A 72,089-nucleotide genomic window follows, 5' to 3' on the forward strand; every position below is an offset into this window, starting at 1 on the left:
TTGAAAAATATGACACTTGGATTATTTTGTGTGTTGGAACAAATGGGAAAGTTTTCCGGCACTACATCACAATACCATTACTGATTCAGCCAACTTGAAGTGTCATAATTGAAATGCTATTGTAAATTTTTCCAAAATCGGATCCCGGTCAGATGGTGTAATGTACAGTGGACTCAAGTCTCTATACATGAACAAAGCCGGAAAAGACTAAGGCATCACAAGGAACCCTCTAATTATGTCTTTTCTGTTGTTGCTAGTAATATATTTGATTGCTAGGACTCCCGAGGCATCAAGCTTTGCTTATCAAGGAGCCCCGCTCAGTTCTGTCAAATCAGTTTACATTTTTCATCATACATTTCTTTTAATGTATGCTGATATTTATACTGTATTCAGAACTGAATACATAAATGAAATGAAAATAAACAAGGTTTAGCAAAGGAGGTTAGTACGAGGTCTAAGTTTATCAAGCATGATTTTAGACCCTTGGACGGGTTTGACAAAATACGGCCCATAAAATTGTAATCTTTTGCTTCATTTGTGTACAATGCATTTCCTTACATGTTATGATACCTCCACTCAATATACATGTAGCAGAAAAAAATAAGAGAAAGTACTTCAACCGTTAAAATAAAATTGGTAAGTACTTCAGTGTATTACTGTGTGGACCAAGATAATGGTCCTGGTTTTGCAAACATGCATTTATGCAAAAAAAGCGATTGCTTAGAACATAAAATATGACCAGATAAGTAGATGACACTGAAAGAAGTACATGTACATTGACCTGAAATAAAAATGAAACAAGATTTTGTACACATACAAAATATTTTCTGTGACCTTTTACTATCCACGTTGGAACAAAATTCTCAAAGGAAATCACAGTATGAAACACAAGTTGCTTTACGAATGAACTGTAAGTAGAAACAGCGGGGTTACAATTTTAACAAACTTGTACCATCAGCACACCTTTAAGTCAGAATTCATTTGTTTGTTTTGCCTGACTGCTAAGAAAGCATGTGTATGCTTGTAAGTTGTAAGTAAGCAACAAGGGGACTATTAGCTCTAAGTCCTCTACAAGGGACTTGTTAATTAGGACTAATGCCTTTCCAAAGTGGACCTCTCTGTTTCCAAAATGTATTCCTAATTGTTGTAAATGTTTATAATTGATTTGTAATGTTTTGTTGGAAATATAAATAAATTGAATTTAATTGATTTGAATGAAATTCTTCAGCATGTGAAACGAAAGGACTCTGGCTCGTGGACTTGGCTTTGAACCTAGGACCTCCTGGTTACGAGACCACTGCTCTACCACCAAGCTATAGTGGCTCCTCATAACCGACATACAATCAATAAACACATTTCTCATGCCATTAACAATACACAAATCTTATGGCCTCCTCGACGGCAGCTGACGAAATGAGGTCACTACAAGAACACCTTCAAAACTTATCCCATGAATACTGGTATTTCAATTTTCTTCCAATTTCTTCTTATTACTTGCTCATTGGCAAGTAGATTAAAAGTTTCTTTATTCTCATGATAACTATCCTATGGTAGCTATCACAATCCAGAGCTATTTCTAATTGTAGTTACCACTTTCGGGTTATAGAAATTAAAAGGAAAGGAGGCTCCATATTCATAGCCATATTGCACATCCCGCATAGAATATTTCTATTATTCATTATTTGTTTCAGAAAAAGAAAGAAAGAACAAAAATTAATGAATTTTAAGTTGTATTTCTGATACATTTCTTAAAAGGTCCAATGTATTCATTCAATTTTTTATATTTTGAATAATTTAACACTACACTTGCAGGTACTTTGTAATCAAGAGAATCATTTTTTTCTTTCTTCCCAAATGTTATTTGTTGGGGTCTACTATAATACAATGGACATTTTGTGACTTTGAAAACAAACCAAATACACATAGGATCAACTGCATGAAGCATTGTGATTTGAACTTAAGAATATCTCTGCTAACTTTCACATTGGCTTCTCTTCATAAACTCAAGGAATAACATTGCCTGTATGGAGCAGCATGTATTTGGCCATCCAAACATCTTGGATTTTTGAAGTACAGCACTGAAATAAATAATTGACACAATCATTCTCAGGCCGATTGAGACTGGTATCAAGTCATTCTCAGGCCGATTGAGACTGGTATCACAATCATTCTCAGGCCGATTGAGACTGGTATCAAGTCATTATGAAAGCGTAAAAAATAGAGCCAGGGCATACATGCTTAAATTTCACGAGGCCCAGTGGAACATTAATAAATTACGTAAGTGTTTAACATCCTATATATCTTTCCTAATTTATGAACCCCTTTAGCACACCCAAATTACGATGAATAGTATCAAACAATAATGCTGACAGTCTGGTATTGCCTTTAACTTTTAAATTCCTTTATAAAGGCATATAACATTAATATAGGTACTGGGTAGACATCATTTTGGATCAACTGTTGGGCAATTCCATGATATGTATCAAATATGATACAAACTTGAACTTTTATTTTATGAAAAATAATGAGGAAGAAGTAGATAAGAAGAGGAGAGGGAGAAGGGCGAGGAGAAGGGCGAGGAGGAGGAGGAAAAGTAGAAAGAGGAGGCAGGGAAGGAGGAGGAAAAGGAGGAGGAGAAGGAGGAGGAGGAGGAGAAGGAGAAAGAGAAGGAGAAGAAGGAGAAGAGGAAGGAGAAGAAGAAGGAGGAAGAAAAGGAGAAGGAAGAGAAGAAGGAGAAGGAAGAAGAGAAGGAGGAGGAAAGGGAGAAGGGGAGGAGAAGGAGAAGCATTTAATATGTAATTGACTAATTATGTTGCAGGAATTTGAACCCTTGACCTTGTGAGGCATTCAGACAACAACAACACTACATGTATGTATGGACAAATATAATACTGGTTCTTCAATAACAAGTGGCTGTGAGTAAAAGCGCGGGCAAGAAATCAAAATTTGGCAAAACAAAATTAGGCAAAAATCATTCTTCTGAAAACAAAGGGCTCACAGTATATCAAGGAGTGAAGAGTCTTACATTCAAACAGTTTAAAGGGACATTTAATGCTTCATGATAACAGCACCTTGAATTGTTTTGCAGATTTCTACCTACTATCAGATTCATGCTAATAACAAAAAAAAAGAGAGAAAATAATGCTTCCTGCCACCACCTTTGGGGGTAGAGGATTAATTAAAGATTAAAATACTGATAAAAACAGAAGTTAAACAACACAGCAACCCATAACCAACCAAGAAAAAAAACTAAGGAAAGTAAAAGTTCAAACTAATTCATGCTGCCAGAAAAATCATGTACATTGGGTTACTTTGCACTGATCTACTGAGGAGGACACATCACACTCATTTACTGTTCTCTTATTGAGTTCTGTTCACATATGTGTTCCCTGTTTTCCCAATTGGCAGTTTCATACGCTTGCTATCCCTCAACCTGTTAAAAAAAAGTCCCTTTCCCAAATGGTAAGCCTAACTGTGAAAGGAATCCATTTTTTAAGCCTTGGGATAAGACTCTGGATTCTTGGGACTTGAATATTCATTTTCAAGTCAATTTTTGTTTGAGACAAGAGAGAAGAGACAAATTATGGTCTGCTCCTAAACTGACGCCTCTATAGTACTCAACTTAACATCAGGGCCCCATTTCACAAAACTTGTCATCACTGGCAAATACCAGTTTTTGTTATAAGCCAGTAAAATCCTTGCTTCTGATTGGTTATCAGCAGTTTTGTCACTGATTGTTGTCATTTGTCATTGAAAAAAGGCTTTGTGAAACGGGTCCCAGATGAAACGAGTGCGTGTTTAAGGTTAATACGCTAAGGAACCTATGGCTTCCATCCCATTACAGGGCAAAAACATTTCATACAACTATCCACAGTAAGGTGATCTTGTGCCATGCTTAGACGTTTCCATACACTTAAATGCACGTTTCAGGCTTGTTCAGATATGACACAGCAAAACCAACGCTGTTTGTTGTTGTGATGACGTAAAGAGCTCGGTAATTACGCGCAAACATTTCTTGCGCGCAGTTATACCGTATATCTCCGTGTATATTTTTTGTTTGTTTGTTTTGTTTTGTTGCTGAAAACCCACGCGGGTAAGGACTTTCATTTAACATCGAGGTGCAGTTGAAGGTGCCGATTTGTGCTTGTGAACTTGTCACAAATAATAGTAAAAATGTTGTTTTTAGAAGAATGTGTAAGATCAATAATGTAAATTAAAAACAGTAGAGTACCTAGGATAGAACCTTGTGGTACGCCGTGTGTAATAGAAGAAAAATTTGAGGAATTATTATAAACTACACATTGAGATCTAATAGAAAGATTACTTTCAAACCAAGATGACAGACATATTTGAGTGTTGTTCTAGTTTTCGATTGGTGAATCAACACACCGATTACTGAGCTGTAGGGCAGGGCTTTTTTTGCACCAGTTTACTGCACAACATCTGAACAAGCCTTATACCTCAACACTCATTACAACAGAATGCATATTCAGTGGGTGTTACATGGGCATATGTGGGCAAGACTAGTCAGTACTTTCAAATAGGCACGGTACTGTCAACATGATATTCCTTGCTGCGTTTAATTCAATCCTAGGTGAGGAGCTGGACAATATTCCATGGTTTTGTCAGGCCTACATGTAGAGTATTTCATCAATGCAACATATTAAAAAAAAAGCACGCCTCTCATACTATCTCAAAATTAGTGTCTGATCTGAGTTGTAAAAAAAAGAGACAGACTTATATATATATATATATATGACTAGAAAAGAACGATATAAAAATCATACAAATCTATTTCGATCCAATTGGTGTTATTGGCTTTCCATCATGGGTTCCACCTTGACCTGAAAACTTGTGAGGAAGTCTTTGAGTTGGGTGATCGTTGCTTCCGTCTTGCGGAAGGACGTCATCAAGGATTCGTTTGATTTGCTTTGATTCTGTGAAAAGTTTGGGACAGAGAGAGAGAGATTAGCAGAATTAATGTTAGCCCAACCAGTGATGGACACTTACAGGCACCCCTTATGCCCATGGGCCCCCAAGATTTTACCTCTGGGCACCAAAAATTGGGGGAATTTAAACAAAGGCCCCAAAAAGGGACCCAAAATTTCAGTCTGGACCCCTGTTAACATAATAGTGGGCAGACCTGGGCCTCATTTCACAAATCTTGTCATCAGTGACAATTGACAGTTTTTGTTTATATAAGCTAGTAAAATCCTTGCTTCTGATTGGTTATCTGCAGATTTGTCACTGAATTTTGTCATTTGTCATTGAAAAAAGGCTTTGTGAAACGGGTCCTGGTCCATAAAAATCATTATTGATATGAAGTTGCAATAGCTGTTATAAGCTACTGAAATCGTGGCATTTGATCGGCTGAGAGTAAATCTGTCACAGAAATCTAGCATTTGGTTCAGTATTCAGCCAACTTTACTCTGGCTCTTTTCTTTTCTTTCTTTCGTTTTGTGCAGTAGGCTACCTGTCATGCATGACATGTTTAAATGCAATGTAGTTATACAATTCACTTCAATGATGACGATGATAATCTGATTAATACACTGAAACCTGTATATAAAGAACACTCATGGGAAACATTAAAAGTGGCGTTAATTGACAGGTGGTCTTTATGTACAGGTTCCTTTAATGATAGTTTTAAAGATATAGACCGGTAGTGAAAAAATTGCGGTTCAAGGGTTTTTGGTGCAAAATATCCATTCAATATTGTTTAAATATTGCCTTCAGAGGTTTAGATGGCAATACTTCAACCTAAATTCGCAAAAAAGCAGAAATATATGCCCAAATATGTTGAAGGGCATTCCCGGCAAAATTTGTATCATCACGTTTTAGTCAAAACATATTTTTTCACATGATTGGTAATAAGAGCTTCCATTTCATTTTTTGAGAGGGGGGCATTTCCAAAACTGGTCTATACCTTAATGAGAAACGGTATTCAAGGGAAACAAAATATGTGGTCTTTATATACAGGTGGTCACTTAGGCAGGTTTCACTGTACAATAACAGTGATCTTCTGCAATGTGCCCTTACCGTAATGGCATCGTTGAGATGTTTAGCCTTCTCTTCCAGCTGGACTCTCTGCATCCGGAGGTCCGCCGCCCGGCGACCGAGCTTCTTCTTCTCGTCTTCCATCGACTGTTTGTGAGAGAGAAAGGCATGAACCACAGCCAAGGTGCCCTGCCAGTTCTCTGGCTTGTCTTTACCCTTTAACTGCGTCAGTCAAGGGAAAAATTGGAATGGAATGGGCATGTTAAAGGCATTGTTTAACAATGTTAATTCTGAGATGCATGGCCCTACGTGTTACCAGCATCTGTGATATGGTGTAATATTGAAGCCCTAACAAAATTGCGCTTCAAAATGATCATGAAGTGCCTCAAAAATTAAAAACCTTTGAGTGACTGGTTTTACTATACTAATTTTTCCCAATAGACTGTAGTGTTAAAAAAACAAATTCTGAAATTTTGAATTCCAATCATAGATATCTTGATAATCAGACAGGTGATTGGCTTGTATAAGTCATGGGACTTATGTATGACCTAAAGTTTTATAATTATGATTGCAGCATGAGCTAAATCCATTTCTTATTCAAAGAATTTGAGGCAAAGTAACCCAAGCCCTTTAATGATGAGAAGTAGTGGGCTTTCATGGTGAAATGACACCATTTGGGTGTTAACCCATAACAGGTGTTGTCAATCAACAGGATTAGCCAAGTTCGGAGTAGACTCCTAATTTTTGTGTGATTTTGGGTCTTTCTGCTCGTGTATAATGTACACTTCCTGGAATTGAAGATTAAAAGATATTTCAAAAATATCTCTATGAAGAGAAACACAGTAGTGGGCTCTCATGGGGAATTCGACACCATTTGGGTGTTTAGCCGATAACTGGCGTTGTCAATCACCAGGATTAGCCTTCAGTTTTATGACCTTATGGAAAAGGAGCTTTCTTACATTTCCCTCACCAGAAGACTCTCTGAAAGACTAGGAGGGTATCTCTTAATTGGACTATGGGTTTGCTGTGTGCAGACTTGTCCCACCATTAATGGTATTTCCACCAAGTCCAGAGTCAGCAAATTATGATCTAATGCACATGCAAACTGATTAACATCTCCCTTTAATCCACTAATAATGAATCTTCTCTTATCTTTCTCATATTTCTCCTTTTTCTAATTCTTTTCTAGACCCATTTGTGAGAGAAAGGCATGAACCATGGCCAAGGTGTTTTGCCAATTTTCTGGTAGGCATTTCCCTTATAAGAATAATAATAATAATTTTAAAAAAAAAACACCGGCATAATATTGGGTTCTTGTAAAGCGCTGATGTCTGCCAAACTTGACACTTCTGGCCCTCCACAATCATTACCCTAACTTTACAATGGCTGCCATTAAAATAATAATAATAATAATATTGGATTCTTATATAGTGCACGTATCGACCTTGCAAGGTCCTCAAGGCGCTCCAACATTACCCGGCTATGCTAGGCTGTCGATTTCAATGCTCACAGCATTTAAAGGAATTCCTTCCTACCGGTACCCATTTAACACCTGGGTGGAGAGTGGCAAATGTAGATCAATGTCTTGCCTAAGGACATTAGTGCTGAGGGGGACTCGAACCGCGGACCTTGTGATCGACAGCCCGGCGACATATCCACTCATCCACGGCACCTCTAGCATTTCAAGAAATTAATTCCTGAATTTGACTGTATACATGAGCACGACTTCCAGTGACGCAACTCTCTTTACTCTACGAGCTATGATCCTACATTCTCTATTCTTCCATTTGTCTCTTTCCTTGCTTTATTTTCTGTTGTCTTACATGTATATATTTTCTATATAATTGTTATACATTTATATCTTATCTGTCAGTCGTCATTGTCCCTTTTGACCTTTCCAGCGTTCACTTTGCTATATACGTGTCGTAACAAGTTTCCAAATTACAGATTTATAATTGTATTATTAATCTACGATGTATTGTATTTATATTTTTGTTCAAGTCAATATATTAACATGTTACAAAAATTATGTTTGTCATTATTTTGAGGGATCCACATTTTACAAGCTCTGCTTTTCAGTGGATCCCTCCATTTCCACAGGTTTATCTTAAAAAAACTTAAAAAAAAACATTATACCGGATATTTATGTATACTTTAACTTTATAACCATGTAAAATGTATTATATTATTGAATATTGAATTGTATATCTGATTTCTCGTCAAAATGACTGTTCTGTTAGAGATTAAAAATAAAACTGAAACTGCAACTACCTTGCATTCGGGGCAGCTCCAGGCTCCTGGGGGTACAGCGGCAAGGGGCGGGTCCAGGCAGGTCAGATGGTAGACTAGGTTACAGGTATCGCACATCAGCAGCTCACCGATCTGCCTACAGACTGCACATATATCCTCATGCCCCTGGTGGTAAGAGGGACAAAATGATTATCAAAGTACATGAATTCAATTCAATTCAATCAAATCCAATTCAAATTTATTGGTCCAAAAGCAAATTTGTTGCGTTTACATGCATTATTTACAGAAAGATAATAGTAAAATGTACATGTGACATGATACATTCAACATAAATTATAGAGAGAATAAACATATAGCACTAAAATTCACATTATAAAATAGATATTTTCTCTCAATTTACATTAAATTCAATGTTTGTTCATATATCCAGAGTAACTACAAACACAATATTACATTGCAATTATTATTATTATCATCAATATTAATTGTATTTCATTTTATTGTATCATTTATCACCTGCACATTCCAAGTTACTTTAGGACTGTTGCATGATAATTTAGTATGCATTTGGTATTAAAATGGAGCCAACAAATAGCAAATGCTTATACATGTGTATGACAGAACCCTCACAAGTATCAACAGACCTATGGCATAATACGTATCAAATTAATGACTATTTGAAGATTCCGGAGGTCTACATCAAAAAACAGAAAATTATATCATAAGAGATTTGACAAAACTACATTTTCTCATGCTTAATCCTATTTACAGTGGAGTGTAGTCCAATACTGTGTGGTACTTGTTGACAGAAAGTTCATGTGAATACAAAATACAAACAAATTTGTTAGTAAAAATAGAGCCCCACTTATGTGGCACTTACAGAAAATATCTCTAACAACATGAATAACAGTACATTAACTGATATTAAAGATAAGACAAATTCTTTTAAAAGATATTAAAACAAATTCAAACTAAAAACTCCATTGTATACAAAATACTTACATCGGAGTCTGGCTTTGGCAGACCATTTATTCCGGCATTTTCTGAACCTACACCATCAGCGAATCTAGCAGGCCTAGCAGCTGTAGTGAAAAAGGAGGCACAAAAAGAAATATTTAGAGATTGAATGAGTACAGAAGACATTAAGATGTGATGATGTGATTCAGATTTGTATTTAAAATTCTTGCTATGTATAAGTCATATAACTGTCTTATGTTTTGTGCTGAAAGCCGGAGGACCGTACCTGCTCATAGACTTATTATAGAGTCTTGACGACCTTCTGGCTTTCAGCACACGACACTATGTTTTTGTCTTATGTGTTACATATTACATGTTACACCTAGTATTATATTATGGACAATGATATCTTGAATCTTAAGACATGAAAAGTGAGCAAACTTTTCAGACAGATTCATCAATGGGCTTTCTTAGTAGATTAACATAGGAGGCGTGATGGCTCAGTGGTCGAGCAGTGGTCTCGTAACCGGGAGGTCCCGGGTTTGGAACCAAGTGGATGCCCTAGTACCCTTTGGTAAGGCATTAATCCTCATTACAAAGACGTCGGTTCCCTGGTTGCTTTCTTACAGGCAGTCAGGTGACACAATCAGCTTTCTTACAAGCAGTCAGGTGACGCAATCAGCTTTCTTACAAGCAGTCAGGTGACACAATCACCTTTCTTACAAGCAGTTAGGTGACACAATCAAGCAAACAATGTTGAAAGAACTGGGGGAAGGTAAGTTGCATTTCCATGAACAAGACACAGCATAAATTTAAATTCATGCTTTCTAACATTTCCACAAGACAATGTGTCCCCCCCCCCCTCCTTCTAATGCTATAAGTAAGTATGAAAGATTGAAGGCTTTTGTCTTCTTACCTTTTCTCCTTTTCTCTCCCGACCATCCATTTGCTGCAGCTAGATAAGTTGTTGCAGACCTCCGACTCTGTTAACAAACAAGAAGTAAATAACCAAACTTAAAGATGACCCTCCCCAGTTACGTTGTAATGAAAAACTACTTAAATGATATGCATACAATATGTCATATCAATTAACTAGTTTATAGCATATAATTTTCAAACCATATCAATAATAAGCTGACAACTAGTGGCAGATCCAGGGGTAAGATGTGGGAGGTGGGGGGGGGGGGGGGTGGAGGACATGGGTGAAATAAGACAATTTTATAAACAAAATAGTCTAACCCTCTCATAAGTTCCGGTAATATTTTCAGTTCACAACCGAAAGAGGGACAAATGAGAGAGCCTTTCTTTCCATTTTTATTCTGCCTGTTTGAGATTCTTATCAAGCTCTTGCAAATGATAATGGCTCCAAAATTTGTATTCTTCTCCAACAACCCTTGTTCAGCCACTTAAAACAAGAGTTTGAACTACTATGGTTTGTAGATCATATTTTCTTGACATCCTACATTGTTTTCCTAAATTAACTCACTGACCACCACCATGCTTACCTCCAGCTCATGCTTGTCGAACTTTGAGAACTGGGGGTTGGCCGTACTCCTTCTTTTCCTCTCCGATCTCTTACTCTGTAAGGTTTCCGCTGTCTTCGGCGTGACCAGGCCAATGGATGCCATGAACTCCAATTTCTATGGCAACGCAAAATTATCGAACGATTACAGGGTGCCTTTGACAACAACGGTTATTTACAACATTTTTATCTAATTTGCAATAAGAATGACTGATGAAATTAGGGCTCACCAAATGAGTAAGTAACAAAGAACAGGAATATATCTATCATATGATATGATGCATGAGCCCCAATACAAGTAAAACTTTCAAAATCATGGGAGTTAAGCTTAATGGGAGCCTGTAATTTGATTTTGGGTTCCGATGTGTCCCGGGTACTGGTCAGTGTTGTAGATGGGAAAACAGATATCTAGAGGGTGCTTTGTAGATGCTGAACAGCCATTTCCCATGAAAAGCCTCACTTAGATGGGACAACAGATATCTAGAGGGTGCTTTGTGGATGTTGCACAGCCATTTCCCATAAAAAAAACCCTACTTAGATGGGACAACAGATATCTAGAGAGTGCTTTGTAGATGCTGCACAGCCATTTCCCATGAAAAACCCCACTTAGATGGGAAAACATCTAGAGGGGACCCCTTGAAGACAACATACCATTTCTTCGGCAGTTAAAGGTTTCTTCAGGCAGGCTGTAGTATAGGTCATGGTAGATGACAGCAACGTTGACGAAGAAGTAGATTGCGAGGCAACACAACTTGATAGCGACGAAGGCAGTGGGTTGTCTTTAGGCCTTGTAGACAGGAATTGCCGCTTGTACTGCTTTGCCATGTAGTCGAGTTCCTTCAGGAGAGTCAGAAAAAAATAGACAGAATTTTGTTATTTACAATGGCTACTTGAACTCATAACATGAAATTGAGAGAGTAAGCAAAGGACTTTTGATATATATGCAGATACCTTTTTTTTTTTGGTACAGTCAAACCTGTATACAGAGACTGCCCAAGGGAAACACAAAAAGTGGTCTTTGTAGACAGGTGGTCTTTAGTACATGTTCCAATAAGGAACCATTTTCAAGGGAAACAACAAATGTGGTCTTTGTAGACAGGTGGTCACTAAAGCAGGTTTGACTGTACCTTATAACATCACAGTAATCTCAATTTCCAAAAATCATAATTTAAAATTCATTAATTCATTTTCGTTCAGACAGTCGCAAATCTGTCTCGCCTATTTTCTTTTTACATTCACAGCAACTTGCTACCTTCAAAGGATTTTCCTTTATAACTGGGAAAACCCTTGACAAATGCTTCTAGCATGTAGGGGATGGTGAGGGTAGAAGCGACAAGATAAGCCTCCATTTAAAAAAAAAAAAAATAATTGAGTTGTAGTGGACTTCATGATATTTTTGTCATTTTACATTCCTGTACATGATTATAAACAGTTGACTTTTATGTTATCCTTGAGTACCCAATGAAAACTAGATGGAACTTCGACTGTTTGCAGTCAAAAATGATGCCTGCGCCATAGACCACTCCCCCTCCCCCACTGGTTATGGGTGTAGAGCGATTTCACAAACCAAAACAGAAGTAATTCAAATTCAAGTTTAATTGTAATCCATTAACAGGTTCTCAGAATATCGTGATTACAAGCTATTTTTCATGTACATGTATGTATGACCCTTTTATCTTTGACCTCATGGCAAGAATCCATCAATCGGTTCTTGAGATAACGCGATCACGAGAAAGGGACGTACGGATGGACAACCCAAAAACATAATGCCTCCGGTTAACGGAGGCATAAAAAAAAAAAAAAAAAAAAGCTTACCTTTGACAGGTTTTGCGAAACAGGTCTCTTCACCACCAGCGAGTTCAGCCGACCGGAAATATTAGGCACCTTGATACTTATAACCGAAGGTTTATTGGTTAGGATCGACAGACGAGTGGGCGTGGAAGGGGTATGCTGAGCGCCGCCTCCTCCTCCTCCTCCTCCACCACCGACCACTCCCCCTCCCCCACTGGTTATGGGTGTGGTTGTGATGGTGGTGGTATGGGTAGTAGTGGGGGCTACAAGGAGCTTGGTGGTTGTACCACCGATCATGTTGGCCTTGACTCGACTAGGGATGTTCAAATGTTGAGATGTGGTCAGGGGTTGAGCGCTGGTTTGCAGTAGAGTGACCTTCTGCACCTGCACAAGAGAAGAAAAATATTTCTGTTTCAAAATCAAAGAAATTATTGGCTGAGGAATTCAAAGCAAATAAACTTTCTAGAGGCCTCTTTCTCTCTCTGTCTTTCTCTCTTTTTCTAATATTTCAATTTCAATTTATTTATGTTTCCAACAAAACATTACAAATCAATAATACATGTACAAATTTACAATTAATGTAGAAATACATATTGGAAACAGAGGGGTCTAGTGGTCTACTACAAAGCAATGCTTGTACAAGTGTGGACACCTCAAATGCTACTTAGGAATAAAGAGTAATTAAATTAACAAACTTGTCGGTACTGTAACTACAAAATAGGGAAAAAGGGGGATGCCGAAAGAGACGAGAACGGGACAGTACTTTACATGACAAAGATAGAAGAATATGGAATAGGAACTTTAGAATTTCATTGTTAAAAAGATTTCCCCTTGTCTTGGATTGTTATCATGGCTCAAAAGTTATTAACAACCTGAAGAGGGAAAATGCTGATGATTTCATGTTAATGATGTTCGAACCTGCAACTTGAGATTATACGTATACAAATCATAAATTTCATCTACATGTACATGTAGGCGTTATTTGGTAAAAAGAAGGTTAATATAGATTTCTCACCGCTTCATGCTGTGCTGAGGGCTTCCTCACACCAAGGTCTGAGCGGAGTTGTTCTACGACTTTTTTCTGTGGTAAACATTACAAAAAGTATGGTAGAAAAATAAAGAGAGGACTGGAGGAAAAGGGACCCTTTTTCACTGACTTCATCACAATTCAGAAGTAATTTCATTAAAAGCATTTTAATCAATTCACATCGGGTGTCTTGCCAATAACAACTTCAGTGATCAGTGACTCCATATATATGGTTTGGTTTTCATACACCATTCTCACGCCCACCATTCCCAACCAGAACTGTAAATCCAAATTCACTCATTTCGATGACAGGCGTACATTTAAAAGAATTACTGTTTATTGAGTCTACTCATTCTGGGTTGCTTAAAGATAAACTTGAGTTCTGGTAAAAAAAAGAAAATGAATTCTCACAGAATCAAACGAAACTTCCACTGAATGTTGAAGATTACAAATAAATGTCATGTGCCAAACAATTTTGGAAGAAAATGTAAACTGACTGAGTAATGAGCATAGAAAGATAAGGATATCAAGGTACACTAGCCCTGACACCATTTGTGTAGTCCCATATACATCTTTCTGTGTACAGTGTTTGCAACTTTACCAAGACTGGGCCAACTTGATTATGATTTTAATGGCTCCAGAACCTTGCAGTGCTACATGATCAACTTTTTCTGTTCCATTCTACACCTTTTCTTTCACAATCGCTTTACCAGAACTCACCTTTATCTTTGAAAAGCATTATTCTAGCACCATTTTCATGGTTACATAATCATTTATCGTACCTGCTTTTCACTGAGAGCTGTTATCTTGGCTTGCTGATCATGCAGATTCATTCGCAGTTCTACATTCTGTTCATAACAAAAGAGAGAACAACAACGATAAACTTTGATGTATTACCCTCATACAAGTACTGTACACTGATTCAAATGTACATGTACATGTACGCAATATTTCATCATCATATCCCCGAACAATATTGAAGAAAGAGGTTGTGGATATTTCAAATTTTTTTTTACACGATCTCAACAAAGACCTGGATTTTGAAAATTAAAAACAAATACATTATATACATGTCTACATGATTGTGATTTTGTTGACTTAAATTAAAACAAAGCTGTTAATTTTAATCTCTTAAAGCTGTACACTGAAAATGCAGCTGGCTCAAAATTCCAATCCATTTACTCTGAATGCATAAGCGAAAGGGGTAGAGAGTTGTACACAGTGAGTAGAATGTTAACAGTTTGGTATTAAGCTTCCCAGTATTCAAAGTTGGCAAGGTTGATGAGTGCTTTGGTTTGTTAGTTCCCAGTGGCAAAATTCTTCATAAAAATGAATTGATATTACATCTTTCATTTTCACAGGTGCAATGTAAATTATCACAAACAACAACATTTAACAGTAAATACAAAAGTTTTCCTTACATGAGGTTCACTCTTGATCTTTGTCACAAGTATCTGCAGAAAAGAGAGAGAGAGAAAAAAAAAGAGTAAACTAGTAAAGAATATAAAACAAGAAAAATAGAACCCTCTATTAACAAGGAGACCTACCTGCACATACACAAGGTGCATGTTTGGCTTATTGAGTACACAATTATTTACAATACAGTGGCTTATATGGCTACACCTGTACTGCTAAAAAAACAAAGTATTTCCTTGTGCATTTATGACCAGCCTGTGCATAACCAACTCCAATTTACCAAACTGATCTCCATGTACATGATGTAATTGCATGTAAATACATGCAAGTCTACATGTATACCAGTACTAGAGATGCATAATGTATACCGGTAAGGCGGTAACAAAGGAATCATGCCACCATGCAAAGTGTATTGCCAATAAAATAGGTTCTTGTGGTGTACAATGTACTTAGTTTACTTACAGTACATGCAGTTTCATCTTATTCTAATATAAATTTCAAGTTACATGTGTAAATTGTATCTGAGTTTATTTTGGGTCTGGCATATTGAACAAATAAAATTAAAAAGTGAATGAATTTAAACTTTTTTTTCTGTATTTGGAAGGTCATTCTATTTCTTTTGAATATCAATGTGGCGCTCTACAAGTGTGAACATGTGATATCCAGCAACACTGATTTAAAAAACAATCAACAAAGTGCATGTTGAAAACTTGAAATAAACAATTGTATTTCTTAGAAATCAAATTAAGACCAGGCTCTTCAAAAAAACAAAGTGTAATATTATTCGACCAACACTAGAATACTGCAACTCTGTATGGTGCCCAATACTCAAGAGAGATGAAGACATACTAGAAAAAGTCCAACAGAGGGCCACCAGACTTCTTCCTGAACTGAAACAACAAGCATACCCAGACAGACTTAGAGAACTACAACTTCCTACTTTGGCTTACAGAAGACAAAGAGCAGACCAGATACAGATATTCAAAATCCTGAGAGGCTTTGACAGAGTGAATCCTTCAAAATTCTTCCAACTTGCCACTGGATCAATAACAAGAGGACATGATTTCAAGATTGTTAAACAACGTTTTAACACAAGACTTAGGCAGTATAGTTCCTCAATAAGGAGTGTAAACAATTGGAATGCCCTGCCTAAGGAAGTAGTCAATGCTACCACCATTAACCAATTCAAGTCATTCCTAGAAAGGTATTGGAGAAACAATCCAATAAAGTTTGAACCATACTTGAGACGGGATGCAACAGTAAAGAGGGACAAATAAGCGAAGCTTCCAGTCTCTACACCCAAGTATACCCAAGTAAGTAAGTATAGATCGAAAACAGTATGAAGGGAATTGTAGCCAACTAAACATGTCATTGCAATTCCTAGTATTAACATGTAGACAGGCACGTACGCCGAGGGGGGGTTGAACCCCCCTCAAACTTTTGTATGTGTGTGTTTTGGAGGAAACCCCCCCCCCCTCATTATTTTTTTTGATTGGAAAAAAAAAAAAAAAAAAAAATTGTGGTAATGGGTGACACCAAAAAGCTGACCTTACCCCCCCCCCCAACGAAACGAAATATTGATCAGCCAAATTTTCATATGTCCTCTTACCCCCCCCCCCTCCCCGTTTGTTTATTCAGCGGCTGGTTGAGTCATTGAGAAATTTTCGGCGTGATTTTCACATTTTAAACCCCCCCCCCCTTCGAAGAAATCCTGCGTACGCGCCTGCATGTAGATAACTATTTTGGTCCATTTCATTTATGCAACTAAACTACTACTAAGCATCTACATGTATTCCGCAGATAGTGCATACATGTACCCATTCCTTAACCTTGTAGTCTATTTTTTTAAAAGGGCAAAAAACTACAGTACATTACAAACTGGAGATGTAAGAATAGACTTGATCAATATTTTACAATTTTGTAAGATTTTTTTGCCTATAAATCCAACAAGGAAAAAAAAACATAACATCAAATTAAACAAATATTATGAATTAGATCCACATAGATCTACTGAACATGTACTGTACATTCATTAAGACCCTTTTGGTTTATTATTTAGTTATTAATTCAATTGATTAACTAGACTCTATTCATTTCTAGTATTAATTTATTCAATTTATTCATTGATTAATTTTTTTACAAATAAGGTAGTCCAGCATGAAAAACATGAGAGGCATGATGGCTCAGTGGTAGAGCAGAGGTGTCATAAGTGGGAGGTCCTGGGTTCAAAACTGTTAAATGTCCTTGTGCCCATTGGTAAGGCATTAGTCCACGATACCAACTTACAAGTCCCTCGGGCTCGGTGAGAACGTAAAGTAAAACTTAAAGCCGTTGGTCCCCTGGATATTTATTTCCATGCATAGAGTCTAGGTCTGGTCTATGCATGTTTTCTTAGTCAGGTAAAATAGTCATCCTCAAAAAACAAAAAGAAAAACAAACAGACAAATGAAAAAAAGAAAAAGAAAAATGAACAAGGCCAAGCTGACAATGGAGAAAATTCAAGGAGTTCTTCATTTCACAGAGTGTTGGCGATACATCATAAGAATCTAGCTTTACATATTTTTGTTTGTTATGTGGGGTCCACTCCAGATTCTTTTTGTATTTTTGTAAGTTTGTACTTTGTTTCAATATGATTAGGCCTATAATGTAGTATGTGTTCACTACGTGCAGTCAATTCCACACAGATCTTCCCTTGCATACCACTGCAATACACACACACACTCGGTGCTCACATACTGCATAACACTCCCAGTTGACATGTATGCACGTAAACAAAATGTCAATGAATGAAACTTGAGGCAGCGAGCTTCAGGACAATAGACCAAAATGATGTTGTGGGAAAGATGCGGCGAGAAAGTTTCTGAGAATCGTAAAAACCACTCAATCTGAAAAATTCAGGGTATACCCCGACAAAATTGAGACATTTTTTGCATTCTATAAATAGAGAGAGCTGAGCTCATTGCAGTTAAATGGATGAAGAAGTCTACCAAAGTCTAAAAATATTAGATTTTGTAAAAGGTCAAAATACGAACTAGCGAGGAGTCGCCGGTAGAGCACCCAGAAATAGTCGGAGACTTGCATGCAAATTACACACACACACGCAAGTTGCAATAGGACATTTAAACTGGAGGGGTACAGGCATCACCGGGTATCGGCCCCTGAAATCTACGAGCTAAATATCTCAAAACCTTGCAGATTCATAGAAAGTTACCTGATGGGTTTGTATTTCCTTTCGCAGCAGATGCTGTAGCTTCTCCAGCTCTTTATTGGACATCTTCAATGTGACACCAGATAATCACTAAACTCCAATTCGGGCAGATAAAAATACCGTAAGACAACAAAAAATATATGTTCACTCATGGACCGAATCACATGGCGTAATAATAAAATAAAGTTATAAATTCATTACAAAGCCATATCTAAAGCTTTAATCCCATCCTAAACATAAAATTGAATATTGAGTACAATGTTTCATATAAAATCGTGACAATTCATCTCAATTACAGTCAGAAAAACAAACGGCAGATTTTGCTTATTTCGCGGATGCATGGGGAAAAGAAGTGAAGGGGTCTTGTACACCTCTCAAAGTTCCCGGATGTGGTATTCCCAACTCGTTTATTCTTTGTTGACGTGAAACTTGTTGATGAACATAATTATGCTCTTTGCAATACTGGCCTATAGTGGAGTTATGCTAACCGTTTACTGGATAGATATTACGTATTTCATTGCAAATTAAAGAGAGATGTATACATTTTGTGCATCATAGCCAACACTACTCTATAGCCCAGAACAATCATTTCCCTGGTACTTTTAATGGAAAGAGTTGCCAGGTATGGAATTCTATATTCTAGAGGGTTTTAACCAGTTGCTGGATAATTCTTTGTTCTCATTAACATATCATTATTATTTCTCTCTCTCTCTCTCTCTCTCTCTCTCTCTCTCTCTCTCTCCAAGCTAACACATTTCTCTGTTTTTATGGAAATTTTTAGGATTACCCTTAATTAGTTTATCTTTGAGAGTCAATCTGCATAACACCATGAAAGTTATGAAATATTCACATTTATTAATGGATAGATTCAAACATATCAAAGCATGAAAATAAGATGTTGCATTGGATACAAATAAAATGTGATTAAATGAAGCTTACAACTTTCTTTAAAACAATGCATTGATTTCTTTAAAACATTATTTGGTTTAAAAGAAAAAAAAAAATCAAACATTCAAATATGTAGAACATTTTTTACCAGAAATTTTTAACAAACATGAACAATAAGATAGATCAAATAAAAAAGAAAACAATTAAAAAAAAAGAATTACCCCAAACGAATCTCAATGACAGCTTAAAATATGGAAATAATGAAATAATACATATAGAACGTCTGTAACAATATACCGTACCTCAGGTAGAAAAATCAAATCAAATGTTATAAAATTTTTAACCTGAAAAATCGTGTTGATAATCCTCTTAGAAATTTCAATGCATTAAACAAAATGATAAGTCTTTGCCAATTTCCATTATTTTATTCTACTTTGTTACAAATGGGTTATGCACCATTTCCACTCCTTCTGAATTTTGTTCTGTAAAGTGCTATACAAAAACATTTAATTATTATCATTATTATTAATTATTTTCACTTATGACTTACCCTAGCTATAGTAACTGAGAAAAGATTCAATTTGCTTGTATGGTTTCAAACCACTCATGTTAAATATCGAGATTTCAAATCTCTGAACTATACAAATTTGAATATGTATAGCATAATGATGAAGAAAAAGATAATAATAATAATAATAATAATAATAATCTTTTAAAGTACACTCCAAATTTTACTAAGTGAAACCTAAATTGGAGATTCTTTTTGCCCAATTGATCGTGAGCCCGGCAGCCACTGAGCAGCGCCAGATCGACGCTGCTCTATCCCTTATTGTTAAACACCGAACAAGGTAGAAGCAACTCCCGTCTTTAGTATCCCCCTTCTCTCTCTCTCTCTGACTTTTGTCTCTCTCTTTCACACTACAGATAAAGTAGCAAAGTTTTATAAAGTTACAAACATTACAGAACATTGTACAAATGGTAGGAAAAAATGTGTTTAGTATTCCCTTTCTCTCTCTCTCTCTCTCTCTCTCCGTCTGTCACCTCTCTCTTTCTCATTCACCCCACTGATAAAGTAGCAAAGGTTATAAAGTTACAAACATTACAGAATTGTACATTGTACAAATGGTATTAACAATGTGTATAGTCCCCTCCCCTCCCCTCCCCCTCTCTCTCTCTCTCTCTCTCTCTCTCTCTCATTCACACTAACCATCAGTAGCAAAGTTTATAAAGTTACAAACATTACAGAACATTGTACAAGTGGTCAAAACAGTGTCTCAACATCTCTTTGGGAAACAATTTAAATCAAACTGTTTGATCAATAAGCATTATACATAAGACACATTCAGAGGGACAAAAACTTAAGCAAATGTGTGATTGACAAAGAAAATACAGAACATAAGTTAAGTGGAACAAACTATCCCCTCCCCCTAAAAAAAAAAAAAAAAAAAAAAAAAAATAGATCAATTCCATTAATGCAATGTTCCTATACACCAGGCATGTTAAATAAAAATGTTCATACTGCTGAGAAGAGAAAAACAGCTAATAGTTAAAGAAAGAAGAAATAAGGCGCCATGAGGGGGCACGATGGCTCAGTGGTCTCGTACCGAGAGGTCCCAGGTTTGGAACCAAGTCAATGCACTTGTGCCTTTTGGCAAGGCTTTAACCCTCATTACCAAGTCCCTCTGAGAGGACTTGAAGCCATCTGTCCCCTGGTTGCTTACTTACTTACAAGCATATACATGCTTTCTAATAGCAGTCAGGTAAAGCAATCCTCAAACATCACCACATAAAGAAAACAACAACCAAACAACGTAGGCAATAACTCTATGTCTGCATGTCCTATTAATAAATCGAACAGTAGGCCACCATAGTTGACATTTGTCACACACTTAATGTGTATGTAACATATACACTCAATCACTGTGGATATGAGCGCTATACAAGGACCCACTATTATTATTATGTCACTACATGTATTTATTATTAAATTCCTACACTAGTTTTGACAAAAGATTTCCCTTTCCTCTTACTGAAAAACAAAAATGGGCCTATTTGTTTTTTTGTCCGTGCGTATCCCACATTCAAAAAAAGTTACCAACATTACAAGTGCTGTAAATATTTATATTTATATGTCACTTGGTGTTAATTGTAGCCCTTTGGTATAATACTGCACAATAGCCATAAGAGTTAGTGGAATTATCATTTTATTATTATTTCTTCAGATTAAAAATAAATGCATTATTAAAATGAAATCAGCACATAGCAGAAATAGTCAGAATTTTCATTGAAAAATTGTGTTCCTTTTGTTTAATGCAAATGATTGAAAATTCAAGAATTTAGAGAGATCAAGGAAAAATTAAACATATCATTTCAAAACAATTGTAGAAAAATCAATCAGTGAGATATATTTGAAAAGCCTTAGAATTTATTAATTTCACTTTTCAGCGACATGCTTTTAATATGCCAGTCAACAATTGAAATCAAATTTCAAGCATACGTGAAATATGTTTTAAAAAAAATGATAATCTGAAACGAGTGATAAGACATGAAATATAATGTATGTGGCCAACCCGCTGCCAAATAAACATGATTATGAGGATATCCGGGAATCTTGGCGCCCATAATTATCCTATTACTAAATGTCGCAATTTTGAGAAGCGGAAACGAGTCGTAAAAATATAATTTTTATATAAAAGATATCTGAAAACATATTCGGGCACCTTGTTGCAAAATATGGAGGTATTCAGACACTTAGCTGCCTGAAATCATCCTGATTCTAAATATTGTGAGCGAGCTAGGAAGAAATATACTTTTTATCTTAAAATGCTATTTCCTCATGAAACGACATTCTCTAGCAGTTTCTTATATTTGGTGTTTCACAAAATCAGTATTTCTCTTGCAACACCGTATAATATAAAATATTCTGCTGATGTTGATAATCAGTAAAATTATTAAATAAGTGCATCTATTTAATTAATTCTTTATCCAAGTATCTCAAAATGATGAATGAAACTTCAAAAATCTTCAAAATCTTGAATTATTTATCCCTGCAAAATATTACTTTATAAAGTCACCATACAAGATGCTATTTTCAAGGTTACCAGTTTATCCTCATACATGCGACTCTTCATCTCTCCATTCAATTAATAATAATAATAATAATATTCTGTGTTTATATAGCGCTCAATACATCGATCCAACGATGTGCCTAAGCGCTTTACAGATATCTTATTACCCCGGTCATCGGATTCAGGCTTACCCGCACACAATGTATGCACATTTTCCACTCCCTGGGGAGCATTCCAGCCAATTAATCCTAGCAGATCTCCTTAAACTCATTAATTATCTTTAATCTTTCAAATCAGTTGATCATTGTGCATCCTATTTATCTCTCAAATTGATTAATCTTAACATGTCTATTTCACCTGAATGATCTTGCAGCTTTCAAGAGGTGTCTGCAAACACATCTTTTCTAATTTCTCTTAATATTCCTCTTTGTTTGTTATCAATGTAAGCTTTGTATGAACATTTTCTTTTGCTTTGTTTGTAAGCATTTTCTTTCCATGCGCTTGGTATCTTATCAAAAGGGGCTTCATTAAAGAAGTTATTATTGAAATCTACATTCAAAATCTTTGAAATCATTTAAACCTTGCAGAACCCACTAATCTCTTCCTAATTTCCTCCATCAGTTAATCCTCGCATATCTCCTAAATCCAAATGACCAGCTAATCTTCGCAGATCTTCTTGATCTGTTCAATCAGCTTATCGGCGTCCGCCTCAGTCTTGACGCGGAGCAGGAGAGGGGTGGCGTCGGGGTTGCAGCCCTCCTCACAGGCCGTGCTTTCCTGGGGGTTTAGATAGTTCTTTTTGCACTTGGGGCACTTTTTATCGGCCGGTGGGTTTAGGGGGGAGAGCATCATGACGTTGTTCTTGTTCTTGCCTTGCTTGGTGAAGTGGGGCAGCATGCCGGACGTAACGCCGACATTCAAGATGACATTTCCTGCAAGAGAGACAAGAGATGAATTAAAGTATTGAAACAAACAAACAATAACAAACATGGAAGTGGTGAATGATTCAGCTCCACAAAACAACAAACAGCAACAAAGCTCTGGTTAAAACACAATACAATGCGAAGAGACGGCACAATTTAAAGAAAATAAGGTCAAAGTGCTATTTTAAATCTTTTTTTGCTGCATAGCATTTGAAAGCTGGCTTAAAGTCTGAGTCCCAGCCCAGAGCTGCTGTTGTTTGGCAAGACATTATTCCACATTTGCCAGTATCTACCCACGGGTAGTAAATGGGTTCCTGGTAGGAATTGTTTCCTTGAATGTTTTTAGCACCCGAGGGTTGCTAGACTACTGGTAAAACCGGGGTAATAACAGTACTTTATAGGTGCCTTGAACATTCCTTGGGATGGATATGTGCAAAATATAAATTCATTTGAGTATCATCATCATCACCATCATAATCCTTTTCCTCCTCATCATCATCACTTCCACCACCACCACCACCACCATCATTATCACCATCACCATCATCATGAACATCACCACCTTAATCATCATCATCATAATCAATATCATCATCATCATCATCACCATAATCCTCCCCCTCCAAGTCCTATTCCTCCTCCTGCTCCTAATCATCCCCACCTTTATCATCATCACCATCAACAACACCACCACCACCATCATCATTATCACCATCAACACCACCACCAACACCATCACCTTAAACATCATTATCACCATCATCATCATCACCACCACCATAATCATCACCATCACCCTCACCATCACCATCATCATAATCCTCCTCCTCCTCCTCTTGCTCCACATCGTGACAACCATCATTATCACCATCATTATCATCACCATCATCATAAACCTCCCCCTCCTATTCCTCCTCCTGCTCTTAATTATCACCACCACCATCACCATCATCATCATCATCATCATCATCATCATCATCATCATCATCATCATCATCATCATCATCATCATCATCATCATCATCATCATCATCATCATCATCATCATCATCATCATCATCATCATCATCATCATCACCACCACCACCACCACCACCACCACCACCACCACCACCACCACCACCTCCACCACCACCACCACCACCACCACCACCATCACCACCACCACCACCACCATCATAATCACCATCAACACCACCATCACCATCACCATCACCACCATCATCATAATCACCACCACCACCACCACCACCACCAAATCCTCCTCCTCTTGCTCCCCATCATCATTATATTTTTCACTTACCAAGTGTGGTATCCGCTCTGATGAGAAGCTGGGCGGACCCTCCCGTATCCTTGATGTGCAGCATTCCTACACCTCTCTCCTTGAACTCTGATTCTTTCTTGTAAAATATTTTACATCTAGAGCAAGAAAGAAAGATGAGCAAAAATATAGATTCTGCTAAAGCCCCACTGCACTGCTTATTACTTGCGCCCTATATTTGGCAAACAATGCCTAATCGGCGACCATCGGTCCCCATGATCCCCTTTTTCTTATGTTAATTTGGAGCTGATTTGATGAGATAACCACCTGTCAGTGACCATTCTAACTTGAAGTAACATGCATATTACTTTCATGTTCATAGGAGTTAGAAAGTATGAATGAACAAAATAAAACTTTCTTACCTTGTGGAATAGAGGGAGTCCTTCTCCTCAATCACTTTCACTTCGACCTTTGGAGGTTCATCTGATTCCTCCTCTTCCTCCTTCTTGACTTAAAAAATAAATCATAAATAACAGAGAAAATTAGTTAATTTTGTCATCGTAAAGATCAAGTTGGGTACTGGTCATGCTAATACAAATTGAAAGCAAAATACCGGTTTACTATCACACCGTAAATCTCTGTGTATAAGACGCAATTTTTACCGCTGAAAAAAAAAAAAATCGAAAGTCGCGGGTGCGTCTTATACACAGGTACAAAAACCAAAAACTTTTTTTGTCTAGGGCATTCTTCAAAAATAATATGAGAATAATTTTTTTCAAACGATTCTTCTCATCTTTCCTGGAACTCAACCTTCCCTGAGAGCCAAAACAAAATTACCTTGGCTGGAAGGGGCAGCTTTGGTCAAGTCTCCGAAAGAGAACTTGCCTGCCATCGATCCCGACGTTGAAGAGGACGACGATGACGACCCAAAGCCTAAGCTCTTGTTATCGGAAGAAGCGCCCCCAAAGCCTAAGTTCTTGTTATCGGAGGTTGTGGCCCCAAAGCTGAAGCCCTTGTTATCGGAGGATGCAGCCCCAAAGCCGAAACTGACTTTCGGAGCTGACGGCGCCTTCTCGCTTTCTGCTGCAGCTGCTGGACCTCCAGCGAACTTGAATCCTGGACGAGAGAGTAGAAAAATTTGCAACGTTAGTAATCATAAATAACTAATGCAAAAGCATATTCATAAATGTTAACTGCTCTAAAACTTATCTGTACTAGTGTACGGGAGGGGGATTAGACCTCCCTGCAAGGTCACTGGCAGGTGGGTATCTCATCAAATCAGCTCCCAACAGGTACCGCTTAGGCAATGTTGGCTATATAGTGGGTGCAAGTAGTTACAAGTAGTGCAGTCCCGCTTAAATGTATAATTCATTTTTACCTGGGAGATGTTCATTGGGCATTTCTATTTCAAAATTCAAAGATAATGAAGCATCATTTTGTCATCAGAGGGTGGTCTGAAGTAAAAAAAAAAAAAAAAATTGAATTGAGGTCTGTCCTATTAGAAACCTGCTTGGAAAAATTGATTTCAGCACAATGGTAAAATTGTTGAGGTAGACTCATTTGCATTAGAAATCATTGACGTGGGACCGACAACAGCAATTTATAATGCTTTTACCTCCCTTATAGTGTGAGAGCAATGTAGGAAAAAATCATTGTTATTGTCATCTGTCAGGTATGACCAGCCTTGTACAAGAAGAAGAAATAGTTAAAGGCATTGTTAACAATGTTTTACAGTTTCACAAATCTGGGATGCATGGCCCTATGTGTTATACTGAAGCCCAACAAAAATTGTGCTTCAAAATGATCATGTAGTGCTTCAAAAAAAGAAAAATCTTTGAGTGACCGGTTTTACCGTACTCATTTTCCCCAATAGACTGTAGTGTTGTAAACAACTGTTCAAAATTGTTTGGCAAACAGTTGTTAATATTTCTAATTCCAATCATAAATATCTTGATAATTAGACAGGCGATCGGCTGGTAAAAGTCACGGGGTTCCTGACTGACCTAAATGTTTATAATTTTAATTGCAGCATGAGCTAAATCCAGGATTTTGTTTAGAATCTGAGGCAAAGATACCCAATCCCTTTAATGATACCTGTGAATGAAACTGCTGTTGTGCTGGAAGACTTCCCTTGCTCTGTCAATAGAGGGCTGACTGTGGCAAGCTGTGGTTTTGTTTTACTCTGCTCCCCTCCCCCTCCTCCTTCTTTCCCCTTTGCTTGCTTCTCTTCGATTTCTCCCAGATGCTTCTTATAATCCTCGAAAATAGGCGTCAAGTCACAAACGGGATTGCCCTCTACATGTTTCTGAATCCATGCACTCACAGACCGATTCAACGCCCTAATTTCATCGGCGTACACATCCGTCCCCTTGCCGCCATTTTCCGATTTAGAGAATAAAGAACTCCCGTTTGACGAGGTCTTGGGGTCCGTATCTGTTTTGCCTAATGTGAACATGTTTGTCGATGGTTGCGACTCTGCGCTTGGTTTGAAGCTGAAGGTTGTCTTAGCTTGAAGTTTGACCGTGTTGGATGACGCTGCGGAACCGAACGAGACTGTGCTCTGTGTTACGGGTGCAGTGGGGGAAGCGGTTGAAACCGGTTTGAAGCCGAATGAGGCGGTTGAAGTCTGTTGTGTGGCGCTTCCAAACCCGGAGAATCCTTTAAATGCAGCGAACGGCGTCTGTGCTGCGGGCTCACTCTCGTCCTTCAATATTAGAGGAAACAAGATGGGAAAACACACTTCATCACCATCCACACAGAAGGACTTGACTTTGTCATTGCTCTAGGCTCATTATAATAATAATAATAATAGCTCACATTTACAACGCGCCTAATACTACGTTTCTAGGCGCGTAACATATTATTACCCCGGTCATCGGATTCAGGCTTACCCGCACACGAGGTATGCACATTCTCCACTCCCTGGGGAGCATTCCAGCCAGTCGCCATTTTACAAGCGCCATTGCTAATCAAACCACATTTGCTTTCGCATCATACCGGGTACCCATTTTAACACCTGGGTGGAGAGTGGCAAATGTAGATCAATGTCTTCCCAAAGGACATTAGTGCTGCGGCGGGACTTGAACCGCGGACCTTGTGATCCACAGTCCGGTGACATATCCACTCGACCACGACACCTCTACATACCATATACTTTATATTTTTATACCATGAAAAATGCATCATTACAAATAAGGCTGAACACGACCGTGTAATGAGGTACCAGAGTACACTCCCAGGCTTACAGACGAGTAATATTCGGACGCCATGTTTTTTTAAAATTTAATTTTTTTTTGTTTTTGCCATCACCATATTACGGGAGCAGTATCCCAGGTCCGTCTCCGAAAACTCACACAGTTTTACTTTGAGTAGCAGTTGAAGGTGCCGATTTAATAATAATAATAATAATAACAGTAAACAATGCTGTTTTAAAAACTAAAGATGGCAGAATAATCCATTTTCCTCCGAGTCCAAACAGAAATCCGGACATTTGGTCCCAGTTTCTGAGTGGTGAGTTTGACAGTGATTGAGCTGGGAAACATCTTTACTGACTGTACCATGCAGGTGGCCGGCGTTTTCCCTGGCACGGGTAAGCGTCAGCCTGGACAGTGCCAGGTGACCGGGAATTTAATTTTAAATTTTTTTTTTTTTTGCGGCCGAATATTCAAGTACGAGAAATCGTACTCGAGTAGTTGTCAACAGTGTGAATACTTGAGTATTCGACTACTCGTCGAAGCCCTAATTAAAAACTTGCCTAAAACATAAGTAGATATCGAGGGTTCAGTGACACAATGACGTAACTCCATGTTTTGCCAAATGAGTATTTGATATCAAAATGTTCAGAAAAATGTGGGCTTTCCAGGAAACACAAAGACTTAACTCCACCCAACACCCCTATGAAGTCAATGGTTAGTGAAACATAGACTTAACTCCTTAAGGCCCAAGTGCTCAGTGACACATAAACCACTTTTTTCTAAAAATGGAGTTACGTCTTTGTGTCAATGACCCCTTAATATATGATGGCTCAGTAGCACCATGAATAAAGAAAATTACCCTCCAAAATTAAAAACCTTTCATATTATTATTTTGTTACAAATTCAATGAATTGTATCAGATGCTATTACAATTGATGCTATTTTCTGTATGTTCTGACAGTGTTATAATTACTGCGATTGCCCCTGCCCCATTAACATTGTAACTTGCTTTGAAACTGTGGAAACTTTTCTACAAGATCAATAGTTCCGAAAAAGAAAGAAAGAAAGAAAAAAATTCTTAATATAAAAACAAATGGGACTTCTGCAGAGAACAGAGTATTTTTGTTTTAATTTGGTGGAATTATAAAGGAGAAGGAAAATGTTACCTGTTGTTTTTCTGTGACTCTCCTCTTAGCTTTGATCATCGGTCGTCTGGATAAGGTATCCTTGTCAGCAACGCTAAAAGTACCAGCCTGTTAAGCAATACCAATAATGAAATCCTCTATAACCACAGATACCTGCATAATATGTACAGTAGATTGAGTAGACCAGTTTACCAACACTACGAATATGACTGACAAAGAAAGCGGACAAAATATACAGTTCCTCAGGTATAAAAAGGAACATCCCTTCACTGCTATTATGTAAAAATGTGTAGAACAGGTGTCACATGCATATTCACCTTTTTACATAATAGCAGTGAAGGGATGTTCCTTTGTCTACCTGAGGAACTGTATATTTTGTCCGCTTTCTTTGTCTGTCATGTTCATAGTGCATTTTGTGTAATGTAATCAAATTTAATGCACAAGCCTTTGGTAAGTGCCATGTTACAAATTATTTCATTCACCTGTTAAGAATAATTGTATTTAAATAGTCAGAAACTTAGTATGCACATTTCATATATTATGTCTTGTTAGGTAAGGCAAGCCATGTTTGTCCCATGTAGCATTTGGACTGATGACATACAATTATTCTTAACAGGTGAATGAAATAATTTGTAACATGGCACTTACCAAAGGCTTGTGCATTAAATTTGATGGCACTTCACAAAAAGGTATGCATTAAATTTGTTACATTACATTCACTATGAATATGACTGACAAAGAAAGCGGACAAAATATACAGTTCCTCAGGTAGACAAAGGATCATCCCTTCACTGCTATTATGTACAAATGTGTAGAACAGGTGTCACATGCATACTCACCTTTTTACATAATAGCAGTGAAGGGATGTTCCTTTGTCTACCTGAGGAACTGTATATTTTGTCCGCTTTCTTTGTCGTCGTGTTCATAGTGATTACCAAAAAGCCTATTTATTCTAAATTACGCATGTTCCTCCCTAGAACTCCTTCTTATCAAGTATTCAATTCACCTGCTGTGTATAATGTGCATAATGGCTATATCTTTAATAGATGGAATTTACTTTGAATAATTAGTTGTTGCTTTGTAAGAAAAGCATCTGACAAGCTCTTACTAATAATGAGCAGTGGATTTCAGACAAAGAGAAAATCACAAATTTATCCAAATGTTATGGATGCTCACATACAAAAGCCTAGTGAAAAACTATTGCATGGATTTTTTTGAGCACTTGTATTTCAATGTATTTCATTTTCGTAATGTAACCAAATTGAATGCATACGTCTTTGTGAAATGCCTCAATACATTTTATTTCATTCACCTGATACAAGAATAATAGTATTTCAACAGACAGAATTCAAAATGCATACATTAGTTGTTGCCAGGTTGGACAAACATTATGGCTTGACCTACCTAGCAACACTTAAAATATGCAATTTGCATTCTGACTATAGAAATACTATTATTCCTTTTAGGTGAATAAAATAATTTGTATTGAGGCACTTCACAAAGACTTATGCATTAAATTTGGTTACATTACGAAAATGGCCTATTTCCAATACTAGGGACTTTTAGATTTGCACGACAAGATCGTGGACTGCTATGTGTGACATCCTTTTAAGGCAATGTGACCTCCTTTTAAGGCATTGCCGGGCACTGCCAGTGCCTTAAAAGGACGTCACATTGCCTTAAAGACGAAGTTGAGTTCTGGTCATACGATTGCATTGTGAAAGAAACAGTGTGGAATCGATCAGAAATGGTTGATTTTCTAGCATATAAGTATTGGTGTGTACTGCATGGTTCTGGAACAATCAACATGATAAGGAATGTGGCCTAGTCTTGGTAAAGTTGCAAGTACTGTACACAGAAAGATGTATATGGGACTACACAAATATCTGGTGTAAAAATCTGTCCTGATTTTTATGCTGTTACATGCCATATTTAGAATATTAAGGCATTTGAAGAGCCATGCTTTCCAGGGAACACTTTTAATATGATGTTCTTCCACACTTGCATAATAACAATGATAACGCTCACAAAATATATTTCACCTGTTCCCAGAACTCAACCTTCTCTTTAAAAGGCAGTCCATGTTCTCGCCGTGCAAATCTTAAAGTTCCTACTAGTAGTCTGGGGGCCGTTTTTCGAAACCAACTCCATGACAGTCATACAGGGAAAAAATTAATATTTATTTTTCGGGGGCTACTTTTCAAGCTTGCCTGCATGAAAATAACATTCTAAAATCTGTTTTGCATTGAACTCTATGCAAATTTATGGGGCTCTTTTCTGATTTTCGGGGGCTCTTTTGGGCATTTCGGGGGCTAAATCGCCCTGAGCCCCCGTGTATTTTTTTCACTGCAGTCATATCTTTGTCGCCGACCTACAGAGATGTCATGAAGTGGATAAACCGTTTCACAAAGCCATGACAGACATGATATTGATATATCGCGACTAGCAGCTCAAGAAGATAATCTTTGTCACGATCCATTTGATTGATGAAGAATAACCCAAAACAAGTTTTGGGGCTAAAATTGTTCAAAAAGAAAGATATACATATAAATTCTCCTAAAATAAATAATAAATGGTGTCATTATTATATTTACATCATCAAACAATTTGCATATTTCTGTAAAGATTCTTAAATTGAAGAAAAACCGGTGAGTGTTTTTTTTTTGACAATCGAATCAAAAGGATACCGTAATGTGATAGTTTATCAATACATACTTTTTTGTTTATTGTGACGAGGAATTTTAGGCAAAATGTCTTTTCTCAGCCAGTTTTTATTCTAGAGTCTCATAAATACTTATTATGTAATTGATTTGATATTGAAAATATAATTTGGAAGAAGTAATTAGAGAGGGAATAATAATGCACACAGGCCACAAAGGTATGACGGTATCCTAAGAAAAGACTATGGATCGACTATGGAATACGGTGTGTAACATTCTTACCTCTCTTATTTATATGTTATAGTTTAATGATTTGTGATTTAATGTTTATATTCAGCTTTTCAAAGTTTCTGTATAATTTGTATTCTCACTTTTGTACATTTGCATTTCGCATCCCAGAGAATTATGTACCGAACTTGTCTTTATTTTTCTCAAAATGATAGTGAAACTAATCGTCCATTTCACGGCCCATGGAATGGCAACAAACTGACTTGTGAAGGCGCTTTACAGCAATTAAAAAAGATATGACAGGTTCGGAGCAGTGACAACTCGCTTGTCACGGAAGTTGTCGCTCATCTTGGCAAAGACGGCTTCGTGAAACACTTACATGTAGCTGACAAGTTGCACGACAGTGGCGAGATGTCGTTTATCTTGTAGTTATGACGGTTTCGAGAAACGGCCCCCAGAATGCAGACCAGGGTTGTTGATTTTTTTGATTTAAATCGGATTTTTATGATTTAAATCAGATTTTTTTGATTTTTTTCCAACGAAAAATAATGGTCACACTTAACAAGTTTTAGACTATATTTAAACTGTTTTACACCAATAATAGTGGTCAAGTAGTCTTTTGAACATTGTGTATTGTACTATTTGACACAATAATCCACTTATATACAGGTAATTTTTTTTTTTTTTTTTTTTTATTTATTTGCATTATAGAGAGGGACATTTTATGGAAGCCCAAGTAATGTTATGTATTATGTATACATTTAAACTCTTGAAATTTTTATATCAGTCTGTACGTTAACATCTAATTTGAATGTAATATTTTACCAGATTTGCAATAGGCACTTCCTGATATGCTTGTAACAAAATACACATTTTATGTTTTCATTACAGTGTAACCTCAGTTCCAAATAAAACTTCAATAAATTTTGTTGCAAGATGCAGGATAAGCACCACTGTCCACCACATCATTGATGTGCTGTTTTTTCAAACTATTACATGAACAAGCAAGCACAGCAGTTGTATTGCTGCATACAGTAACACTTGCCCAGCAACTTTCCCATTTTTAAATTCTTACTTATTAAGTATACATGTGTACTTTGAAATTGTGTAATTGAATGTATGGGTATTGATAAGAAAATACACAAGCATGCAAATATACATGTAATTCTTATCAAATGTACATGTACATATGCCTTCAACTTAAGTAATTGAAAGAATGGGTATTAATAGTAACAAGAAGGAGGTACATACAAGTAGTTCAGCTGTTTTGTAAAAGTATCCAAGTTGTGGACTTTGAGCACCTTTGTAGATTTTATATATTATTTAATTGAAGATTTAACAGTTTGGTGTACATACAGAGAGTTATTTATCATTACTTCGTTAGAAACTTGTTTTTTTCATCAGTTTTGCTTGTTTTACAATTTGAAAATAAAACAGTGGTGTTAAATCAGACTCCATGAGGGTGTATCATTCTTTTAAAGTATCTCTAAAGCATGTGGAACAGAAATGAAAATGATTACATTGAAAGTATCTGTTAAGAAGAAGAGAAAATAGAGAAAACTAATTTTTTTCATAAAAGTTGATTTAAATCAGTGATTTTTTTGAAAAAAATCAAGTGATTTAAATCGCGATTTAAATCATGATTTAAATCGACATGATTTAAATCAAACAACCCTGATGCAGACTGGATAGCTGTTGCTATGACAGCAAGCCTCTGTCATGCTAAAAAGCCTTGCTAGAACTAACAACTGATGAAGAGGCATTTCTAGAATTGAAATACATCTGTGGAGTTCATCTGCATTCATGGAAATGAATGCATAATGTCTAGTCTGTGTGAACTCTGCATGACAATTCCCCCTCCTTACAAGTCATGGTTACAGCTATCTATTCCCCTTCCCCCCCCCCCCCCCCCCCCTCTCTCTCTCTCTCCCCCCCCCCCCCCTCTCTCTCTCTCTCTCTCTCTCATTCTCTCTCTCTCTCTCTCCTTCTCCTTTTCCTCCTCCTCCTCCTCCTCCTCCTCCTCCTCCTCCTCCTCCTCCTCCTCCTCCTCCTCCTCCTCCTTCATTTCTTCTTCACTTCTCCTGCACCTCACTTACATGTACATGTTAACAAGCGAACCTACAAATTAACCCACCCCTAAAAAATAAAACACTCACTTCCTCTGCCTCCTCCTCCTCTTGGTCCCAATTGTCGTGGGTAAGCTCCATTCCTGCTCTTCGCTTTGACATCTTTGCTGTTGCCCTCGTGGGTGTACTTGGTGTTGATAGATGTGCTGTATTCCCTGTAAGTAAGTCGACTCTAGACCTGTCCGTCCTTCAAAGACAAAAAAACATCAAAAGAAAAGGAACATTAACACTTAAAGATCGTCAATACTACTGGGCCAGAAGGGATTAGACCACACAGCAAGGTCACTGACAGGTGGCTATCTCATTAACTCAGCTCTCAACTAATATAAAAAAAAGAGGATCATGGCACCGCTTGGGGAAGTTTTCTATATAGAGGGAGCAAGTAGCTACAAGTAGGACAGTGGGGCTTTAAGTTAACAATCAATGAAACTGATTGGTCCAAGTTATCATGTGTAAGTTCGACAGAGGCTACTCTTCGCCTTGACATCTTTGCTACTAGGGACTTTTAGATTTGCACAACGGAGAACGTGGACTGCCCTTTTAAGGTAATGTGATGTCCTTTTAAGGCACTGGTAGTGACGTCACATTGCCATAAAAGGGCAGTCTGCGTTCTCGTCGTGTAAATCTTAAAGTCCCTATTCTTTCTTGGATGAACTTGGCATGGTTAGTCCTGGGTCTGGGTAGACAATGTTTTGCTGTAACTTAGGGTGTGTTTATAGTCCAATTTTTGGCCTAGAATTTTCAAACATCTTTCAGGCAAATTTTTAAGGTGATAAGCCCAAAGCCTTTGACAAATGTCTTTAGATATAGAGTAGTGGCTCCGGTCTGCGGCCGATCGGCGGGAACTGCCGATTCTATTTTTATTGGAATACTCACAGAATACTTCAATACCCTCAATAAAGAGTCCATATACTTACTTATTAAATAGAAGTCACAAATAACCTAACTGACCCACAGCGTGGTCAGCATTGACCACGTTTCGAAATGCTTCGAGTTCCCCGGTTTGCGGGCACGCAGTACCGGTTTGCGGCACGCGTACGTCACAAAGCTTTATGCGCTACGTCACGATGAAAGCATGTACCAAATTACTACGGGTAACCCAAATTCTCATGTTTATCTGTTGCTACGGTAAATTTGTCAAGTTGTAAACAATTTCACCTTTTCCTCGAATGAATCATCCCATACGGGGGTACGTACTACTAGAAACTATCGGGTCATAGCAGGTACACACATCAGCACACATACCATCATACACGATCCCGCATGTTATGTGTGTATTAACACCCCCCGCCGCAAACCAGAAAAACACGTAATTACGTGCCGGTTTGCGGCCACCCCATGCAACTGGCCATGCGGTGGCACAATCAAAATATCTGCGATAGGAGACAGACCACAGCCATCATACTTCCACAAAAACATCAAATTTCACCTCCAATCGGACAAATATCGGACAAATAGAGCTACAATATTGATCTAGTCATGCCTCGATCTCTTAACTTAAAAGTTAGCACCTGCCGGAATTTTCATCGGCGACTGGTGCCGTAGATTTCCGACATCGCTGACGGATACTCCGTACCGACAGGAGCACCTGCTACGGAGGTTTTCGGCAAAGCAGAACTTACTGTGGAATCCACAGTAGGTTTCAATGATTATTATCGAGTCATATTCATTTTATTTTTAAAACAAATACCCCTGGCCGCAAACAGGGCGATGCCGCAAACCGGAGACTCTACTCTAGGTAGATCTATATTGAAATGCCGAAAAAAGTGTGTTTTGAATGCGACATAGGTCTAGACCTACAATTGTAGGGCCAGAATCACATTTCTGAGAGATGATAAACGCAAAGCTGTTTTGAATTCCACAAACAAATTGGGACCTTCCCAGGCTAATTTTCGGTTCGCCATGTACTAGCATGTGTGAGTCCTCGTCCATTGTGTTTTACATGCATTGCATTGTTCATCGTTTACACATTGTGCGATTTCGTTCTTTAACTTTTGTATTAGGCCTAGGGCCTAGTCTAGATCTAGACTAGATGATAGATCTAGGCCTCTAGGGACTTTTGACTAAAGAGTGAGATTCAGATCATGATTGAAAAATTGATATTTAAATCTCACTAGGGGGTCCTAGACCCTAATTGTTTTTCTCTGTGTAAATCCCACTAAATATAATATGATACACAAACCCCTAAACTGCTGACCATGACCCGAGCCCGGCCCGGGCTGTGCAGAGCGAGCGAGACGAAGCGATAGGGACGCCACGGCAAAGGCGAGGCTAGCTGCAAGTCCAGGCTAGGCTCGCGCAGGGAAGGCCTTCCGCTAGCGCTTTCGTTCAGAAACGGCATTACATTCTTGATTGATAATTAATGAAAAAAAAATAAATAAATAAACACAGATCTAACAATTACACTACGATTAAAGCTAAGTTTTCAAACCTTTTTTTTTGTAGAGTAGCGTTATTCTCACGTGCGTCGTAATCGGATGTTGATTTCATTCATTCGTTCCTGTAGCGCGCCATTTTGAAAACTGCCATGAAACAAGAGAGGGCGGCACAGCTGATTGATAAAAAGACAGGTTTATTTTCTCCATAAACACATTATTATACACGTATCTCATACCCCCCTCTCTCTCTCTCTCTGACGTTGACTGTAGTTCCAATTTTAATTCTCATACCAGCTTTTCTGCAATAATGCGTTAACAAAAACAAATCCTCCATTCTACTCTCATTCACTTTCCTTCTTTGTCCGTCTTTTATTTTATTGAACACTAATAATAACTATAATAATAATCATAATAACAATAATGACAGTAATGATAATAATAATGATTAGTAATAGTAATAATACTAATACATGTACCCAGTTGGGAAACTCAATTCAGACAAGGATTAAAAGTAGAGAACGGTACAACGAATCGTCTTCTGGGATGGGGGCGCAGTGGTGGATCCAGGGGGGGGGGGGGGGGGGGGGGGGGGGGACCCCCAGGAAAAAAACACGTTAATTTTACCTTTATATGGAGATGGCTCCCCCCCCCCCCCCCCCTGGCGCTCAAGGGTGGAGGGGGGGGGGGTGCGATTTTTCAAATTTTCGAGGGCAAAAAAAAAAATGTGCTCACTACCCTATTCCGTGTGGAGACAGGCCTACTGGAAATTACTGCAAAGGACCTTTAACCAATCGCTTAAATCGATCGAGGCCATATTTCTACTATTTTTTTTAAATCCAGAATTGCATTTTCCCCATTATATTTACTGTAACGACGGCAAACTAGGTGCAATTATGTTTAGGAAGTTTGCATATTTTAATCATAATTTAATATCTATATAAAGTTTTAAAAATCTCTTTGTCTGGCCGCATAATACTTGTATAAAACCGTCATCAGCAGTAGTACTAGTAATAATGATAGTATATATCAGCAGCAGCAGCAGAAACAAAAGTAGTAGTAGTAGTAGTAGCAGTAGTAGTAGTGGTAATAGTAGTAGTAGTAGTAGTAGTAGTAGTAGTAGTAGTATAGTAGTAGTAGTAGTAGTAGTAGTAGTAGTAGTAGTAGTATAGTAGTAGTAGTAGTAGTAGTAGTAGTAGTAGTATAGTAGTAGTAGTAGTAGTAGTAGTAGTAGTATAGTAGTAGTAACTGAAAGTTTCCGCGCTATGAGAAGGGAAAACTGAATTCAGACAAGGATACGATATAACGAATCGTCTTCTTTCTCTAATGATTTAATGAATCGTGAAAGCTTCCGCGCTTCGCGCGGGATGGGCGAAAAATGAATTCAGACAAGGATCAAGAGTAATAATTTATTGAAACGTCAAAGCTTCCGCGCTTCGCACGGGAGGGGGGGGGGGGAAAAACTGAATTCAGCAAGGATTAAGAGTCGAGAACGGTACAATGAATCGCCTTCTTTCTCTAATAATTAAAAGAAACGTCATAGCTTCTGCACTTCGTGTGGGAGGGGCGAAACAAGAATTAAAGGTATTATGTCCCTTTTGCAGCCAACCTAAAATATTGTAGAACTTTGCAGGAATTATGAATATGTCATGTATGTCCTATCTGTGAAATTTAAACGTTAGCAGTGTCCTCATATTCAAATTATGCAAGGAAACCCGTTTACTTGCTAGACGTCACTGTCAGACACTATTGAGTGACTGACTGGCTTTTTTTCTTCTTTGGTAATAACATAAAGGAAAAGAGTTGTAAAGGGTACATGAGCATTTGTCTACATCAATAACCCACTTCTTGTGATGTCCAAGATTAAACTGATTGAATCTTTGCGCAGCATAAAACGTATGACCATTCGGTACAATTGTCTGAAAATCAAGACTATTACTTTTGGGCTCAATAGCCCTAAAGTCGATTTGACAACTAACAGTCGTTATTTTCCCACTTGAAGACATTTTCAAGCCCCACCTTTTTTTAGGGAAGTTCTAAATTAGTAATATCTTTCAAATGCAGTTGGAATTTAACTTTTTCATTTTTTTGGCCTGCAAATGGGACATAGTACCTTTAAGAGTCAAGAACGGTACAACGGATCGTCTTGTTTTCTAATAATTTAATGAAGTGTCAAAGCTTCCGCGGGAGGGGGGAAAACTGAAAAATAACTTAGTTGCTGGCCCCGGGTTTATAGGGTTAAATTTGTAGACATTGGGACATTGGCATTAATATTTTTGTCGGTAATTGTTGGCTATAGTTTTGTCGTTAATTGGTGGCCTCTATACACCCCCTCCCCCCACTGAAAAGGGTCTAGCGACGCCCCTGATAACAACACAGTTCATACACTCGAGATAAGTTTTGCAAGTACTGCTGGTGAAGTACCGGACCACCGTCTTTGTGCAGCAACGAAGCATATACAACGTCTCACGACGTGACAGATCACTTTTCTCTAACTTCTAACCAATTAGAAGGCCTCCATTTTTTCCAGGAAGTGCCGGTGGACATTAATGCGCCAAATGTGGTTCTGAAATTGAAAAAGATCCCCACTCTTGGAGGGGGGTAGGAGAAAGTAATTGTACGTCATATTACTCCAGGAAGTGCCTGAAAATGCGTCTAATGTGGTTCTAAAATCCTAAAACCCACCCCGCTTGGTCGCTCCGCTCCCTCGCCGCTAAAGCCTCGCTCCGTCGCTTCATCGTTTTACATATATTTCACCCCATGCCATTTTGTGCCCTCCCTCCGGTAAGAAATTCCTGTATCCGCCACTGATGCCCATACCCTTTGAGCTTCGGGGCTCCTCCCCTTGACCCCCGCCAGGGCTTTGCCCCTAGACCACACTTTGAAAAACGTTCAGTGGGGCCTGCATGTAAGAGTTGGGTGATGCAGATTTTTTGTCAGCCCCCCCCCCCATGTTATTGCTCATTTCGCCACTGCTACTACTACTACTTCGAACAACAATTATGACAACAAAAAACAGAATCGTAGTGTGTTCTATCGACTTTATCTTCGCTGAAGGACTTATTTTTTAATCTTCGCTGAAGATAACCTTTTACTATTCTCAAAGCTTTTTTTTGTAGGTGCATCCATGACCTTCGTGTGATAAGTGACTTTATTGACTGATAAATATGGTTTTGAAGTTTTTACTGGTAGCACTTAAGGCGTGTACTTGACATTGAGCTAGTACTTGATCAATTTACGATCTAGAACTGAGAATGAAAGAGAGAGAAAAGTGAAGGAGAGAGAGAGGGAGATAAATATAATATATAGATAGAGAGAGATTGAGATTGAGAGAGAGCTAAACTAGAGAGAGAGAGAGAGAGAGAGAGAGAGAGAGACCAAAACGCTTACACATTTAAAACTCTCTCAAATGATAAAAGTTGGAACGTTAGGCTAAATAGCAAAAACCTATACACCGGCCATCGTTTATGCTTTATTACCAAAATCGGAACCTTTATCACGACTAATTAATTTTAAATAGGCCGACCGTTCTTGTTGCTTACAAATCGAATTTTACCTTACGGTTTTTTATTACAAGTACTACAAGTCCTGTTAAATTCAATAGAAAATGGTATGATTCAGGAGGTAAATACATACACGATATTTTGAAAGAAGATGATAGCTTCAATTTTTCCGGAAATTCAACATGATTTTCAACTGAATTTAACTCAGTTTATGAATTATAGTGCTATTGTTTAATCAATCAGGTCAACTTGGAAGAAAGTTTTTATCCAAAGAGATTGATAATCCGAGCTTTGAAGATAACAAACTTAGTACATTTTTTTTTTATCCCAAAAGAAACCTATACTACATGTTGTTATTTGGTATGTGTGAACAAAATATCCTTGAGTTTGGAAAAAGACAGACCATTTAAGAAAATGGGAAGGGTTATTTGAATTTACATTCAGAGAATTTAAATGTAATTTTTGCCAGAAGGATAACCAGAATTTAATACATATGTTATTTTTCTGCATAATTGTAAATAAATTTTGGAATTATTTTACCACTTTCTAAACAGATATCTGTTTAAGCGTACAACCGGGAAACAATTTCTGTAAACACAGTTATATTTTATGGTAAATACTTTATTCAGAAAAACAAATATTTGATAAAATGTTGATTTTTAGTCTTTTTCAGGCAGATATGCTTTACCTTGAGAAAATAATATTGCAGCTTTACGTAAAGGAAAACTTCATGTTCATCTTAACAAATGGAAACCCATAGTGTATTTAAAAAGACCGTACTTATTTCCATTTGCCTTCATCCATTTTTCTTATTTCCTTGTTGAAATGAAGAAGCAATAATAGTTTTAAATATTAAAATAAAAACTTTATACAAGTTCTTGAAACAAATACACTTTGCTATAATTATTGCTTTTGTCCGGCAAATATCAAAAGACGCAGTACAGTCATTTGCATGTATATTTGATATACATCCAAATGTACTGTGTCTTCTCTAATAGAACATTTTCATAATGTAACCAAAATGAATGAATACATCATTGTAAAGGGCCTCAATACAAATATATTATTCACCTGTAATGAATAATTATTGTATTCCTATAGTCAGAATGCAAAATGCATTATTACGTGTGATTAGGTAGGGCAAGCCATATTGTTGTCCTACCTGGCAACAAGTCGAGCCAACGACTTAGAGCAATATAGTCGGCGGAACTCTGTTCGGGTGTTTGGGGTGCCGGAGACATCTAAGGAGAGTACCGATGACTTGGTACTTAAGGTGGTATCAGAGCATCTCAGCTGTCCTATGACCAAGGCCAACATCGACAGGTCACACCGTTCAGGGAAGCCCCGCACCGACGACAAGCCCCGCCCAATTTTAGTGAAGCTGTCCTCGCACAGAATGAAGGCAGAGTTGATGAAGGAGCGTCGCAAGCTGAAGGGGTCAGGTATCTCCATCCAGGAGGACTTAACTTCACTTAACCACAAAATTCTGATGAAATTGGCGACCCATCCAAAGGTGGAAGCGGCTTGGTCGATTGATGGAAGAGTCATGGCTGCCCTCAAGACCAACGAAGAGGGGGTTCAAGTCAAAAAACTTTTCTCATCTTTGCAGCAAGCTGCGACTTTGTAACTCTTTATTTTTCTTTTTACTTCCAAGTGCCTCTCCTAGAGGTTTGCATTTTTACCCGTGCGTTATCTAACGTTCTTTACACCTTTTGTTTTCCCTCTTACATTTATATATATATATATATATATATATATATATATATATATATATATATTCTCTCTGTTTATTACGTCTTGTTTTCTTTATACATCTTTCTTTTTCCCTTTTTATGCCTTATTTCTCTTTCACTTTTTACTATGTGCACTTGCACTTTTTTTTTATCAATATACTCTGTACATCTCTATATATTTTTATGTTCATGTCGTTCTGAGTGTGTCTGTGTGTGTGTTCTTGTATGTGAATGAATGTGATGGCTATCCGCAAACTGCTTTGTTTTATCTCTCTGTTTTGGTATTTGATATTTTTTATGACCGCTTCAGATCTGTTGTTTTTATATACTGTTTACATCTAATCTTTCCTCATGGATGATGATTTTGAAGATATTAATGATGCTGTTGTTAATGAGTGTAGCTATATCAACTGCAGCGATTTCCAGTTTAATGGCGATAAAAAACTTTCTCTGATGCATATTAACTCCAGAAGTCTTTTTAAAAACTTTGATGATCTGGTAGTATTACTATCCTGTATAGAACATAATTTCTCTGTTATTGGTATTTCAGAAACCTGGTTCAAACCATCTACAGATGTAGCTATGTTTGATATTCCAGGATATTCATTTGTTCAAGTCTGTCGATCAAATAAGAAAGGTGGTGGAGTAGCATGTTATGTCCGAGACGGGCTTGATTACAAGATACGTAATGATCTATGGCTAATGCTTATTATGAATGTGTATTTTTAGAAATTAGTATTGCAAACAAAAAGTCGATTGTCGGATGCATTTATAGAGCACCTGGTAATGACATTAGATCATTTATTGATGGCTTTGATCATGAAATGCAAATACTGAGTAAAGAAAGGAATGACATTTATATTATGGGTGACTTTAATATCAATTTGTTAAATGTTGATGTAGATGAAAAGGTAAAAGATTTTGTTGACTTTATGTTTTCGTTTGGGTTGCTTTCCCTAATCACTAAACCGACTCGTATCACGTCATCTTCAGCAACCTTAATCGATAATATATTTACAAACTGTGTTCAAGACCATTTCTATTCTGGAATATTCTGTTCTGATTTCTCTGATCACATGCCAATTTGTAGCATTAACAAAGGCAATGCAGTCACTACAGGAAAGGTACACAATAAATTATTTAGACGTGTGATTACTGATGAAAGAATGAATAATTTCCAACGCGATCTTCTTCAAGTTGATTGGTCTAGTTTATATAGCTTGTTTGATGCAAATGTTTCTTATGACTATTTTAGTGATATTTTTTCCAACTTATATAATTTACATTTCCCTTTAGTTGAATTGAGTGTGAAGAAGATTACTCCAAGTCTTCTGAAATCTATTAATCAGAAACATAAGCTTTATCATACATATATTAAGAACCAAAATGAGATTAATCGGAAAAGTTATGTTGACTATAAAAACTTGTTGACAAACCTTGTTCGTCAAAGTAAGAAGGATTATTATGATAATGTTTTTCGAACTACTCAGAATGATATTAGAAAGACTTGGTCTCATATTAATGGTTTGCTTGGGAGGGGGAAGAAGACGCCACTTCCAAATGATATGTATCATAATGATTTACTGTTAAAATCAGACTTACAAAAAGCAAAATATTTTAATGAATATTTCATTGATTTGCCCTCTAAAATAAACAAGGAAATTCCTCCTGTCCAAACATCATACAAACAATTTTTGTCAGTGCAGAATCACTCCTCGTCCTTGTACTTTAGACCAACGTCTGTTCATGAAATTTCTAACTTTGTTTTAACTCTAAAACCATCCAAGGCATGCGGTTCTGACGACATTTCCCCAAAAGTCATTAAAACTTGTATTCAATGCATTGTTGAACCCTTGTGTGATATTTTTAATAAGTCCTTGTTTCAGGGTATTGTCCCAAACAAATTGAAAATAGCTAAAGTAATCCCTGTATTCAAGAAGAATGATCGTAAGAACATTGAGAATTATAGACTAATTGCTTTGTTACCCATATTTTCAAAAATTCTAGAGAAAATAGTGTATAAAAGGTTGGATGACTTCCTTCGACTTCATGATATTCTGATCCCACAACAATTTGGCTTTCGAAAGAATTGCTCTACAAGTATGGGTGTCTTGAATTCGGTAAACACTATTATAAATGCAATTGATGCTGGGAAGTTTTGTCTTGGTGTGTTTTTGGATTTATCGAAAGCATTCGACACTATTGATCATGATATATTATTAAGCAAGCTTGAGCATTATGGCATTCGTGGGATAGCTTTGAAATGGTTTAAAAATTACTTACATAATCGATTACAGTATGTAGTGGTTAATGGAGTTAAATCACAATCTAGGAAGGTAAAATATGGCGTACCCCAAGGCTCAGTCCTGGGCCCCTTATTGTTCTTGATTTATATTAATGATATTATAAACTCATCTCAGTTGTTTACTTATTCACTTTTTGCTGATGATACTTGCTTGCTCTCTCACCACAAAGACATGCATAATCTGATTTTGTCTGCAAATAATGAAGTTCACAATATATTTAAGTGGTTTTGTTGCAACAAACTTTTGTTAAATGCTAGTAAGACTCAATATGTTGTTTTTAGATCAAGGGGCAAAAGAATCCCAGATAATATTGACCCCCTGACAATAGGTGGTCATCTGATCAACCGGAGTCAAAATGTAAGGTTTCTTGGAGTTACAGTTGATGATCATTTAACTTGGAAAGATCACCTCAGCAATGTTTGTACCAAGGTCTCGAGGAGTGTTGGTGTGATTTTTAAGTTACGCTTTTTTTTACCAGAGCAAACTTTAGTAACTCTTTATAATGCTATCATTATGCCTCACTTAACTTATTGTAATGTTGCATGGGGAAATACGTATAGGAGCCATATAAACAAGTTAATAGTCCTTCAGAAGAAAGCTATCAGGCTCATTACAAATTCAAATTACAGAAGTCCAAGTAATCCTTTATTTGTGCAACTTCAGATGTTGCCTCTTGATGAATTAGTCTCCATGAATTGTTTGATATTCATGTACAAATCTCAATCTGCTCAAAATAATTCATTTTTAAAAGATGCGTTTATTGTTAATTCGACTGTCCATTCGTACAACACACGTCAGAGAAATCTTATCCATCAGCCGTTTGCGAGAACACAAACTGCTTCGAACTCTTTTGTAATTAATTGTATCAAAGAATGGAATAAGTTGCCACAAAACATCAGATCCAGTCCAACACTACCTATGTTTAAACATACATGTCGAGAATATCTTTTTGAGAGATTACAAAATATGTTAAAGTAAATCCTGGAAAGCCATGTGTGTATGTGTGTATGTGGGTGTGTCTGTGTGTGTGCGTGGGTGTGTATGTGTATGTGTGTTATCTTTTTTTCTGTTCCCATATTTACTCATTAGTTATCATTGTAAATATGTTTTTGTCATCGGTTATTCTAAATACTGTTATTTTGTTTTTGTTTATGTACCTTTTAAGGGGCCCCTTATCACAAGCTCTGCTTCTCCGGGGTCCCAAACCTATCATGTTTTTTATTTCTTTTGTGTCAATTGATTGTAAAATGTTGTGTTTGATTGGTTTGAATAAACTTGAACTTGAACTTGAAAGTAATTAATGTATGCAGTTCGCAATACAATTATTCGTAACAGATGAGGGAAATAATTCGTACCGAGGCCCTTCACGAAGACGTATGCATTAGATTTGACATTACGAAAATGGTCTATTTCCCGGGTATGTACATGTATGACCCGACCTACTTCCGGCGACATTTTTTTTTATTGCTCCACGGTCGAGTGCCGTCACTAACCGATCTCCTAGACCACTTTAAATTGGAACTTTCCGTCACTTCGTGAAAACAAGGACGTTTAAACTTGAACCAATACAAACGTTTGTACTGGTAGCACTTAAGGCAGTGTACTTGACATTGAGTTTGGACTTGGTTTACGATTTAGAACTGGGAATGAACGAGAAAGAAAAATAAAATATATAGATAGAGAGAGAGAGAGAGAGAGAGACCAAAAACGTTTACACATTTAAAGGGAAAGTCCACCCTGAAATTAAGTTAGTTTTAATAGGAGTAGAAAAATGAGAGAAACAAGTCAGTGAAAGTTTGAGCAAATTCCGATTAAAAATAAGGAAGTTAGTATTTTTGAAGTTGTGATCAATCAAACACAAATTGGCAACTCTATGACGTATCATGCGAGCTCAACTTCCATTTGCTCAGTACTAAAAAAATCTAAAATTTTCATTTTCCCTCAAGAAAAATTTCAACCATACATGCACCCTAAATATAATAATTACAAATATGTTTCTATACTCCCCCTGCAAGGAACAAATATATATTCCGTCATCAATAACGAAGAAAACATGATTTTATGGAATATTATGCACAAAGCAAATGAAGGAGATCACAACTTCAATAATTCATAACTTTCTTATTTTCATTCAGAAGTTGCTCAAACTTTCACTCACCTGATTTTCTTATTATTCTGCCTCTATCGAAACAAACTTATTTTGGGGGTGGACTTTCCCTTTAAAACTCTCTCAAATGATAAAAGTTGGAACGTTAGGCTAACTTGCAAAAACCTATACACCATCGTTTATGCTTTAGTATACCAAAATCGGAACCTTTATCACGAATAATTCATTCAAAATAGGCCGACCGCTCTTGTTGCTTACAAATCGAATTTTCTAAACAGATATCTGTATTAGCGTAACTCTACAACCAGGCAACAATTTTTGTGAACACAGTTATATTTTATGGTAAATACTTTATTCAGACAAACAAAAATGTTAATAAAAAGTTGATTTTCAGTCTTTTTCAGGCAGATATGCTTTACCTTGAGAAAATTAAACAAACTATTGCTGTACGTAAAGGGAAGCTTCACGCTCATCTTAAAAAGTGAAAACCCATAGTGTAGTTTATGTAGTTTAATGAACATATTGGAAGCATATACGATCCTACAATATTCAGTGATCGTTGTCGCGGTCGAAATCGACTCTAAAGTTATGAAATTGTAAATAATAAACACTTTATGTTGAATAGCTCCCTCTCAAGGTCAATATATCAGTTAAGCTATAAAACAATGTTTATTGACTAAAATTGACTGATTAGCTATTCTCGTTCGGAAATTATATACCACAACTACATACTCTGAGATTTTCATGGTCGCAGCTACCATTGAACGGCCGTAGGAGCTATTTGAAATTCATCAAAATTTACCGGGAGCACCGGTAGATCTTCATATTCAATTTGTCTCGAAAAAAGAAGTGTTTTAGGGGCTAAAATTTATGATGTTTTTAAAACATCCACAGGGGCATCCAAATATATTAAAATTGTAAAGAATCACTATCCACCCATTTTTCAAAATTTCCCAAAACTTTGTAATACCTTTAAGAATTCATTTTGAAAAATAAACCAAGCTCTAGTTGACTGAATGAACATACATGTAGCTCCTTTTTGTTACCGACCTGTAACTTAGGTAGCTAATTATAGTGTTAAAAAGTATATAAGCATCCCACAATATTTGTTTTTACCTCTTTGTCCCTTTGTGAAAATACTTTTCCCCTTTGTGAATTTAATATCCCCCAAGGTTTGCAAAAAAGAATGGATCATCATCAAGCCAGTCGTTGTTGCCAGAGTCCCAAGATATTGAAAATCCACCGAGATCATTTTTGTTGACGGCATCATTATCGACGTCAACACTACTGCTGAAACCATCTCCGCTCCCAATTTCGTCCCCAACACTCGCATCGCTACTCCGTCGATTGTTGCGACAGAATGATTCAATATCACTGGCCACATATCCGCTACCCACAGCAGCTTGGCAGGCGCCCTCCACGATCATACTCAGGGTTTGCTGGAAAATCCTGTCGGATGTGACTGTTTTGACTACACCGGAAGTAAGATAAAACAAAAGATAATGAATAAAATGATGGTGTGGTGAACTACTAGCAAGATACATTTGAAGGATGAGGTAATCGATTAGAAGCTGATATCGGTGCGCGCATATTTCTTTTACACAACTGTTTTGCCACTTCAGTCAAATATACTGTGCAAACGACTAGAGAACGAGTCTAGCATTAATTACCCTTAGCAGTTTTGTTGGATTGCTGGAGCTGTACATACTCGTTATTTGTTTCGGGTTAAATTTATCCTCTCTTCTCTTTCATTATGTATTTCTGTGTTCTCCTTCAATCTATCCTTTTCTCCTTCGTCATCTATTTCTTTGTTTTAATCCGATAGATGATCCCTTTCTCCTTCTTTATGTATTTTCCTTTTTTTTCCCTTAGTCTAGATGATGATCCTCTTAGCTCTTCAAGTATGTATTTCTATGTTCTTCCTTTGACTTATCCTCTTCTCTTTCCTTATGTATTTCCTTGTTTTTCCTTCTCCATATCCTCTCCACTATCCTTATTTTCCCCTTTCTATCATCTTCCCTTCCCTGGGTGTACGTGCTTGCACATAATAGTTCGCTGACGACTTAGACTCTTTCACCAGAGCACTTCTTGGAATTTTCCCGAAAAAAAATGCCTAAACAGTTGTGTAAAAAATATATGCGCATCCGGGTCACATGCCTAAGCTTTTGACGCTGATTCGGAAGGTCCCGGAAGGTTTCGATCTTTGCTCGGTTTTTAGGATTACAATTAATATTCTTAGATATTCTTAGAGGTTTTGCCTACATTTATCTCTCGCGACCCAGGTGCCCAGTAATGATGGGGTATTAATAATTGCGGGGCCCGAAGGAAAAGAAATATTAATACTTATGTGGTTACCCCTGGTAAATATTAAGTAATTAACATGAACAACATGCTTATAATATATATTCTTTTACTTCTTCTGATTTTTCTAATTCTTCGTCTTCTTCTTCTTTGTTTTCTTTTTCTTCTTCTCTTTCTTCTTCTTCTTCTTCTTCTTCTTCTTCTTCTTCTTCTTCGTCTTCTTCTTCTTTTTCTTCTTCTTCTTCTTCTTCTTCTTCTTCTTCTTCTTCTTCTTCTTCGTCTTCTTCTTCTTCTTCTTCGTCGTCTTCTTCTTCGTCTTCTTCTTCTTCTTCTTCCTTTTTTTCTTCTACTCCTTCTTCTCCTCAAGTTCTTCTCCTTCTTCGTTTTCTTCTTACAGGTTCTTATTCAAGAGCGAATTACTTATCTCTTGTTTTTAAAAGTCGCTTATATATAGTTTTTGGGGAAAATATGTTAAGTTTGCGGTTCCCCCTCTCACGGTGAGAGCTATGTGCATTTTTGATGTATGTAATCGTGCAATTAGGTGCATATTTATTGGATGTTTTATCGATTTGGAAAAATCTTCATAATTTAAAAGAGGTCGAAGTTTTGCTCTATCAAATACAAGCTATGGATAATTCGATTCAACGAAGGCTAATATTTTAACGGTGATTTTATTTTTAATCATCTCTTGTTATAAAAAGTTGCTTATTTCGGGAAAAACTGCTAATTTTACGAAATATTCGGCTAGCCTTAAAGAAATGTGTTAAAACTTAGATCACAAAAATATCACACTCATAAAATGAAGAGCTTGATTCCAAAAAGGAGGTAAATCCATATTTCATCAAAATTGACCTTTTTTGTCTTAAAATAATGATTTCCTACATAGGGACATAATGCATATCACATACTAAAATTTTACCAGGAAGTATGATTTTTTTTTAGGTACAATATCATGTTTCATTCCAAAAGGAGCTAAATCCACTTTGGGTACTTCTGACTAAATCACCTTTTTTATTTCTCCACTTTTTCCCTTTAGCCATAATTATACCTTCATGTTGTTATTATGTTAAAGGTGTCTCCCTGGCCCAATAATATATGATAAGAAAAAAAAATCTACCAGTTATTTCTGATTTTATCAAATTTTTAGATTTTGTGGATCAGTTAGCTCCTTTTGGAATGAAACTTGGATTTAGCTCCAGATAATGGTTTGAGTCTCAAAGGGATAGCTGGTTCTGTTGCATCAGGGGTGTTTCACAAAGATCCTAAGTCGAATTTAACTCTAAGTTGGACTTAAATATTATGGAGAGCCATGTGTAGCCTTCAAATTAGATATTTTTAGAAGCAAAAATTCAAGTATTTTAGACTTTTCACAAATTCCACATCAAGCACATGAAATCTCCTTGATAATAGAAAATATGAATGATTTGAATCAACATTTAATGCCTTTATTAATATTTTCGAAGATGCTGACAGCTTGCCATAATTTTCAAGTCCAACTTAAAGATAAGTTCGACTTAGGATCTTTGTGAAACACCCCCCAGCTACGGGCTACCTCAAGGTTCTCAACATAAGGGCGTAATCCCGCCCCCCCCCCACTCAGTGTTATTTAGGGTACGCATATGCTCGTACCCTCTTTTTGAAAGCACCCCCTATCTGAGGACTGCCAACATTTCCGAACCCCCCTTTCGCGGGCTTTTCACGGGCTTTTCCCGCCTTGGAGACCCCCCTAAATCAGGAAAAATGCTCAATGTACCCCCCTAAATTCGGAATATTTTCTCAGGAGTCCAAAGAGATGAGAGAACAAAAGAAAAACACCCCCGAAATCTTCGGGTGAAAATTCAAATAGGGCCGGACTTTGTCGCACGAAAAGTACCCCTTTACCGGACATTTTGGCAACACGCATGCGGTCATTCCGACCTGTGAGTGGGGGGGGGGGGGGGCGGGGGCGTAATAAGGGCCTCACTGAGTTCATGCAGAACTGTATGGTTAACGTCGTACCCTAATTCTACATCATATTTACCTATGGGATCAAAGTTGTAGATCCACCTGGGGCTCTGCTCCTCGGGAAACTCTCCCGAGCCTAGCTCTCTAAAGCCCTCCCCAGTGCCTAATTCCACTGGGCCTTCGCCCGATCCTTCCCCGTTCAAAACCAGGCAGACGACGTCGAAAAGCTGCTCGACGTCTGGGGCGCTGTTCTCGGCTCTGTTGGCGCAAGTGTCAACCAGCGCATGCATAACGGCGGCGAGCCGGTACTCGATTTCAAAGTTATTGTCCACGCTGCCGATCTCGTTGTCCTGGTTGTATGGCCGAGCTGTTGGGTGTCGGGAGAGGGAAGAGAGGGGAAAGGGGAAGTGGGAAAGGAAGATCATTTTTATGTAGAAAACTTCTCTATTGTTTTAAAAAGAAGAAGAAGAAGAAAACAAACACCCCCCCCCCCAAAAAAAAAAAAAAAAAAAAAAAAAAATGAAATGGAAGCTCTTATTACCAATCATGTGAAAGAATATGTTTTGACTAATACGCGATGTTACCAAAAGTTGCAAAATGCATAGGAAAGCACTGGTAAGCACTGATATAATTATTATACAGTACACTGCACATCATAGCCCGCAATCTTCAATAAAAACAAAATGCACAGCCGAACAAAAGCAGTGCATTTTGCAATTTTTCACTTTTTCACTTTTGATTTAAAGGTACTATGTCCTATTTGCAGGCCAAACAAATAAAAAAAAAGAAGGTTAAATTCCAACGGCATTTGAAAGATAATACTAATTTAGAACTTCCCTTAAAAAAGAAAACGGGGGAGGGGGGGGGGGGTGAAAATGTCTTTAAGTGGGGAAAATAATGACTATTAGTTGTCAAATCGACTTAAAAGCTATAAAGCCAGTAAGTAATGGTCTGATTTTTTTAGACCATTGTACCGAATGGTCGTACGTTTTATGCTGCGCAAAGATTCAATCAGTTTAATTTTGGCCATTACAAGAAGTGGGTTATTGATGTAGCCAAATGCTCATGTACCCTTTACAGCTCATTTTATGTATGTTAATATCAAAGAAAAAAAGGCCAGTCAATCATTCTTTCGATAGTGTCTGACAGTGAAGCCTAGCAAGTAAACAGGTTTCCTTGCATAATTTGAATATTAGGACACTGCTAACGTTTAAAATTCACAGATTGGACATACATGACATATTCATAATTCCTGCAAAGTTCTACAGAATTTGATGTTAGCTGCAAAAAGGACATAGTATCTTTTATGCACATTCCATGATTGAAAAATCATAACAAATGGGGTATTATTTTGATAAGAATAAACACACTTTTCAATGACACTAAACATAGCGATGATTATGCCGTATCAAGATAGATATGATCAATAAAATTGAGTTTCCAAACTTTTTTGAGGGGGCTTATCTTGTAAGCTTCGCTCAACAACTAACAAATATTTTTCTTTTTCTTCTTTATTTTCTTTCTCTTATCCTTAAGCGAGGTTTTTATTTCCATAATTTCAATACATATTTACATTAATCACTCAATGATTAAGTGAAACATAACATAGGCTAAAAATGTAAGCATATTCAACAATTTTTCCAGCTTAGTATTTTTTTCTTTGCTAACACATTCATATTTCAAAAATAATCTTAGCAACGACTGGAATTAAAAAACAAAGTATGTGGGTAATAAACAGAACCATCAACAATCTTTATATGTAACATTTATAAAGTGCACATTGCGCATATAAAGTTTTAAATAATATTCAGGAGAGAATACAACTAACAAATATAAACTAATTATTCTCAAATCCAGACTATCATCTATCGAAAAACCATTAACAGTGGCTGCTTCGAGAACATGGAACAGTAAACCTCTTTAACCCTTTGCTTACGAGAACGCGGTGGTCTCTGTGTTAAAGCCTATAGGACCTATACAATTCAGTAGTCAATTGATGGGTTAAGTCAGAGAATTAATCTGTCTTTCCTCTTTCAAAATACCCCTCAAAACATATACTTATCCCGTCAGTAAGTTACTGCGATTCACCTATTTTTTTTAATGACTCTGTGTATTTTATAATTCTCTTCACATGCTGTAATTTCGAAGCGCTATGGGACTTCTTGTTTTAGTGCTCCTAAAATAAATTGAGTGTTTAATGATTATATTCGAACAGGACAAAGAGCTATTATTGCTTACAACAATTAGCCTTTTACTATTTAAAAAATATGAACTCAATATTTTTTGCCAGAGTAGGCCTCAATTAGACGCACTTATTTGTGTTACTGGTAAAATACAAACGTAATTGAACTACTTACCGTTCACTTTAGCCGCAATACCGAGTAAAATCATTGCTAGAATAATTGGCGCCATTATAAAATTCACCTAGAAAAGTTCCCGGTTAGATTCGTACAAGTTGACGCCAAGAGAGACGAAGTGACATTAACAGCACCAACTGTCAAAGTAAGAGTGTAAGAGCTTCACCCAGCTCATAGCAATATCATGCATAATTATGATCGATATGAATATGCATAATCCCCGTTACTCCCTAATATGGGAGAGGGTACGTCAGACAAGCCACACCCACAACAGGGTTTTCAATTTCATATACCCAGCTCATAGCAATGCCATGCATAATCATGATCGATATGAATATGCATAATCCCCGTTACTCCCTAATATGGGAGAGGGTACGTCACACAAGCCACACCCACAACAGGGTTTCCAATTTCATATATTTTTTCTTCTTCAGGAGAGAAGATTGAGTGATATCTTTTAAATAGGGGCCAAGTTTATTTGTTCTGTATCGTTCAAATTTTAATAAAATGTGTTGCCAAAGCGAACGCATTAAAGCCTTCGAGCCCCCTTTTTAAGTAGCCCCCCCTTTTCCCCTTCCGAATAACGACGTACGTGTTATAGTTGGATCTCAAAACACAAGGTCAAATCTTTTATGCAGTTGAAAAGGCAATTAGCGTTAAATGGAGATAATATTATATTATGCTATGGTTATATCGGGAAATTACACTTTTCTGATGCAACGTTGCGGAACCGAAAGTGGTTGGTTATTTCCCGTGCGTAACCCGACAAACCAAGGAGATGAAACAATGAAATAATATGACTCAATGAAAACGAAAGAAGATGTTTATTAGAGTATTGATTTTATTTCCGCCTGTATCGAAGGTAAAGTTGAGTGTTGTAGGGTGTGTTAACATTGAAAGGAGTTTTTTAAAATGATTTCTTGTAATTTTTATACATAGCAGTTAATTCTGAAGTAAGGTTCCGAGTGTGTTCAAATGGTGGCCCGTAAGTATGGATGTGGTACACTGTGTGGGTGGTGCGAGGACGTTTGCGTGCGTGTGTACTTGTGAAAATGAGTGAGTTGCAGATAGGAGTGGGTTTTGTTTGCATTTTAAGGATTTGTTTTCATAATTTATTTTGCAATACATAGCAAATAATTATGAAGTGGTTTGAGTGTATTCAAATGGTTGCCCGTAAGCATTATAAACGTTGTATGTGTGTGTGCGTGAGTGTGCATGTGCACGTGTGAGAATGAATGAGTTGCAGATAGGAGTGGGTTTTGTTTGGGGGCACTAAGGTAGTAATGTCATGATTGGTTTTATATTATAACTGATTTCATTAAAAAAAAAAATCTTGATGGGGATTAATAAAAAATATTGTACGAGTATCAAGTTATTTTAGTTATGTTATTATGATGAAACAAAATAATTTATATTTTGAAGAATTATTTGTATTGCTTTTGTACGAGTGAGTTGCAGATAGGAGTGGGTTTTGTTTGCATTTTAAGGATTTGTTTTCATAATTTATTTTGCAATACATAGCAAATAATTATGAAGTGGTTTGAGTGTATTCAAATGGTTGCCCGTAAGCATTATACACGTTGTATGTGTGTGTGCGTGAGTGTGCATGTGCACGTGTGAGAATGAATGAGTTGCAGATAGGAGTGGGTTTTGTTTGGGGGCACTAAGGTAGTAATGTCATGATTGGTTTTATATTATAACTGATTTCATTAAAAAAAAAAATCTTGATGGGGATTAATAAAAAATATTGTACGAGTATCAAGTTATTTTAGTTATGTTATTATGATGAAACAAAATAATTTATATTTTGAAGAATTATTTGTATTGCTTTTGTACGAACGAACTGAATGAAATGAAAATGGAAATTAAGCGTGTGTGTGTGTGTGTGTGTGTGTGTGGGGGGGGGGTGTCTGAAGTAAGCATCATGTCCCCTTTAATCTTACCGAAGGAAGAGGGGGTGGGGCCTTCGAACATGTTTTAATCCCTTCGAAGTGCATGACTGTCCTTGAAATAAAATGCTGGTACTCTGTCGCGTGCGTCAGCCTTAAAAAATTAAATGCACAGTAATGTTTCACAATAGGTAGGCCCTACTCTCATGCCCAATTAAAGATACTATGTCTCTTTTGCAGCCAACCTCAAATTCTGTAGAGCTTTGCAGGAGTTATAAAAATATGCCATGTATGTCCTACATTTTTTGTATCTGTGAAATTTAAACGTGAGCAGTGTCCTAATATTCAAATTATGCAAGGAAACCCGTTTACTTAGTAGACTTCACTGTCATACACTACTGAGTGACTGACTGGCCTCTTTTCTTCTTTGGTAATAACATACATAAAATGAGCTGAAAAGTGTACATGAACATTATTTTGTCTACATCAATAACCCACTTCTTGTGATGGCCAAAATTAAACTGATTGAATCTTTGCGCAGTATAAAACGTATGACCATTCGGTGCAATGGTCTGAAAGTCAAGACTATTACTTATTGGCTCTATAGCTCCTAAGTCGATTTGACAACTAATAGTCGTTATTTTCCCACTTGAAGACATTTTCAAGCCCCACCTTTTTTAGGGGAGTTCTAAATTACTATTACCTTTCAAATGCCATTGGAATTTAACCTTTTTATTTTGTTGGCCTGCAAATGGGACATGGCCCAATTAAAGAATGAAATAGGCACAAAAAGTCAAAATTATACATTTCAAACCTAACTTTTATTTTAAAAGAGAGAGAGAGGTAGAGTAAACAGAATGATGGCACAGAAAAGATTAAAAGAGATCTGGACTGACAGACCTGCTGTGTGTGTGTAATTAGGTTTTTACAGACGTGTATCAATCAGATATGATTATTTACGTCTGGGGACCGACTTTGAACGTCACCATCCGAAAGACGTGAGACAGTTTCGAACCTGCGTCCTCGGCTGAATCAGTTTGTAACTTCCACTGTTAGCTGGATTACAGGCGCACGCCACAACGCCTTGTTGTCTAGCCTCTTTCACGATGTTCTACTGTTAATTTGTAAGGCTCCTCTCCTTCTGCTCCTGGCTATATAGAGGGGGGGGGGGGGGGGGGGTTACATAACTTTCATGAGCGCATATCCAGTATTCTTCTCTTTGGGTTTTACCTTTTTGGTACAAATGACCTTTATCTGCCCATGCGCAGATTGTATCTGTAAACTCCCTTATTGTTCTAAGTGGCGGATCCTTTATTCTCTGTCCAGGGGAGAGGGGCAATAGTTCCGAAACTGTTTGACTAGCACACTCCTCAATTATTAATTTTCATTGCCTTTTGTTAGTTCAAAATTGTGTCGATTGTCACAGCTGGGGGCATGATTTGCTTTCTCATCATACCATTTTACCTACCATTTAGGTTGGGATTTGTTGGTGGCGGGGGAGGGGAGGGGGGGGGGGGTGGAGTAGTGGCCCAATGTCCCCTCGATCTGCCAATGATTGTTTCAATATCTGCGGTCAGTAGATGTTGTGAGCGATATATCGATAAACTTCCTTCCCCTGTGTCTTATCTAATGCTACGGTCACAAAGGTTCGTACGAACGATAATTTCGTACGCATCTCCCGGTTTTTCCATTGTTTTCGCGAATTTGCATTGTCTGAAAATCGTTCATACCGTTCGTAGCAGTTCGTAATGGCATTTGTGACCGAGGCTTTACTCAGTTACTACACAGTGCGTATACAAAACATATACCCATTTCGGGGTTATAAGTTATGTGACCATGAATTATATTTAATTTTAAAGAGTGACCAATATTCTGTCTAAAGATTTTTTTTCTTCATAGCTCAGCTGCCACGTACGGCCGACCAGCAGCCTTGTATTGTCAAAATCCTCTTGTAACGAGTTTGGGCCGAAGATATAGAAGACATATATTTCAAGGTCATATTAATTATGACTTTTTGATCATAAACTACCAAAGTTGGGTATACTTTTTTGTTGATACACACTGTACAGTCTTGATCATGTCTCGAGAAAAGGTCATATGTAATTCTTGTAATTCAGATGAGTACATTTTATGTCACCTTTTATATTATTTTTAACTTGAATTCATCTCACTCTTTCTTGTCTTCCTCTCTCACTCATTATCTCTGCCAGTCCTGTCATTTAATTCATCATCTTCTTTCTTTCTCTCGCTTATGAACACTCTCAATTTTCGCTCTATCTCTTCTTCTCCTTCACTCCTATTCTTCTTATTTTTTTCTTTCTCTCCCTTCTTTGTATCTCCCTTCCCCCTCTCCCCTCTCTCTCTCTCTCTCACCTCTCTCTCTCTCTCTCTCTCTCCCTTCCCTCCTTCCATTCCCTCTTCGTATCTCCCTCCATCTCTCTCTTTCCCTCTGATCTCTCTCTTTCTCTCTCCCTGTCTCTTTGTCTCCCCCTCCCTCTTTCTCTCCCTGTCTCTTTCTCTCTCTCTCTCTCTCCCTTTCTCACCCCCTCTCTCTCTCTCTCTCTCTCTCTCTCTCTCCCTTTCTCACCCCTCTCTCTCTCTCTCTCTCTCTCTCCCACCCCTCTCTCTCTCTCTCTCTCTCTCTCTCCCTTCCCTCCTTCCATTCCCTCTTCGTATCTCCCTCCATCTCTCTCTTTCCCTCTGATCTCTCTCTTTCTCTCTCCCTGTCTCTTTGTCTCTCCCTCCCTATTTCTCTCCCTGTCTCTTTCTCTCTCTCTCTCTCTCTCTCCTCTCTCTCTCTCTATCTGTCTCTCCCTCTTTTCTCCACTTCTCTCTCCCTCATCCCTCTTCCTTCACTCATTTTTGTTCTTCTCCACGTTACCCCGCTCATTTGATCACACACTTAAAAACACAAGTGTACTTGTTTAATACAACTCGATATCGAAGTGTCATCGTTAGAGTGAACAAAAGAAGTAAATTTATATCAATCAAGTCATTCGCAACATTATACGAAGGAGATGGTAGTTTAAAAGGACATCCAATCTTTATAACAAACAACTCTATAGGTACGAGAACTTTCATGGTTTTATTGTATGATTATGTAGATACGTAGTTTTGTGAATAGATTTTCTTTTCTACTTTTTTTTTTTCGAAATAAACCTTGAACTGAATTTAATTGAATTTAATTGAGAAAGCAAGACAATCAGAAAAGCAGTCTTGCTAAAGTTTGAACAAAATCTTTAAAAAAAAGAGAAGTTACGAGTAAAAAAAAAGTAATCACCAAACGTATGGGAGCTTCAAATCGGTTGACTTGGTAATTTCACTGTGATGTAGTGCCGACAACTTTCCTATTTGTTCCAACACACAAAATGACTAAAACACATTTTTGAAATATATGACTCGGGACCGTCTTTTCATTTTCAAAGCCTTTTTTTAGCCTTTCTGTGGCCCTGAAGCCAGGCCAGCCGTCGCTAACCGGTTCGAGCAATGATTGAACATCCCCCATGCCATTGGGGCCCTGGATGGCAAAAACATTGCTATCAAGAAGCCACCCCCACACTGGCAGCCTGTACTACAATAACAAGGGTTTCTTTTCGATACCACTCCTGGCTCTGGTGGATGCAGATACAAGTTTGTGTGGATCGAGTTTGGTGGAAAAGGACACATTTCAGATGCTCAGATATTTGGCGAATCTGAGCTGTTCAACGGCCTGGAAGAGGAAGCCATATGACTCCCCCACCCTGCCCTCTGACTGCAAGCCCTGGTGACCTCCAAGACATGCCCCAAATAACAAAATATCTGGAACCCATCTGGGTTTTGTCTGGGCTAACTAGAGCCCACGTGGCCTATACAAAAACCAGATGAATACCAGATGTGCCTTCCCACCCAGAACGCACAAGTACCTACACACATGGGACCCATGTGGGCCCCATGTGGGTTTTTGGTGGTGAAAAGCGCACATCAAGCATCTGCTGGGCCCAGCTAAAAAGCAGATGTAAATCAGATGGGCCTTCCCACCCAGAACCCACAAGTATATGGAGCCCACGTGAAAGACGTAGAGGTGTCGTGGACGAGTGGATATGTCACCGGACTGTGGATCACAAGGTTCGCGGTTCAAGTCCCACCATGGCACTAATGTCCTTTGGCAAGACATTGATCTACATTCGCCACTCTCCACCCAGGTGTGAAATGGGTACCCGGTAGGATGCGAAAGCTAATGTGCTTAGATTAGCAAGTGTGCGCATGTAAAAATGACGCCTGGCTGGAATGCTCCCCAGGGAGTGGAGAATGTGCATACATCGTGTGCAGGTAAGCCTGAATCCAATGACCGGGGTAATAATATTTCTTTCTGTAAAGCGCTTTGAGAGGGCCTTCGGTCTTGAAAAGCGCTATATAAGAACTAGCTATTATTATTATTATTATTAAAAATGAAAAAACATTTTGGCATTTAAACCCAGAACCTACATGTACCTACACACATGGGACCCATGTGGGCCCCATGTGGGTTTTTGGGGTGGTGAAAATCGCACGTCAAGCATCGGCTGGGCCCAGCCAAAAACCAGATGTATACCAGATGGGCCCTCCCACCAAAAACCCACAGATATACGCAGAATTTGCATTATGAATATGGGGTGCGTGCACATCTATGTTTTTATACAATTTATCTGAATTTACAGGATATTTCTTAAATACCGATGATTTAGTTATATGCAATTTATTTCGAAAATACTACAAAATGTGAATTGCTAATTATTAGGACATTTCACTAGAACTAGGAAAGACACTAACTATAAACTAAAACAAATTCAATAAAATACAAGTATATGGAAAAATCTCATTCACAGCATTTCCCCCTTAAAATCTCATTTTAACGGGGAAAAAAGAGAAAAAGAGAGAGAAGCCTTTATTTTATTTTTATTTTTAATACTCTTGTCTACATTATATATTTAAAGAAAAGGGAAAAAGAGAAAGAAAGAAATAAATATTAAAAAGAAAGGCGCTGGTGATAATAGTCAATTCTTGACTGATTGCCATTACAACAACAACAACAACAACAACAGCAGCAGCAACAACAACAACAACAACAGCAAAGTAACCAAGTCTTCCTAATACCAATGCCTTTACATTGCAATTTGCAGACAATGTGTTGTTGCCATTAATAAAACTATTATTAGTGCAAGTGCTACTTATACCATAACTTATGTCTTTTAGCTGGAGTTTCAACTTGTTGAAAGTTGTGCCAAGTGGTACAACTAGTCCACTTAGACCAGTTAAATCCAACTGGTAACCCTGGAAGTTGAAATGGGATAAATGGTCCAGTAGTACTGGACAGGCGCGGATCTAGCCGGCAGCAGGGGAGGGGGCCAAAGATGGGGCCCAAATCATGAGAAAATATTAAGAAGATAAACGGATAGCCGGTGAATAAGCCCGGGGGGGGGGGGGTATTGAACATAAATTCTTTTATTTTTTTTTGCCCTCGAAAATTTAAAAAAAATCGCACCCCCTTGAGCATCAGGGGAGGGGGCCCGTTTCCAAATAGAGGTAAAATCAACGTGTTTTTTCCCAGGGGAGGGGCCCCTCATGGGCTCCCTCCCTGGATCCGCCACTGGAACTGGACCCTATTGCCAGGCGTGTAGCCCCCACCCCCCAAAAAGCACAAGAATAACACACACAAATAAAGAGATGGAAAAAGCGGAGAAAGAGAGAAGTTTTGTAAGTTAAAGGAGAAAGGAAAAAATGAAAGACAATTAAACAATATAGAATAGAACAGAATATATAATATAGAAAATAATTTCATTGTCTTCTTCCAAAGAATGAAGACACTTTCCTTCCAGGAGATCATACATACACAATTTATAATATAAATACAATCATACCAAAATATCAAATGCATACAAAGTATAAAAAGTATGAGTTAATGAATGATACATACATATCATACAAATTACATAAAACATATTAAAGGATAAAGGGAAGAAGACAAAAAGGAAGAAATAGAGAAGAATATTGAATGATGGGAATTAAAGGAGAAAGTTGCCACGGGGTAAGAAACTAAAAAACCGACACCCCCTCCCCCACCACCTCCAGGGCCTCACTCTCCTTCAAACAAGTACGAAGAGACAGAGAGACTAGAAAGAGAAAAGAAAGAAGAAGGGAGAAAAAGAAAAGGAAAGTAACAGAAAGAAAAGGAGAGAGAGAGAGAGGGGGAGAGAAGGAGGTGAATTAGAGGAAGGTAAAGCGAGAATTAGCAGAGAAAGGAAAGAGGGAGAAAGTACATGGCATATAAAAAAAAAAGGTTTAGAAAGTTATTGGGAGGGCAGCTGCACTGCTGCTGCTCGGAGGAAAAGTACACAAAATAAACTAAAGACCAACTCCTAAGTACATGTTGAATGCATGGAAATGTTGGCGGGCGCATGCAAGTTGGCTACCATGCCAAACATTGTTGTTAACGTGGAAACAAGTTCAGTGACCTGGCACGCGCCCGTCAAGGATCCCGAGCTAAAATAGAGGGCGGACTCATTCAAGACCGGTTACAAGAGACTATTAAAATCAGAAATCACCACATAATTAACGTGTTGAGTATTGAAATGCATGCATGGAAATGTTGGCGGGTTCATGCCAGGTGGCCATCATGCCAACCATTGTTGTTAACTTGGAAAACATGTTCAACAACCCGGCCCACCTGGCACGCGCCCGTCGAGGATCCCGAGCTTTAAAAAAAAAAAGGTTGATTCATTTACCTATAGGCCATTTTCTTAATGTAACCAAATTTAATGCATAAGTCTTTGTAAAGTGCCTCAATACAAATTATTTCATTCACCTGGTAAGAATAATAGTATTTCAATTAACATAATCCAAACTGCATACATTAGTTGTTGCCAAGAAGGACAAACATTATGGCTTGACCTACCTAGCAACATGCAGTTTGCATTATTACTATTATTCTTATCAGGTGAATGAAATAGTTTGTATTGAGGTACTTCACAAAGACTTGTGTATTTAATTTTGTTACATTACGAAAATGGTCTTTTACAAGAATTACTAAAAAATAATAAGAAATCACCCACTACATGATTAATGGGTACGAAAAATCATAAGTTCATATTGAAATGCATGGAAATGTCGGCGGGCGCAGGCCAGGTGGCTACCATGACATCGATTGTTAACCTGGAAATCATATTCAACAACCTGGCACGCGCCCGTCGAGGATACCGTGATAAAAACAAAGAGCTGATTCATTTAAACTCAATTATTATGGTCACAAATCAGAGTAACGACCGACCGATTAGTAGCCTGTTCGGTCGCCGCTGGAATTTAGGCATCGCCCAACGATTTTTTTGGAGAAGTCGAGCAGGCTGTAGAGCCCAAGCGATGCCTTGGCGGTGCCCTGTCGATTTCCCGTCGGTCGCCGGTCTATTTTAGGTCAAACCTGGGCGAAATCAGAGAGCTTCTCCGGGCGGCTTCCCAGCAGTGACCGACCGATGACCCACCGATAACCGGCTAATTTTAAAGAAATTGTCCGGCAGCTAGCCGGTGATCGGTGGGGCGCCAAAAATACGCTCGGTGCCCGGGCGTTCGCCGACCTAATCGAGCGTTCGCCGTCGAGCGATCTAGGTCAAAAATCGGGGCCGCTGGGTCAAAGGCTGCCGACCGATTTTGGTCTCGCCGCCCAGTGACCGACTGATCTCCCAGCGGCGACCGGGCGGTGACCGGACGGCGACTGCTCGATGAGGTCAGTGCGCGGGGAGCGACCGCCCGGGCACCGAGCGTACTTTAGGTGGCGAGTGAAAGTGAGCTGGCGCCGCCCGAATTTTAACTCCGCGCTAAAACTTCAGCAGCGACCGAGCGATGCCCTAAAAACAAGCGGTGTCTAGACGGCCGCCGCTCGGTGCTCGGGCGAAATTGGCTCAAAACTCGCAGCCCGGCCGCCAGGCAGGCTACTTTTTGCTGTTGTGACCAAAGCTTTATTCAGCGTCGTTGGGTGATGTTGAATAGACGTATTGCACAAGGTACAAATGTTCTACGAAATCTTTGTATTCTTACACGTATCTGACGGACGTGCCCTACCAGACTCGTTAAAGATCACTACTTGGTTAAGAGGATGCGAGGAATCTTTAACAAGTTTCTTAAAATGTGTCAGAATACGCTCATCAGCTATGTCTGCCAGACATTCAACATCTCTGCCTATTATTTTCTTTGCTGCTTTAATAACCCTTTCCAGATTTGTTCTATTCTGAACCCTCAGAGAATAAAACCAAACAACACAGCAGTATGTAATAACAGATTGAATGACTGAGCTATAAAAAAGCTTCATGATATCTTTACTCACACCAAACATATTCATTTTCCTGAGAAAGTACAACCTCTGGTCCCATGACATACTTCTATCAATGTGAACTCCCAAGTATTTGTATTCGGTGACAATATCAACATCCTCATCATGTACAGTTAATGGAATGATTTAATTATTCTGCATTCTGAAATCTATGATCATTTCCTTTGTTTTTACTACGTTCAAGACCAGATTGTTTCCTTGACACCAATTTACAAACTTAGTTACTTCATCTCTGTATGGTTTTTCATCATTCTGACATATCAGACCCATGACTACTGTATCATCTGCATATTTTATAATAGTACATGAATCATTTTCCATCTTACAATCACTAGTTTAAACACTAAACAAAATAGGAGACAGTGCACATCCTTGGGGGACGCCTACCTATGTTGTAATCAAATCAGACTGCGAACTGTTAACTTTCAGTCCTCTGTTTCCTATTCACTAGAAAATTCAGAACCCATGAGCATAAACTTGGATGGACCCCCAAGACCTGAAGTTTCTGTTTCGAACACATAGTATCAATGGTATTAAAAGCTGAAGAAAATTCAGCAAACAAGATTCGTGCATAGGTTTTTGGCTTGTCTAGGTGTTCACATAACGTAATACCAGAGGGTCTTAAAAGAATCATGTACACCTTTGTTAGCTTGATAGGCAAACTGAAACGGGGGTATCTTCACCTGAGAAATAAGTGCATTTCTAACAACGATAGAAGAGAGGTGCGAGGGCATGAGGAATTGCATTTCTTTTAAAATAATAATGTAGATCAGGGGTGTTGGGTCTCCGCAGGCTGACCAAGGAGGCATGTAGGGAGGAGGGCAGCGCAGTTTTGATCATCCTCAGTAGATCAGGGATGTTGGGTCTCAGCAGGCTGACCAAGGAGGCATGTAGGGAGGAGGGCAGCGCAGTTTTGATCATTCTCAGTAGATCAGGGGTGTTGGGTCTCAGCAGGCTGACCAAGGAGGCATGTAGGGAGGAGGGCAGCGCAGTTTTGATCATCCTCAGTAAATCAGGGGTGTTGGGTCTCAGCAGGCTAACCAAGTTGGCATGTAGGAAGGAGGGCAGCGCAGTTTTGATCATCCTCAGTAGATCAGGGATGTTGGGTCTCAGCAGGCTGACCAAGGAGGCAGGTAGGGAGGAGGGCAGCGCAGTTTTGATCATCCTCAGTAAATCAGGGGTGTTGGGTTCCAGCAGGCTGACCAAGGAGGCATGTAGGGAGGAGGGCAGCGCAGTTTTGATCATTCTCAGTAGATCAGGGGTGTTGGGTCTCAGCAGGCTGACCAAGGAGGCATGTAGGGAGGAGGGCAGCGCAGTTTTGATCATCCTCAGTAAATCAGGGGTGTTGGGTCTCAGCAGGCTAACCAAGTTGGCATGTAGGAAGGAGGGCAGCGCAGTTTTGATCATCCTCAGTAGATCAGGGGTGTTGGGTCTCAGCAGGCTGACCAAGGAGGCAGGTAGGGAGGAGGGCAGCGCAGTTTTGATCATCCTCAGTAAATCAGGGGTGTTGGGTTCCAGCAGGCTGACCAAGGAGGCATGTAGGGAGGAGGGCAGCGCAGTTTTGATCATCCTCAGGAGATCAGGGGTGTTGGGTCACAGCAGGCTGACCAAGGAGGCATGTAGGGAGGAAGGCAGCGCAGAGGTGATCATCCTCAGTAGATCAGGGGTGTTGGGTCCCAGCAGGCTGACCAAGGATGCATGTGGAGGAAGGCAGCGCAGAGGTGATCATTCTCAGCAAGTAGATCAGGGGTGTTGGGTCCCAGCAGGCTGACCAAGGAGGCATGTAAGGAGGAGGGCAGCGCAGTGGTGATCTTCCTCAACAGTTAGATTAGGGGTGTTGGGTCCCAGCAGGCTGACCAAGGAGGCATGTAGGGAGGAGGGCAGCGCAGCGGTGATTATCCTTAGCAAGTAGATCAGGGGTGTTGGGTCCCAGCAGACTGGCCAAGGAGGCATGTAAGGTGGAGGGCAGCGCAGTGGTGATCATCCTCAACAGCTAGATTAGGGGTGTTGGGTCCCAGCAGGCTGACCAAGGAGGCATGTCGGGAGGAGGGCAGCGCAGTTTTGATCATCCTCAGTAAATCAGGGGTGTTGGGTCTCAGCAGGCTGACCAAGTTGGCATGTAGGAAGGAGGGCAGCGCAGTTTTGATCATCCTCAGTAGATCAGGGGTGTTGGGTCTCAGCAGGCTGACCAAGGAGGCATGTAGGGAGGAGGGCAGTTTTGATCATCCTCAGTAGATCAGGGGTGTTGGGTTCCAGCAGGCTGACCAAGGAGGCATGTAGGGAGGAGGGCAGCGCAGTTTTGATCATCCTCAGGAGATCAGGGGTGTTGGGTCACAGCAGGCTGACCAAGGAGACATGTAGGGAGGAAGGCAGCGCAGAGGTGATCATCCTCAGTAGATCAGGGGTGTTGGGTCCCAGCAGGCTGACCAAGGAGGTATGTAGAAAGGAGGGCAGCGCTGAGGTGATCATCGTCAGCAAGTAGATCAGGGGTGTTGGGTCCCAGCAGGCTGACCAAGGATGCATGTGGAGGAAGGCAGCGCAGAGGTGATCATTCTCAGCAAGTAGATCAGGGATGTAGGGTCCCAGCAGGCTGACCAAAGAGGCATGTAAGGAGGAGGGCAGCGCAGTGGTGATCATCCTTAGCAAGTAGTTCAGGGGTGTTTGGTCCCAGCAGGCTGACCAGGGAGGCATGTAGGGAGAAGGGCAGCGCAGTGTTGATCATCCTCAGTTGATCAGGGGTGTTGGGTCCCAGCAGGCTGACCAAAGAGGCATGTAGGGAGGAGGGCAGCGCAGTGGTGATCATCCTCAGTAGATCAGGGGTGTTGGGTCCCAGCAGGCTGACCAAGGAGGTATGTAGGGAGGAGGGCAGCGCAGAGGTGATCATCGTCAGCAGGTAGATCAGGGGTGTTGGGTCCCAGCAGGCTGACCAAGGATGCATGTAGGGAGAAGGGCAGCGCAGTTTTGATCATCCTCAGTAGATCAGGGGTGTTGGGTCTCAGCAGGCTGACCAAGGAGGCATGTAGGGAGGAGGGCAGCGCAGTGTTGATCATCCTCAGTAGATCAGGGGTGTTGGGTCTCAGCAGGGTGATCATCCACTGTCTCAATATGAGGAAAGAGAACTGGTCCCACACCTCTGGCCAACTCTTCTTGGCGCGTTTCTTCAGCCGGCCCATCATGGTCCCCATGCTTGTGTACCATACTTTAAGTTGCGTCACAGAAGTGTTTATCTATTCAGCCTGTGCAGCCCAGAGATCCTCCTTCTGGGTGACATCCTTGAAGCCTGCAAGGCATTTGCTGTAGAGGACTTCATTTTTCATGAGAAACTCAATGATTTCCTCCTTTTGCTCTTCAGTAAAAGCAGTTACCGTTTTATTTCTCTTGGCTTTCTTGGTGGGGGTGGTCTCATCTGCCTCCTCTGGTACCGGCTATGGCTGGACTGGTTTAGGCTCAGGGGTTGGACAGTCTGTCACTTTCCTTTCTTGCGTCTGGTACCCTTGGCTGGCATCTCTCAAAGGCTCCAAAAATTACTAGTAGAAGCAAGTTGACTGTAAAGATGTGCTCTCTTCAAGTGAAGATCGCTAAATGAGGCTTCAATCTTGTCCGGTATATATATGGGCACAAGAACTCATAACGGATCGTGAACGTCCGTGAAAAAGCGAGACTTCTTATATCTGCTCGTGAGTCATTCGTGTCAGGTCGTGAGCAATGGTACCCGACAGAGCGTCACAGATTGTGACAGATCGTGGGAAATCGCAGCACAACTCAAGTTTTCAACAGAGCGTGGCGTTTGTCTTGTCCGAGGTTGATCCCGGTCACCACGATTAGGAAGCAGGATTAAATGCGATATGTCGCGCTTTGTTTTATACGATCCAATATGATCTGACGCGATGATCCCGATTGACAATAACTCCTGTTGATCGTAGAATTTTTTTCAACGCGATTGCCACGACTGACCTCAAGATCTGATAATATCTGATAAGATCACCACGATTACTCCACGATTAAAACCACGATTTGAATCTTGGCGCCAATCGTGATAGGGGGAACGCCCCATTATCGGGGTACAACATGAGAGGAATGGTTGATCGTAGAATTTTTTTTCGACGCGATTGCCACACTGACCTCAAGATCTGATCATATCTGATAGGATTACCACAATTAATCCACGATTAAGACCACGATTTGAAACGTGGCGCCAATCGTGATAGTGGGAACGCCCCATTATCGGGGTACAACATGAGAGGAATGGTTGATCGTAGAATTTCTTTTCAACGCGATTGTCACACTGACCTCAAGATCTGATAATATCTGATAGGATTACCACGATTAATCCACGATTAAGACCACGATTTGAAACGTGGCGCCAATCGTGATAGTGGGAACGCCCCATTATCGGGGTACAAAATGAGAGGAATGTTATGGCTATGTCTACTTTCTACGTTGAGGGTGTGTTATTTTATCAGCCGATTAGGCGCACGACACGGAAACGGTACAGAGGCTGGACTAGTGTAAAGCCTGTAAAGCAACTCAGAAGTGAGCACAACAATTGGACTCTGTCTGATGGGAAACAATGAACTCAAAATGCGGAATACATCACTAAATAGAATCGTATTCATAGCTTATTTCTTAGTTTCTACGGGAAGCATAATATGGTTAGCATCAACATGCGGTAAGTATTTTTTAAGCAAGTTATATTTCCGTTGGATTCATGACTTCGTTACAGACTGTCGAGGCCATATGATTATGTTGAAAACAGTGCTGTCTGAATGTTATAATTCAGTCGCAATGTAAAGCGCTTCCTGCATGAGATGAGATTGGTAATGACGTTAAAGGTGTATATTTATCGCGACTTGTCTACTCGCGTACGTACCTCCTCGTGCGACTCGTAGGACGCCGGCGGTCAACATATTCGTGCATCTAGAGACGCCTTGGTGGCGTAACTACCAATCTCTTCTCAGGAAACAGTTTATATTACGACTGAATTATACAAATAAGGTAGTCAAATATGATTGATTTTCAGTAAAATGAGAACAAAAAGTAAGTAAGAACAAATGTTTAAGCCAAAGACGGTAGTTAGTACATGCTTCTAGATTAATATATGCTTGAATGTTTATTAACCAAAGTTATATTTCAGCAGTATAGTGTTTTTACAAGCAGATCTATTCATAATTTATGTAGTTACTTTTCAACTTTAAAGCCAAACTTCTGTACATTTATGAAAATATGTTACTTTTATGAAGCAAAGTAGTAGTCTTCACCCCCTTAAACCCTTATTTGTAAGGCATAAAATGCACTTTGTTTGGTGAAACGTATTACCTTTTCTACTCAAGTTAGGGCATTTCCATTTTAGTTTGCATCTGTTTAGAACAACAACCAAAATATTTATATCCAACATTTTGTTAATTCAATAATGACGTTAACGAGGTTGTTTCAACATTATATTAACAAATCTTTAAAGTCGATATTTCTAAATCCTATGTTCCCATTTAGCCTACAATTTATATGAGTAACAATGGTATCTGAATATAACATTTGTGAATAATTCTGAAGAAACACGCTATTTTTGGAACTGCTGCTAATAAGTAAGTACTTGAGAACTTGCTAGCCGCGGATAATAACATGTGTTTTCATATCTGAAGTGAAAGGCGGGTTTTGAATATGAGTTTTAACAATTACTTAAGCTAAACATTTTACTTATAGCTTATGCTTTTACTTAAAGCTTTTACTAGTTAGTAATTATTTAATTGTATTAATACGGCTTATTGTTTGCGAGTTCATTTTTTATTTACCCTTGGCTGCCTATATTTTATTTGAAAAATTAAATGATAACACAGAACAAAATTGGAATGTGTAATCAGTACTTGCAATTGTATTTAATTGGTAGATCAGGTTAGACATGATCTGAAAGGATTATATTTAAATATACTTTCAGTTTGAATTTAGTTTGCTCAAAACATAATCTAATCAGGTGTTCTGGTAAGGATTCACTATATTCATGAGATATGTCATATTCTACCTCTCTATTTCAAGTATATGAGGTGGACTGAGCATCTTGTAGACATTTTAATTAATGATAAATGAAATGTTATCATACTAATCGGTATGGGTAATTGAATTTTCCCTTGGATATTATTGTGAGATTTTTCAGAGTTATCAAGTATGGTAAATTATTACTCACTTAAATCCATTGTATGCATAATTTAATGTTACCGCTCACTCGATGGGAGGGCGTTAAATCTGTAAATTGAAAGGGTGCCCTATTTTGGAGGGGCCTCACATTAATATAATGTTTTGTATAGTTTCATTATTCAAGATTGCAGCAATGACTTACAAGTGGTCCAAGCAGCGATTTCTATATTTTAGCGACAATCGTTCGCCATTGGTACTCTTTAATACTATCATGACAAGCGGTAGTAATTCATTTTTTTTCAAGGACTCATGATAAATTCGTTTAAAGTAGATATTCATTGATTTTAAAAACTAACTTTATTTTCATTATTGCAAGGTTGAAACTTTAATTCGACAAGGTTATCAAAATTCAATGCTTAGAAACATTCGAAGTAATGATTATTTTAAATTACAAAACGCTTTAATACAGCCCCGGCATAGCACCTGAAGGGCTCTCCGAACGCTGCTGAGATGTGTGAGATCACAGTATGGACATGACTTGCACAAGCAGACGATGTCCCATGACATCTCACACATTTCCAGTGCCTGTATTTTTATCTTCTCTCGAGTTCTTTCTCTTACTTCACTACCGTCAGGCTAAATATGTAATCTATTACCTCACTCTAATCTCCGCGCATGGTTTTATTTTGATGACAAATGCAGCGATACAAAAATAAAGGAATCTGTCGCCTGTAAACAAAATAAGACGCCTTGGATATTCAGCTGCACGCACCGGGGTATGTTCGGCGTTTCAAGAGGGAACAAATGCCGTCCTTAATATCATTCCGGGGGTTGTCAATTTGAAAGTCTGGTTTCTTTGATTGTTAATTAACACATATCCTGTGTATTTACAAGCAAAAGATTTAAGTTATCGGAATCGGGTCTTATCCCCCTTTGAATGGTTTGACATGCCATTACATTTATATACACTAAACTCATTATAATTTGAGAAATAATAGCTTTGCTGTTATCTTCATTCTCTATGGAATGTCGTCTGCTTGGGCAGTGTTGGTCCATATAGTGACGTCATTAAAAACATCGTTATTTTTCCTGCGAATCTCTCGCATATCCCAGCTGCTATGGAGGTGGTTGTATTTGTATTTTTATAAATCACCCGATATGTAGTTGACCTAAAACTTGTACGATGGCCATCTGTTAGCTTACCAGTTATTAGTGATACATTAGTTGACATATTTTGATCTTCTTCGAATTTCACCTTTAACAGTTTGTTCCCCTCGGTTGATTCTTTCGTTAGGATTATTTGGCGGGGAGATATAGAGGTGAACGGTCTTAAGTTTAACGACGTTGTATTATTATTCTTATTTGTTCATCGCCTCTACGATGCTCTTTGAATAAAAAAAACAGCTTTTATTGTTAGGGTTCCTGAAAGAAATTTCAATTGTTGTAAAGAATTTTGTGGTTGCACTCTTTTGATTATGATGATGTGGTTGATCTTGTTTTTAATAACAAGATCAAACACATGATGAAAATCTACTGCGTGCATGCCAATAAGTTCTTTACTACAATAAACGTGGCAATCAAATGATTCATACCAAACATATCATCATCAATTATCGTCAACACTGTATTGCATTTTGTAACGTACATTTAGGGTTTTGTGGAAAAGACTCGTCAGGTATACATCCACGAAATACGAAGGTTATTTCAAACATTATACAGTACTTGTAAATATGCTAAAATGTCTTTATCTTTTGCATCATTATCCTCATCATCTGCATAGATTTTATACCTGATGACAAAAGAAGTATTCAAAACAGTACTGTGTGGTATAGTTTCTTTCTTGCACCCCATAGTTATCGTGTTCTAGCGGAAAGGTTTATATGTTGATCGTAACGAAACAAGGCAGTTCTTGAAATAAAAGATGGTGGAGTTTTAATTATGAAATATGACTAATATATAATCAACGTTATTTTTTTTGTTCATCACTGTTTTTCATAAATGTTTTGTGAGAAGAGTATCAGAAGCAAGTCAGTTTACACAATCTCTTTGTAGGGTATTTCAATACAATTTAGTATACAGTCTCAAACGCTACAAAGTTTACCAATGCTAAAAGGTTATCGTCACTCACTCACCCAGGCAAACACGTAATCTTTGACTAAACAATTATCAGCTGAACAATGCATGATAAACATGGAGATATCATTTTGACTAAACAATTTAATTTCTCATCATACAGATAAATTAAAAACAGCAACATTATACTATACGATTATAGGATAGTTTGAAGTACCAAATACAATTATGATGAGAATAACTAGAGAAGTAAAAATAAATACATTAAATGTGAACTAGTAACATTGTGTTTTGACAGAAAAACAAATTGTGGAAATGAAAGTTATATTCATGTTCTAATAAAAGCATCAACCCCTGTAAATACACACATTTAAAAGAAATAAACAAATTCTTCAATACAAAGATCCGATATGAAAATTCATGGAACTGAAATCCAAAACTCTAATATGCATCACTGATTTCTAAAATGAGGTAGGTATACCTGATAAATAGCTGTTCTGAGCTATACATTTGAATATCAAAGATTTATGTTTGCAGGAGTTTATTATAATACTGTAACAGAAAACTGACACAGGTACGACCATTCAGTTCATTGTTTCAGAAATCAGTGACAATGTTACCAGTTCATTTAAATCAATTCATTGATTTTATAATTAATCCATTTCATTGCGATTACTGAATTCTACACACAATTACAATTATGAGTGGAGTTGTCTATATTTATGATATTCAAATTGTTTACAATTAAACAGTATAAAAGAGAGAATGAGGTATTGAAACATTTCGGCATTGCCACAACGATCAACATGACTGATTCTAGTTTCTTAAGCATACTCTTCAACAAAAGTTCTTCAAGTTTCTTAACACGTATGTCATCCAAGCGATAGTGGTTGAAGCAGAGAAGATTATTGATCTAGACTGCTTGAAAGCTAAAAAAACATAAGAGAAACAAAAATCATAATAAAAAAGTCCAAGTCAAAATCAATAGAAAATCATTATCAGAAAGTCAATTATAAAAGGGAAACTTTACAGTGCATTATTTTCATGATTAGGTGAAATTATTTTGTGTAGTAACTTTTAGAGAAGCTCTTAAATTTGATACTTTAATTGGTTTAACCTTAGTATTAGCAATTTTTGTTAAGGATTAAAAAAAAAAAACTTAGATACTGACCTCGATAGGCCCACTCATTCCCTCAAACTAAGAGACCTAAACATTAAAAACAATTAATTAGGAATATGTCAAATTTCAACTATTGGGAAACGATCAAGAAGGGGAGAAGATACCTTTTGACATTTTCACAAGCATAGGCAGTGGCTCATCATCATAATCGCCATCGAAGCCATCTGAACTACTTTGATGTCACCATGTCAAGTCA

At 38.2% G+C, this 72,089-nt stretch overlaps 3 protein-coding genes across 8 annotated transcripts; all 3 read right to left on the minus strand.

Annotated features, from left to right (window-relative positions):
- Positions 1 to 4,335: 4,335 nt before the first annotated feature.
- On the minus strand, positions 4,336 to 18,352 carry LOC100889400 (PHD finger protein 21A). 5 transcript variants are annotated; one of them, XM_030989171.1, is made up of 12 exons: positions 18,172 to 18,349; positions 14,966 to 14,998; positions 14,327 to 14,392; positions 13,533 to 13,598; positions 12,542 to 12,901; positions 11,378 to 11,563; positions 10,710 to 10,844; positions 10,121 to 10,187; positions 9,250 to 9,329; positions 8,269 to 8,412; positions 6,040 to 6,219; positions 4,338 to 4,937 (listed from the first exon to the last, which is right to left on the minus strand). In XM_030989171.1, exons 1-12 carry the CDS (start codon positions 18,232 to 18,234, stop codon positions 4,812 to 4,814), a joined length of 1,506 nt encoding a protein of 501 aa, XP_030845031.1. In that variant the 5' UTR covers positions 18,235 to 18,349; the 3' UTR covers positions 4,338 to 4,811. The 5 variants fall into 5 exon arrangements, with proteins under 5 accessions (XP_030845034.1, XP_030845033.1, XP_030845035.1 ...); XM_030989173.1 differs by lacking the exon at positions 13,533 to 13,598 and having other exon boundaries at positions 4,337 to 4,937; positions 18,172 to 18,351; XM_030989172.1 differs by lacking the exon at positions 14,966 to 14,998 and having other exon boundaries at positions 18,172 to 18,350.
- A 3,537-nt stretch (positions 18,353 to 21,889) lies between these two features.
- On the minus strand, positions 21,890 to 36,194 carry LOC115918746 (nuclear pore complex protein Nup50-like). 2 transcript variants are annotated; one of them, XM_030989176.1, is made up of 8 exons: positions 36,093 to 36,194; positions 33,692 to 33,848; positions 28,669 to 28,755; positions 26,403 to 27,012; positions 25,146 to 25,424; positions 24,731 to 24,818; positions 24,351 to 24,466; positions 21,890 to 23,056 (listed from the first exon to the last, which is right to left on the minus strand). In XM_030989176.1, the coding sequence occupies exons 1-8, from the start codon at positions 36,149 to 36,151 to the stop codon at positions 22,782 to 22,784; spliced, it is 1,671 nt and encodes a 556-aa protein (XP_030845036.1). In that variant the 5' UTR covers positions 36,152 to 36,194; the 3' UTR covers positions 21,890 to 22,781. The 2 variants fall into 2 exon arrangements, with proteins under 2 accessions (XP_030845036.1, XP_030845037.1); XM_030989177.1 differs by having other exon boundaries at positions 33,692 to 33,851; positions 36,095 to 36,178.
- Positions 36,195 to 46,653: 10,459 nt separating this feature from the next.
- Positions 46,654 to 52,411, minus strand: LOC100888573. Its single transcript, XM_003724830.3, has 3 exons — positions 52,288 to 52,411; positions 50,007 to 50,297; positions 46,654 to 47,156 (listed from the first exon to the last, which is right to left on the minus strand). Exons 1-3 carry the CDS (start codon positions 52,340 to 52,342, stop codon positions 46,843 to 46,845), a joined length of 660 nt encoding a protein of 219 aa, XP_003724878.2. The 5' UTR covers positions 52,343 to 52,411; the 3' UTR covers positions 46,654 to 46,842.
- Between the last annotated feature and the right edge of the window lie 19,678 nt (positions 52,412 to 72,089).

This window comes from Strongylocentrotus purpuratus, unplaced genomic scaffold, assembly GCF_000002235.5.
Source record: "Strongylocentrotus purpuratus isolate Spur 01 unplaced genomic scaffold, Spur_5.0 spur5_scaffold_18, whole genome shotgun sequence".
NCBI classification, from domain to species: Eukaryota; Metazoa; Echinodermata; class Echinoidea; order Camarodonta; family Strongylocentrotidae; genus Strongylocentrotus; species Strongylocentrotus purpuratus.

Excerpts from the sequence above, each read along its gene's own strand:
- LOC115918746 (XM_030989176.1), bottom strand. The coding sequence starts at position 36,151 with ATGAAATCAACATCCGATTACGACGCACGTGAGAATAACGCTACTCTA. Across the intron at positions 28,756-33,691 it reads AGGAGGAGGAGGCAGAGGAA|GCTGGTACTTTTAGCGTTGC; the intron begins GTGAGTGTTTTA and ends ATTGCTTAACAG. Across the intron at positions 24,467-24,730 it reads GACTCCCTCTATTCCACAAG|ATGTAAAATATTTTACAAGA; the intron begins GTAAGAAAGTTT and ends TTCTTGCTCTAG.
- LOC100888573 (XM_003724830.3), bottom strand. The coding sequence starts at position 52,342 with ATGGCGCCAATTATTCTAGCAATGATTTTACTCGGTATTGCGGCTAAA. Across the intron at positions 50,298-52,287 it reads TATTGCGGCTAAAGTGAACG|CTCGGCCATACAACCAGGAC; the intron begins GTAAGTAGTTCA and ends GACACCCAACAG. Across the intron at positions 47,157-50,006 it reads CTACAACTTTGATCCCATAG|TCAAAACAGTCACATCCGAC; the intron begins GTAAATATGATG and ends CTTCCGGTGTAG.
- LOC100889400 (XM_030989171.1), bottom strand. The coding sequence starts at position 18,234 with ATGTCCAATAAAGAGCTGGAGAAGCTACAGCATCTGCTGCGAAAGGAA. Across the intron at positions 10,845-11,377 it reads CTTTAACTGCCGAAGAAATG|AAATTGGAGTTCATGGCATC; the intron begins GTATGTTGTCTT and ends GCGTTGCCATAG. Across the intron at positions 10,188-10,709 it reads TCGACAAGCATGAGCTGGAG|AGTCGGAGGTCTGCAACAAC; the intron begins GTAAGCATGGTG and ends GTTTGTTAACAG.